Consider the following 72,089-nt stretch of genomic DNA (forward strand, 5'->3'; position numbering starts at 1 on the left):
CAAACCTAAATATTTTTAAATATTGTTGTTGGCGATCTGCTTTGAACTTATGCGGCGAATGTGACGCAGTCATCAAGCACAACTTGCTGAAGGAACCTTTCTAGAAGAGAGGTCACTCAGAAGAAATCACATAAAAAATATACGTCAATATTTAAGCATTTTGCAGAGAAGGAAAGGGAGAGAGGGGGAACCTTTTATTAAAAATAATATTTAGCACGAGCTAGAGAGTTGTTGCGCTTGTCCAGGGCTCATTGGCAGCAGGTGACTTGCGGCCCAGCTGGAGGCCCAGGCTAGCATTTCGGAACACTACCTGCTAGCCAATTTATGGAGCCAAGTAGTTCGCAAAAGCATCCTCTTTTTATTCGCATTTTAATACACCAGCCAGACTCCCTAATGTCTGCCGTTCGTTAACATAATGAGATTGGTGTCCCTCATACGTTTCTGACTAATTGTGAGGGGATGAGCCTGTATGCCAGCTTTATATATTTGCAAAATTGCGGCTTGAATTTGAGTGTAAAAAACAAAGCAAGAATGCAGGCATCGCTTTTTGCAGGTACTGCGTTTCGGCTTGCCAGGCCACAACACTGCACAGAACTAGAATTTTCACATTAGCTGTTATGTGTGCAAAACTTCCGGAGTGAATTAAGGTAATTTTCGAGAAAATGCTTTATTAAGATACAGCGATTATTATTTTGCAACCAAAGATATGGAGTTGGCGGACGTCGTGAATCGTGTGGGAATTTTTTTTAATTAGTGTAACCATCTAGTCTTAGGAACGCGCTTGCGCAGAGGCACTGACAGCGGCACCCAGTCTATGCTAACCAAATTATACATCCGCAAAACTGGATCTCTTAGCCCAATAGGGAAAGGCATTTTCGCTGTTCAGGTACACCTTAGGCCCGCCCAATCTCGTAGGCTGTATGTCACCGGACCCACGCTCATCTCTGCCCTGCCTGCTGCACCGACGCGCAGCACCACAGCGCTCGAGGGGCAGAAATTAGAAAAAATGGCAATGGCTGAGCACAGCTATGCCAGGATATAAGTAGCGAGAGGTACGTTTCTCTGGCTGAGCTTGTTGTGGTAACTATATGTTTAGCCAGTCTCCGCACACACTACACATGTGTCCAAACTGATTGTTCACGAAGTCTGCTTCAAATGTCCGCGTCACAGGTGCACTTTCGGAAACTCGAATAGTGTGATCAGTCACACGACGAGCCTTCACATCTTCTGCTAATTTCCATTGACGGACATCTTCAATAGGCTCCGTCACGGTGGCTGTGGTCCATCTGTTACGCTCGGTAGTCTGGTATCTTCGTTTGGCAAACCGTTCCTCTATTTCGGACGCCTTTGCTGCTCTATTCGCCTTACTATGCTCATTATCTCTTTGTTGAGTAACCCATTGCCAGGCGACAACATCAGGATCGGAAGACTTAATCTTCTCTTGTCTATACCGATATTTGGCAGCGGCTGGACTCTCCTTCTCTGCATGCATGTCAAACGCTGTGATACAGTGGCCTATTTCATCTCCGCCTTTTATAAGCAATGCTGCGCATGGGGCGTGCGGTTGGGGGGGTAGGGTGGCCTGCGGCGAAGCGGCGAAGAAGTGCGTGGAGCACCTGCGAGGTCTTTCTGGTTACCATGGTATTGGCGCATGCGCGCAACTGCTTATCCACGTGACGTCACGCTGCACTCTGATGGGGATAACGGTGGCGTGGGACCGGCTATGCCGATGTTGGCAATGACGAAGCGCACGCCGCACCTAACGCACCTACTGCTTCTCTCTGGTTGCCATGGTAATGGCGGATGCGCACCACTGGCCTCTTTCTGCCACAGCAAGATGCACGACGTTGAGCCAAATATTATAGCTCACTGTATCCCAGTGTAGCTCTCGCTACAAAATGGGCAATCTGCATGCTCTCCGCCTCTTAAGCCGATGGCACCACTATGCGAGCATCGCATACTCCGCGCGCACAGTGGTAAATCAGGAAGACTGAAACTCCTTGCGGCATAGCGCCCATCGTCGCTTCATTTTAGAGCTGTTAGCTCGTTGACCAATTTCGAACAGTCGGCCTTTTCGGCGCAGCTGGATTACGTATTATAGGGTGGGAAGTAGCATAAAGTTCTATCTCTTGGGAAAAGAAACAGACGAGGTTGCGAGGTGGAGACTGGTCCAGAGGCTTCGGCATGCACATTAGCTGTAGGAGGTTATTGATTACAAACCTACCTATAGACAAGAATCGGTAGAAACGTATTTCGGCCTGACGCCCTGCTTCCTAGGGACGAGCTCAGAAAATTCCATGCCTCATTTTGAAGTCAAATGCTGCTTCGATGCTTCTTGTTGGAAATGCAATTCGTACTATGCCGTTCATATGATAGTTCCATTTCAAGTTCTTACACGCAACATTCAATCAGCGTGCCTGGTTGGGTTAACTCTCACATGAACTATCACTAGGTTAAGCAACTTTTGGGACGAATTTTAATTTAGAGCACTGCTGTGAAGTGTAGATAGAAATTCAGAATATCTCCAGAATAATTGTAGGCGTTCAGATCATAGCCGAGACTGAAACATTTTGTGTTATATACTTGTAACGATACTGGTGATTTTTTCTTCAAGTATTAGCTCACATTGGCTGCCCTACTGGACCGCGGTCATTCTGTCATTGTGAAACAAAATCCTGGCATCGAGAAGCAGGTACTTAATGAACGGTATTTACTAAATTACAATAGCATTCAACATCTGAGAGGCTTTTTAATGGCGGAAAATATCCTAGTTGTTAACGGTGTTCACGAAATGACAATAACGTTCAACCTCTGAGACGTCTTTAATGGCGGCAAATATCCCCGTTATGTTGGCAAAGGAGTAAACATTCTAGCTCTAGAAGATTATTGTTGAAAATTACTTTGTCTTACCGCGAACGCTTTCAACACATAAATACATTTGTAACTATTAACCCCGGGTGGTATCTAGGGATGGGGTATCAGTGCCAAACGTTCCAATGCCTCTTACGTTATATACAGTTAACGCTCAGCCAATTTCGCTACCAGCTTTGAATTAAATGAACATATTTTGGCATGCCATTAAATTCACTCATACATGTGAAATCTTAGTGGTAGAATAAGCTACAATTCTCAGTATCTACAAACCGGAGCCACTATCTATTTATGTGGCACTTATAAACGCTTACGATGCGTACTGCCATAAGCGTAGCTGACCAGTAAAGTAATGAATTTCCTATACTTCTTTTCTCTACCCAAATTCAGGTTAAAGATTTGCGCTTGGATGACCACGCCAGCTGCTTTCGGTTTTTGCGCTGTGCAACCGAGAAAACTTTTGACCTCCTGGAAGAGTTGACGCTGCGTACTGCCGCCTCGGTTCGTGCCTTGCTACGGGAAGCGGAGTACAGGACAGTGGTGCAGGCTCTCCCTGCACTCAAGCGTCTCACTACGGACAGCTATGACCTCAGGCTTCTCTTCTCTCTCCTGGTGCCTAAGCGCGATATAAAGTTGGCCTGGTGCACGTGCACTGTGTGCGCCGCCGAATTTCCGAGGGTTGACGAAGAACAATATAGGTTTTGGTGCCAGATGCTCGGTCGCGCTCCAGACACGCAGTGAGTAAATAGGCTATTGACGCCGTAGCTGAGATCAGCTGTGTATCCATATGATAATCCAATTTCGACGTAGAACACATGTTCAAATGGCTTTAGCCATGAAGTGTATATTGCGAAAATAAAAGGCCAACTGAGAAAAAAGTATCTCCGTTAATGGTGTCAGCTTAAGAAACAGAGTAAATGCAATCGCATGGTGCTCCACAAAGATTCTTATGGTAGTTAGCAGTCCTTATGAAACAGCACGGAAGAAGGGTTGAGGGGGAGCCTCACCTCGCAGACCGAGCCATCATTTCGACAAGTGAACCTGTCTTTGGTTAGTGCGATCGTCACTGGCCGGGGTTTAAATACGCAGAAAGCCAGAGAGGGAGGAGTGTGGAGTGAAAGAATGTTTCTTCGGTAGGCATTTCCGAGCCTGGAACCAATGATACCATGACTTGAAAAGAAAACAAGAGCCATAAGCTGAAAAACCAATCCGGGGGTGGATGATGAGTCAGCACTTAAAACAGATTCGATGCTTACACGCCTTTCTTGAAAGCAGACAGGCATTCCAAAGTGCTCTGTTGAAGAATACAGCTGTAGAGGAATAGTTATCAAAGCTTTCTGCAAGGAGGAGAGAAGGAAGAAGAAACAGTAATAACAAATCAAGTGAACCATACCTGCTAAGCTTGACAATATCTGAAGAAAAGGATTCAAGGGGGAACCAAAGTAAGAAGAACGATAGGGCGAAAGAGTTTGGGACAAGTTTTGCTGTAGCTTGTTCTTCCGTGCCGCGGCTTCTTCCGTGCCGGATTCCAGGTGAATAGCCCGACGCGCCGGCGATGGCGCGCGCATGTGGCGCCGCTTGGGCTTCATAGCTGGCCGCAGATGGCGCGCGATACGCTTCCGCCTGGAAACAGGGGGGGAAGCCGTCTTTGTGGTGCATTTACATTGTCATGGAGATGGCATGAGAGGTGTACAAAGAAATTAGGATATGTTTCTCAAGTGCCTGCTGCGGTGTATTCGATTAGCGAGTTCGGCTGGTTATCGGAAGGGCAGGAGTTCAATTCTAGATGCATGACGATTTTCGTAATCGTTAAATGAGTGGAAACTTTATGTAGGCAGACTTTGCGATAGTCATGAAGCAACAAAGATATTGCATTGCGTCAAGACAAAGTGAGACGAGTGATACTTGCCTATGATGGCTCCCAATTTGAGCGACACGCTTCATGGTGCGAAGGAAAGAGAGTTAGATTGCGTGGCATTATCGAAACGTGACTGCTGTAGATAAACCTTATGTGGATGGCACAACGCAGAAAAAGGACAAGTGCTTCCCCATCGGAATGATAGGACAATGTTTACTGCAGTAAAGCAACTCGAAAAACTACGCAATTGTTTTCGTAGTCGCAACAAAATGTTTGTTGTTTTTATAGTTAATTTGTTGTGAGAACGCAATTTTTTTATTAGCAATAAAATTTGCGTAGTTAGAACAGACAAATAGTAATAACTACACACCAGTACGCGCATGAGTCGCCGACCTGTTTAGTACGCTGAGACAATATGTCTTTGAACAAACAATATGATATTTCATGGAAACTGCTTCGTCAAGGACCACTGTGCGTTTTGATATATAGATTCGGGAGCAAAACTTTACCTTAATCGTTTGGCAGGAAAACAAAAAACCCTTCCCATCCATACCTCGTGGTCTAGTCGAGTAGTAGTGATTCTAGGTGGTTGAGCACGCATGTGTTCGCCTACTTTGACAGATGCCACTCGGCTGGGTTGCATGATTATACGGGACTATTTATTACAGCTGACTCGTATTCATTCAGCCTTTGCTGCCACAGCACACGTGAATTTGATCCTGGGCTACTTTTGTGCGTGAAGTCCAAATATTTAATTGAAATTTCGCTTTATTTTCTTGGCAATACCATTACTGTTCTTTGGGGATGCCTGCTTACGGCTGTACTGTATGACCTTGCCGCTGTTCATTTTGTGTCTTATCATGAAATGTACTGCAGTGTTCGTATCATTATTGCCATTTTGGTGTTTGTCAGGCATCGCTCGCACTCGCTGGCTGATCTTAGTGCCCTGCAAGGCAGCCGGGGTTCTCGCATACATTCATGATGCCCTGCCCACTTCCAGCGCTCTTATGCTCATGCAGTATACTTTGCCCGTAGAGTATGAAACTTTCAACTTAGTGACTATGCATTAGCTGTACTTGATTTCACAATCACAACGTTCACTTATGTGTTACTTGCTTTCACAATCACAACGTTCACTTATGTGTTTTTTCCTCTGTAACGTGTATGGCTTCAGTTCTAATCTCTTCGCATCTGCTGTTTTGTCTTCTGCGGTATATTGTTTTAAATGAGAGCTTGTTCTTTTACTGTCCCAAAGAATGCTGTGACTTCCTTGCTCGGTATGCTCAGTTTTCTGTTATTTCTAATATCAGCCCAAGAGTAGCACAGGAAATGTTTTGCAGAGCTTGCATAGCGCACAATTCTAGAACCTTGACGCATTATCATATTAAAATTTTGCTGAAGAGATTTTAATAGAGCAACATCTGTTCATGAGGACTTTCTGCCACCGAGCACGCGTATTTGCCCGACATTAGGTGACCGCCTCAAAAAAGTAGACCTGCCTTACTCCTCATTCAACTTCCCGTTAATCGGGTGTGGCAGGCAGCCGCTAGAAGAGGCAGGCATTCCAAAATGTCACTGGTAGCATCTAGGCACATTTACACAGAGAAGATATATGAAAGAAAAGGCCTGGTAGCATATGCGACTGTGGGTAAGCACATTAGGGTTACCCTAGAGGATGACATTGAAGGTGACAGAAATGCGCAGAAACGAAGGGAAATGTCAATGAACATTTTTGCTGGAGGCATAATTTTCACGCGATATTGGGGAGAAAAGTAACGAATCAACTGCAATAAATATTTTTAATTAATCTCTAATTATTATTATTATAATATCTTTACTTACGCCTTGAAAATAGGTCCAAATAGCATTTACTATACCACTTAATCCCAAATTGGCTGTGAACAAGCAGAGAACCTGTTTCCTTAATGAGGGCAACTCACCCTCGGCTTGGGAAAGGTAATATGGGCGACAAGCAAGAAAGGGCTTGTTAAATTTCTAGTCTTTGCAGCTGCGTTAACGTGCGCTGCGATCATGCAATGCGGGGGTGTCGTTTTGGTTGCGGGAAGGAAGCAGAAGGCTTTTCGACGTCTTCCAACTCAAACTACTATTTTGGTAGTCGCGTAATGTGACATATGTCTGCTGAGAAAACCCGGATAAACGTATGTCACCCGTTAATAATTAGGGGGTATTATTAACGATGCGCCCTTAACGGTGCGCACACTCCCAGACACCCTTAAAGTGAGTGGGGGTAGCTGTTCCGGTCGCAAAGGAGATGCCCTCGACTTGCGTGGCAAGCTCAGCCGGAATTCAATTACTTTGTAGTGACAGAAAGGGGTGGTCGTTTGGTGCCCAGCGGTCGCCGGTTCAAACCAGAGTAAGGATCGGAGTCAGAAGTAACAAACAAAACACAATTTATGCACAGAAAGAGACGATACAAAGGAATACACAAGATCACTTGAAATACAACAGACGAGAGGTTCACAGAATACCAACGCTAAGCATGCAACTACAGAATGATTCAATAACACAGGCTTTACAACAGATCAAACACGAGAGAGTTACATAAACAAACACCAAATTGTTCACCGGGCACTGTTGCAGTCCGACGCCTCAAGAGTCACGATGTGGCCGCCATACGAGACGAGCGCCGCTCCCTTGAAAGTCCGTGGGCTTGCCAGCAGCGGGTGATCCTCGGGAGTTCAGCCGAAGCACAGGCGAACACGTCGCAAAACACTGACGAACTGACTGACCGACTGACTGACTGGCTCATCAAACGGCGCGGTCTCTTTAAATAGGGCGCGCCGCGTCTGTTTGTTAGCACGCGTCAAAGCTAGCGCGCACACACACTTAGCTTCGCTGGTTATAGCGCTCTCTCTTCCTCCCGTCGAGCCGCGCGTCGCCATTGGCCAGGTCCCATAGAACATGCTGGAAATTTCTGGCTGATTCTAGTCCGATGAACCACCGTCCTCCCCGGGCAATGGGAAAGAGGGTGACGGCAACGCGTACAAAGCTACGCGCTCTCCCGCGCGGGGAAGGGGGCTTTTCTTCACATGCTTTCCACGCGACGCCGCGCGGGCCTCGCGCCGTGCCGACTTGATGAATATGTGCGCCGATTTCGTGACACTGCCCCTCCCTTAAAGAATATTGTCCCACAATATTCACAACAACCACGAACATTGCGCGCACATGCATGTGCTCACAAGTATATAGGGCAAATGTCTACATCACACACCTTGCACAAATTTCACAAACTGCAATAACACATTACAAAATCCACACATCAAGGCCATGAAATTCACAAACATAGCAACACACTGTTCTCGGATATACATAGGAATCAGCAACACAGAAACGCACAGCTATTCAAATGTGAAGCGCACAAACCCAGGGCATGCTTTCGCCTATATTTCCAAAAACGGCTTGTGGCTTTTCCTTCGAACAGGTGAGCCCCTCTCAAACTACCTAGCGCGCCAGTTCTCTTTCTTACGAAGCACTGGTACTTCTTTCTGACGCGTGTCCTGCTTTTCTTCCTCATTCGCGCTTTGATCTTCCTTATATTGTCTGTTTGCCGATCAGAAGTAGTTTGGCCCTTGTATCTGAGGCTCCCAACAGGACGCTCGCGGAGAGAAATGTTGCCTGCAGGCCTAACATTATTCCGTGCCGGCCGCCCAGTTTCTTCTCTGTTTGAGCTGTTCTCCTTGCGCTCCAAGTCCTTCAGTAACTTCTTCCTTTTCTTTCTTCTTGACTTTTCCGGCTCCATTTCACCTGACTTGGCAGGTCTGAAGTTGTTTCTTTTCATTTTCACTTTTATTCGCACCTTTGGCCGAGGAACGTTTGATCCGGTTTTACCCGCATAATCAGAACATTGTTGTCTGTAAGGAGCGTCTTTTTGAGAACTTTGTTCTCCCTTAATCCTTTTAATTTTCTTTCTTTTCTTTACGACCTTCAGTCGTACTTTCTCAAAGCAGGACTCATTTTCAACTAGAGACTCATTATCCTCACTTTTGGTTACATCCTGTTCCTTAAAATGTTCTTTGAACCCTTTCATTGCAGTGCAGTCTTCGCTTCCTTCCATTTCTGAATCCTCAAGGTTAGGATCTGCACTGTCACCTTCATCCAAGCTTTCGTGCTCACTGCTATTTGAAAGCTCCTCATCCCGGTCACTCATGTACTCAGCCATGGTGTCATTTATTAAGGAGCTGCAATCTTGCCCATCTTCATCTTCAGGCGTAGAGTACATGAATGAGCATTCTGGCTCGACAACTGCCGTTGCAGCTTCTGTGCAACTTGTCGTCTCGGAGGGCACAATCTCATTTTCCTGAGAAATTTTAGTTCCAGTAAAGTCTTTTCTTTCTGAATTTTCTGTTGCGGGAACGGACTGTTCCACAACCTTATTCTGGCTGTTGGAGCTAGTTTCTACAGCAAGAATCGGTTGTTTCACTGTATTTCCTAATATAAGGAAAGGTAACCTCCGGAGGCTCGGTAATACCTTTCAAACGCCGAACCTCAGCCAGCTTTTTGAGAAGGATATCTCTCTCTTTTAAGAATTCTTTTTCTTTTTCTGCCTGCCTTCTGAGCCATTCTTTTTCTCTTTCGGCTCTCTTCCTGAGCCATTCCTTTTCTCTTTCTTCTTCTTGTCTCTTTGCCTCTGCTTGTTTCCTCTGCCATTCTCTCTCTCGTCCTTCTCTTTGCCTCTCTCTTTCTTTCTCAGCTTCTTCTCGAACCTCTGTTTCTTTTCGATCCACCCATTCACGCAGTTCAGCTCCTTTAAGACCTTTCTCTAGGCCCAACGCAATAATCTCTTTGAGATTCATCTTCGATCTGAACTGCTTAATGCTAATACATAGCACTATCAATGGACCTTACACAACCGCTTCTGCGCGGTACCTCACGCTTTCGCTCTGCTGTTACACTGTTTACGACCTCTTCGTAAACTCTTCCAACTCGTTCACCGTCCTCGGAGCTTGAGTGCACCAAACGTCCTGTCGAGGACGCCAGAATAATTGTCACCCGTTAATAATTAGGGGGTATTATTAACGATGCGCCCTTAACGGTGCGCACACTCCCAGACACCCTTAGAGTGAGTGGGGGTAGCTGTTCTGGTCGCAAAGGAGATGCCCTCGACTTGCGTGGCAAGCTCAGCCGGAATTCAACTACTTTGTAGTGACAGAAGGGGGTGGTCGTTTGGTGCCCAGCGGTCGCCGGTTCAAACCAGAGTAAGGATCGGAGTCAGAAGTAACAAACAAAACACAATTTATGCACAGCAAGAGACGATACAAAGGAACACACAAGATCACTTGAAATACAACAGACGAGAGGTTCACAGAACACAAACGCTAAGCATACAACTACAGAATGATTCAATAACACAGGCTTTACAACAGATCAAACACGAGAAAGTTACATAAACAAACACCAAATTGTTCACCGGGCACTGTTGCAGTCCGACGCCTCAAGAGTCATGATGTGGCCGCCATACGAGACGAGCGCCGCTCCCTTGAAAGTCCGTGGGCTTACCAGCAGCGGGTGATCCCCGGGAGTCCAGCCGAAGCACAGGCGAACACGTCGCAAAACACTGACGAACTGACTGACCGACTGACTGACTGCTCATCAAACGGCGCGGTCTCTTTAAAATGGGCGCGCCGCGTCTGTTTGTTGGCATGCGTCAAAGCTAGCGCGCACACACACTTAGCTTCGCTGGTTATAGCGCTCTCTCTTCCTCCCGCCGAGCCGCGCGTCGCCATTGGCCAGGTCCCATAGAACATGCTGCATATTTCTGGCTGATTCTAGTCCGATGAACCACCGTCCTCCCCGGGCAATGGGAAAGAGGGTGACGGGAACGCGTACAAAGCTACGCGCTCTCCCGCGCGGGGAAGGGGGCTTTTCTCTACATGCTTTCCACGCGACGCCGCGCGGGCCTCGCGCCGTGCCGACTTGATGAATATGTGCGCCGATTTCGTACAACGTATAACGTGAACTCTGGTCATTCTTGAGAAAGTCATCGTCCCTGGAGGCAGCTGATAGATTAAAGGTGTTTAATTTCAGCGCACCGCTCAAGGATTTTACGAAGCCATCTTTCTCAACAGGAAGAAAGCAACAAAGCTGGAGAGGACTGTGAGAGGTGTTTATTAGACGGGATTGATGGAATCCTGATAAAATCTAAGAAGTATCTGTACCTGAAGGACCGCACTCAAGAAATCGCCGCTTTTGTCTGGAAAATACACATCTGCTCCTTAAAACTAACAAGGAAGGAGACTTTGCAGTGGTTCTTGCCAACTTATGGAAGGAACAGAGGAACAGATGACCCAGGCAATATGGAAGAATTTTAGTCGTAAAATGACAGGCGACAGCGTGCTTTGTTGCTTGCCCCATGATTTTATTTTTATTTGAACAGCCATGCAGACGATATCTGCTTCAATCAGACCCGTCTAATAGACCACGAAAAGTTGTAACGCAAATCTTGCATTACTGAGGAGCCTACAAACATTCCGCATGTGAGGTGCATGTAAAGAATTCTCAGGGGCGCTTGAATGTCACGACGTCCTTAATTGACAGCCTTCACCAGCGCTTTAAAATATTCCAGTACTTTGAAGTAATGCGATTGGCTGTTTCTGGCCCTCTGGTGCTATCAATGCAGAAGCATTCGCCATAGGTGCTGTGCATGTCGTCGCCGCTTCGGTGACTAGTCGACGGATGTTGCGAAGCCTGCTTTTGGGATCATGTGGCGGCCTCGGCAGCATATAAGTAAGCGGACTGGCCCGATTCCAAAGAAAGTTCTTGGAAGAATCACTTCGAGTTTGCAAGAGCCTTGAAGCTGCACGAATGCAATATCAAATTTGGTGGGCGATTCGCATGCAACGTGTAGATTTTACATTAGATATAAGACCCTTTCTTGTCTTGCTAGCCCCTGCAGGTAGCAGTGTGTGTATTTTTATTTCTTTTCTGAGACGGCAATAAATACAAAAAGCCGGGGTGACGCAGTGGTCACGGTGCTCGACTATAATGTTCCCAAGAATGCGCGATCGAATCCCGGCCTCGGCAGCCGCTTTTCGATGGAGGCGAGAAGAAAGGTGCCCGTGTGCTCTGCGATGTCAGTGAACGTTGAAGGATACCTGGTGGCCAAAATTTTCGGAGTCATCCACTACGGCGTCTCTCATAGCCTGAGTTGCAAAGAAAACCATCTTCTTGTTATATATATATATATATATATATATATATAATGTAAGAATGGGGGGTTTATTCAGCGGATCAACAGGACTTGATCAGCAGGACTGAGCAGATCAGCTTCGAACACAGCGGCAGCGAACACAGGCAGATCCAGCACGCGCAGCGATCACGATGCCACTGACTGGCATGTTCCTTGTGCACTTCTTCCTCTTCACAATTACCCGCGGGACGAAGAGGAGACATCCTGGCGACTTACGGCGTGAGCAAGACGGCAGGGTCGTAATAGGGTTTGAGGCGCTGGACGTGAACAATCTCGCGTCCGCGCCGGCGTAGATCATGGGACGGCGTAACAGGTTCCACCACATAATTAACCGGAGAGGTGCGCTCCAGAACTCGGTATGGGCCATGATATTTAGCAAGAAATTTTGAAGACAGTCCAGGGGCATTGGAAGGTATCCATAGCCACACAAGAGCGCCAGACGAGAAGTGCGGTGTCGAGTGTTGGCTGTCATGGTTGGATTTATGGCGGTACTGGGTGTTAGCCGTGAATGCGCGGGCGATTTGTCGACAGTCTTCCGCATGCTGGGCTGCTTGAGACACAGGTGTATACTCTGATATGTCTGGCTGATACGGGAGTATGGTGTCGATTGTTGCAGAGGGGTGACGGCCGTAGAGGAGAAAAAAAGGAGAGAAGCCAGTAGTTGACTGCGTTGCGGTATTGTATGCGTAAGTGACATACGGAAGGACGAGGTCCCAGTTTGAGTGGTTGGAGGAGACGTACATAGAGAGCATGTCGCCAAGGGTACGATTAAAACGCTCAGTGAGGCCATTAGTCTGGGGATGATAGGCGGAGGTGGTTCTATGAATTATGTTGCACTTGGTGAGCAAGGCTTTTACAACATCACTCAAGAAAACGCGTCCTCTGTCGCTGAGCAGCTCTCGAGGTGCGCCATGGCGAAGAACAAATCGCTGCAAAATGAAGGAAGCTACTTCTGACGCTGTGGCAGATGGAAGTGCGGCGGTTTCTGCATACCTCGTCAGATGATCAACGGCTACGATAGCCCAGCGGTTGCCGGCCGCAGTGTAGGGAAGCGGCCCGTACAAATCAATGCCGACGCGGTCGAAAGGACGTGGTGGGCTGGGTAACGGCAGCAACTCTCCAGCAGAACGTTGAGGAGATGGCTTGCGACGTTGACAGGTGAGGCATGAGCGAACGTACTTGAGTACAAAGGTGTACATACCCCGCCAGTAGTAACGCAGCCGGAGACGAGTGTATGTCTTGAAGACGCCCGCGTGGCCGGATTGTGGGTCAGCGTGGAAATAGTCACAAATTTGCGAACGTAGCTGCCGGGGAATAACTAGCAACCACTTGCGGCCATCTGCACAGTAGTTGCGGCGGTAGAGGAGGTTATCACGAATGGCGAAGTGGGAAGCATGGCGGCGGAGAGCACGCGATGGAGAAGCAGCTGTAGGATTGGAGATAAAATCGAGGATAGAGTTTATCCAAGGATCTTGCCGCTGCGCTGACGGCATGTCATTGATGTGAAGCGATGGCGGGGAATCGTCGGAAGGTGAAAGGCTCGCGACCTCAGCTGTAAGGGGGCAGCGGGAAAGTGCATCGGCATCGTGATGTTTGCGGCCAGAGCGGTAAACAACGCGGACATCATATTCCTGAAGGCGAAGAGCCCATCTTGCCAGTCTGCCGGACGGGTCTTTCAGTGAGGAAAGCCAGCAAAGCGCATGGTGGTCCGTCACTACGTCAAAAGGGCGACCATAGAGGTAAGGGCGGAATTTAGTAAGAGCCCAAATAATCGCTAAGCATTCTTTTTCAGTGACAGAGTAATTGGATTCAGCCTTCGTGAGTGTACGGCTAGCATAGGCGACCACGTATTCAGCATAACCTGCTTTGCGCTGAGCGAGCACAGCGCCGAGACCAATACCACTGGCGTCTGTGTGGACCTCAGTAGGCGCTGTGGGGTCGAAATGACGTAGGACAGGCGGTGCCGTGAGGATATGTCGTAAAGCATTGAAGGCATCGTCGCACGCTGGTGACCACGACGAAAGGTCGGAACTGCCGGACAGAAGTTCTGTCAAGGGAGCAGCAATGGAAGCAAAATTCCTAATAAAGCGGCGAAAGTAAGAGCACAGCCCGAGGAAGCTACGTAGATCTTTCATGGAAGTCGGTTTGGGAAAGGCTGTTACGGCACGAAGTTTGGCAGGATCTGGAGATACACCTTCTTTGGAAACAACGTGGCCGAGAATGTTGAGCTGGCGGGCGGCAAAACGACATTTTTTCAAATTCAGCTGCAGTCCGGCATCAGATAGGCAGGTCAAAACGTGCTTCAGACGGTAGAGGTGTGTGTCAAAGTCACGAGAAAAGACGACAATGTCATCGAGGTAGCAGAGGCATGTCTTCCACTTTAGGCCACGCAAAATGGTGTCCATCATCCGCTCAAATGTTGCCGGAGCATTACAAAGGCCAAACGGCATAACTGTGAATTCGTACAAGCCGTCGGGAGTTACAAAGGCAGTTTTGGGGCGATCAGCCGCTTCCAAGGGGACTTGCCAGTACCCGGAACGTAAATCTAGGGAAGAAAAGAGTTCGGCGCCTTGCAAACAATCGAGAGCGTCGTCGATGCGTGGGAGAGGATAGACGTCCTTTCGCGTTATCTTATTAAGGCGGCGATAATCGACACAGAAGCGGATAGAACCATCTTTCTTTTTTACAAGGACAACAGGTGAGGCCCAAGGGCTGCTTGAGGGCTGAATCACGCCATTCTGGATCATTAGGTCGACTTGCTCTTCTATAGCCTGGCGTTCGGTTGCAGACACACGATAGGGACGCTGTCGTAGTGGTGCGTGGGTGCCGGTGTCGATGCGATGAGTGACTGTAGAAGTTTGACCCAAAGAACTTTGATGAGAGTCGAAGGAGGAGCGAAAGTGATGTAGTAGGTTCAAAAGCTGAGTGCGCTGCTCTGGAGGAAGATCGGCATCGATGGAACGGAGAAACAAGTCTGTAGAGGGGGGAGCGGGCGCAATTGAAGGGGGGCTGAGCGCAGTCACGGCACAGTGCGGCGCGTCGTCAGGTTCCTCAGAGATCAGAAGAGATGCGATTGGCTGGATACTTCCGAGACATTCGCCATGGCGCAAAGCAGTAGGGGAGTTAAATGGGTTAGAGACCCATAACATGGAAAAGCCAGCGGAAATAGCGAGCACTGCGTAGGGCAATGGAAGGCACTTGCGGCACAGGAAAGTAGGGGCTGGTGTGAAGAGAACGGTGTCATCGCTAATAGATGCACAAGCAACACGAACAAGCACTGAAGAGCAGGGAGGAAGGTCGATATCTTCGGCGACGAGGGCTTTAGCACCGGAATTTGACTGATCAGCGTCTGGTAAGGCATCGGGCATAGTCGAGAACCCCACTTCAGCTCGAGCACAATCGATAATAGCAGCATGACGCGACAGGAAATCCCAGCCTAATATTACAGCGTGCGAGCAACTTGGCAGCACGACGAACTCAATCGTATAAAGGGAATTTTGGATAACTACTCGAGCGGTGCACGCTGCTAAAGGCTTGATATGCTGAGCGCTGGCCGTTCGCAACGAAAGTCCCGCAATTGGCGTCTTCACTTTCTTTAAAGTGCGACATAGTTTTGCGTCCATTACCGAAATCGCAGCACCAGTGTCAATTAGAGCCATGACAGCAACACCCTCGACGAAAACTTCAATTAGGTTTGTCGGCGACAGATGAGGACTTGGGAAGTTCGACTGGGTCGCAGTTCTCGCCTCAGGAACTGCGGCCTCTAGTTTTCCTCATGTGAAGCGTTCTGTCGACGTCGCATCGGAGAGATAGAGCGGCGTCGCGGCGACGGTGAACGGCGGTCGGACATGGCTGAGCGGTCTGGGGAGAACTGAGGGCCAGCTGGAGGCTCAGTAGGCGCGGAATACTGAGGCGTCGGCGACCAGTATGTAGAACCATGAGTAGGTGGTGCCGACACCGGGAGACGGTTGCGGCAGTAACGAGAAATGTGTCCAGCAAGCCCGCAAGTGTAACAGATTGGCCGGTTATCCGTCGTGCGCCAGGGATTACGTGGTCTTGGAGCCGGTCGCATAAACTGCGCAGGTTCTCGCGCAGGCGCAGGAGGCGGCTGAACGTAGGCTGGTGGCGGTGGAGCATATGCAGGTGGCTGTCGGGCCGCAACAGCCGCATATGTTAACGGCGCTGTAACAGGCATGGGTTGAGGGGCTGGAGGAAGAGATTCAGCTACCTGTTCTTGAATAATGTGGCGCAAACTGGGAGCTAGGTGTGAGGAAGGTTCTTGATGGCAGGATATAAGGGAGAGCTGTCGAGCAACTTCTTCCCGAATGAAGCTCTTAATTTGTGGTAGGAGCGCAGAATGTTCACATGCATCTGTCAGGCCAGCAAGGGACTCAGAGTGCATGGTGTTCGCGCGCGTTATGGCCCTTTGTTTCCGCAGTTCATCATAACTTTGGCACAGTGTGACCACTTGTGCGACGGTGCGGATATCTCGAGCCGACAGCATCTGAAAGGCATCGTCATCGATGCCCTGCAGAATGTGCTTGATCTTCTCGGCCTCTGACATGTGTGGGTTAACGCGCTTGCACAGGTCGACGACGTCCTCGATATAGCTCGTGAAATTTTCGCCATATTTTCGAAATATATATATATATATATATATATATATATATATATATATTAATTCGGCGTGTAAACGCACGGTAATAAATTTTGAGCTGATGTTTGAGTAAAAAAAATAGCTCATTTAGAAAATGGTTTTATATTTCTGGTTTCATCTTGTCAATTTTGAACCACGAGACAATTCAGTCTAAGCACTTGCTCTTTTGCGGACCTGAAAAAGGTGCTTTCCAGCGGTGACTAAAAATAAAAGGCACTTCAATCGAGGCTCCTCATGTATAAATACGAGTGGCCACATGCTTGGTTTATGTTTGAACATATGTTACAAAAATAGTAATCTTTCAAATCGATTTTCTTTGCTGTAATCCAAAGTATAGTTCTCCACCTTACCCATTTAAAAGACGCTGATGTGCAGCAGCCATAAATACTTAAAATATTCAGAATGTACGCAGTAAGTCCTTTGTTTGCGTTGGAACAATTATTCATGCATAGCAGTTCATATTACTGACACTAACTTTCACATCTTATTTTTGCGCTTTTGATTGCCTAATACCTGTATTCTAACTTCGCTTTTATATTGGAAAAATGAATTCACTGGTTGGCGTCAGCATTATGGCCCCATGGATACGTTTAAAAGCGGAAGTTTAACTGCTCTCTTCCTTAGCTTCACCGTGGGCGCTTGTTTGGCCTTGAACCACAGAGAAACCACGTGGCAGCTACGACGTCCCCCAGCGCGCCGCGACGGCGCTCCCGAAATTGGGAAAACCGCGCGCTCGCCTCGGTCTAGTCACGCGACAATCATGGCATCAATCAACTACACAGGAACCGTGGCGCTCGCTCAGTTTAGATAGCCTCCGCTGCTTCCTAGTCGGTGCCGAAGGATTGTAACAGCTCTCGACAATTTAACGGCAGTAGTCGTCATGTATGATCCAGGCGAGACGCCTATAGTGAGCTTTCTGTCTCAGAGGTTGCGAAGACGAAAGGCCGAATCTAATCGTCCCGTAAACGTAGCTCGCCCAGAGGCTGGCGCACAGAGATGGAGGCGGGTCGAGCGAAACGTGCTACCGTTTTCCGTTCGGTTACCTCTGCGTAATGTTTTTGCTCTTAAACTAAAAAGCCCCTGCCCTGACGTTAATATTCTAGTACCCTAAGCCTGAGTTTTGGTCACTCCGTTGTTGCATTCAGCGTCGTTGATATGCTTTGAGGCACACACGAAACGTTAAATATGTTCATATTTTAACTGTAAATTCATCTGGTCAGGACCACTGCGTGCGAGTCACCAGAATTATTATGTTTAAAAATATATTTATTCTAGGTTTACTGCAAACGAGACGTTTCACTAGTACAGCAAGTCCGGAATGTGCGATTAAATGAACGAAATCAGCATAACTGGCAAGTGAATGTTTCGTAGTCTTCCATTTGACACATGGTGCAAAGATGCATCTCATCCAAAAACTCCCTTATGCGGGCGGGCGAGTTTAGTAACGCACTTCCCATAAATTCTATTCTTGATATTTGCAACTCATTACTTGTTCAACATAGCTTGCATATAAAGGAAGCTTGCAACTGAGGGGAGCTAGTAAGAACCGTTCTTTAAAACCTTCTGAAGCGCCTGTAACTACAGGGTTGACGAATCGCCTAGCACTAAACCTTCACGCGCATGCGGTGTTTCTCACCATTTCAGGAAAAGGTCGGAGATGTATAGGTGTTTTGCATTTTTTAGCGTCTTGACGATGCTATTTTGCTACTGTCGTTACGTATTCGCCAAAATGTCGTAACCGAAGTGCAGACTTTAGGAGGGGCACTAGAAAAATTCAAGTCTATACACTTCATGTGCATTATGATCTCAATCTTAGCTGTAACTTTGCTAGTCATTCCACGTAAATTCTTTCATTTCTTAACGCATCTAGCCATTCGCAATCACTTTTAATTGCATCGTGAATGTAAGCTTCACCTGGCACCGACGCGGGAGATATACTGCGCATGACTCTTTGCGCTTGAGTCAAAATATACATACACTTATATAACCTGTATGTTTTCGTACGCCATGGTTTTGACGACATCGTTCGCGAACGACCGCCGCTCGATTGGTGCAGAGAGCCTGATTCTCGGGCGCTGACGAGCTCTTCATAGCAGTGTTTTTGTTGTGGCTGTAGGAAGAAGAAAAAGAAAATGCACTGGCCTGCTACTGGCTCTGTAGCTGAGCCACCTCCGCTGCCTCGTGCGAACAGAAGAGAAAATACACAGGAAAAAAAGAAGAGGGAGAGAAATACGCGCGCCGCAACAACAGCCGTCGTCCACCATCACCGAAGCGGTGGCGGGTGAAATGACGGTCTACAAAGAAGAGCCGCGGTTGCTTCGATTCCTCCCTCCATACGTAAATATCCCCAAGGAACATCCTATACAGGTGGCAGACGGGCGTAACGCAACGGCCGCCCCTTCTGAGTTCTCTTACACAATGCCCTTCGTACAATCTTTTTCTACATTTTTATGTTCCCATTTATGCTTAGCATTGTACAAACAATAAGAAACTTCAGCAGCTACGTGCTTGATTTTTCATAACACAAATTGCACGAAAAAGATCACCTTATCAAAACAGAAGAAATAAATATTGCAGTAAATATTTGGTGATTTTCTGCATGCTTGACTTATTCGTGGAGTCTTCAATTCTGAAGACATAGTCGGCTTCACCACGGGCGTTTTGAGCAATGCATCGGTAACGCCCGAAATGTTTTCGCGTGAGTACGGGAAAAGTCAAAGTCGTCCGAACTTCGTCTCCTCTCTTGTATTCTTCTCTGACACTTAAGTCAAATCTGATTCCTGTAATCACTTCGCCGTCATCTTGGACCCAGTACACTAGCGGTGCTGGATGGCCACGCGCGATGCAGACAAGCTGGATGCTTGTGGAACCCTCCCATACCTCCTGTACTTGATCCACAGGCGAAGAAATCTCTGGCACATCTGCGAAAATAAGATAGTTATCAGCGGCAAATTAAGCACCTGAATTCATCATATTTTATGGCAGCTGGCTTTGAAATCAATAAACTGGTTTATTCTACTTGAAAATGCTTTGTGCAATGAGCCTTTGCTCTTCGTAAAGCGCTGAGCACCGTACTCCGGTATTCATAAGCTTGTTGTTCATCGCCTGATTGTATGAGCGGTATCTGATGCATTTCTGTGCAGCTTGCAGGTGTGTCAGACAATATATACAATATAGGTGTGCCAGACAAGTCAGACAATATGAAAGGAATATCGATTATTGGATATATGAAGAATATTTAAACTTTAATAATTCCGACCAGATGAAGCTAACGGTAACGGTCTTACCACAGTCCCACGAAAGTATAAGGTACACAATATTTTGTAATCTAACTAAAGCTGTTTTCTCCCCAATGTGGAGCAAACTTCTATAGTAGAAGTAGAGACTCATTAGCATCCTACCAGCGCTGCTACGCGGTTGTGAAAAAAAAAAAAACTATACACCTACCACTGAAATTTCGAAGTTCAAAAATGTCGGATAGCTGCGCTGGTGGAGCTGCTATGTACAACAAAAAGGCGCCTTTCCACGGTTGAATCAATGAAGGGGAAAATTCAAGTTTACAGGGGTTAAACCCTAGAAACACGCTTTCCAAGGAATTATAAATCAACCGCTTTCATGGAATTTTAAATCAACCGGACAGCGTAAAACGCAAAGGAAGAAGATGGAAGATCTCTCTTTACTAGCTGCGCTATATGCAACATCATGCCAGGAGAAGTCACATCATAGACTAAGCTAACATGCATTACATGAGATGCATCTCTATAAGCTGGCAAGGTTTATTCTATCTGAAAGACTGCGCTTGTATGGTTACTAATGAATTAATTTTTCCTCCATAAGATCGTAATTAACTGATTACATACGGATTATGTTTCTGTAAAAGGGCGATGTGACAGGCTAGTTGGTTTTGCATATAGGTATAAGAGCAGCACAGTTTAATGGGATACACGAGAAAGGAGACACACACGCCTCATGTCTAAGGTGTCTAATCTGTGCCAGTATCATGCTGGAAAAGTAAATCGAGCAAACAGGAAAGTGTATTAATATAAAGCTTAAAGAACATGAGAACTGTATGGGCAATGTGGCAATTACCAGCAACATCGCTAAGTACTGCAAGAATAGTAATCATTTAAGGTTAATCCTGACAATAGTTGCACTCCAGACCTCAATCGGTGTGTCGTCATAGGCAGAGGATGAAACAGGCTCTCCAGAGAAATTACAGAAGCGCCCCTGATCCAACATGCAAAAGCTGAATGCGTAAGCACACCTTCTATCTCCTTGTCAAAGAAAGAACTTGATTTCCCGGATGGCACGGGGGTTTCATGGCCACTTCCATATATACATTCAAGGCTTTCCTTTCACTGGCCCATGCAGTTTGATCAGGTTCTAACGCCTTTTTTTTGTTCTTTCTGGTTTTAATTTCTCTGATGTGATCACCCTTTTACCAACCTTTTATGACCATGTTTGATAGTTTTTAATGTTTATCGTTCTTACCTGTTATTCCTTAACATCGGCTCTTTACACCGCTTGTTTTTTTCGCTTTTAGCCTCATATCGCGTCTTTTTTTCTCATCTCTTTTATCTTTTTAATTGACTACACTGATCACCGGCGTTCGCGCAGCGTTCCTTGTTGTTCCCCTTTCCCTGTTACCTATTTAATTGTACTGCTTCGAAAAGAACAGGCGTGAAATATTCACCCCAAATGGGCAGCCTTCTGAGTCAAGTAAGCCGTGGCCCGAGCCATCTTTCTACTCCTGCCAACGAAACCCATAATCAGCCTGATATACCCACTGCAGGGCGAAGGCCTCTCCCATATTTCTCCACTTAACCCGGTTCTGTGCTAGCTGCATCCACTTGACCCCTGCGAACGTCTTAACCTCATCCGCCCACCTAACTTTCTGCCGCCCCCTGCTACGCTTTCCTTCCCTTGGAATCTAGTTTGTTACCCTAAGCGACCATCGGTTATCCTCTCTTCGCACTACATGTCTTGTCCATGCCCATTTCTTATTCTTACTTTCCACTAGAATGTCGGTAACCTGAGTTATTTCTCTGACCCACCCTGCACGCTTCCTATCTCTTAATGCTACCCCTACCATTTTTCGTTCCATAGCCCTCTGAGTTCTCCTCAACTTAAGTAGAAAGAAAGACGAAGAAGTCAGGGAGCTGTCAGGCTGCCTGCTCGTCTCTGCGAAATCTGTTTGATTTTCCATTTAATACTCGATATATATGTCCCAGATAGCCTATATTGCAAGATCCTGACATGTTATCAGCGGTGGGTGCGGCTCCACCGATGCCGCATTCTGGATCATCACCTGAGTGTTGTTATGGCATCGCGTCAGGCCTACCTCTACAGACTGTGCCAGCTCTGCAATCATCACCCGTCATCCCAACCTGTGTATCATGCGGTCACCTGTCATCACCAGGTACTTCAGGACTCTCACCATCTGATGCTCATCTACAACACGCATCTGGTCCTTCCACCGCAAGCTGGGATCGGCTGATGCCTACAGGTCAGGATGATTTTCCTGATAGCTCAGATACTTCGTCTGCCATTACCTGTATAGATGCTGCGGCGAAGTCTGCTCAAGAGTCAGACATATTTATTCAAGTGCCATCGAAGCGTCGCCGCAGCTCGAGGCGGTCGAATTTCAGTGTCGACGCAACTAACGCTTCTAAAGCGCCCAAGTGCAACCTCACAGTAATCATAAAACCAGTAGATACCGGATATCGTATTACTCGCTTTAATCCGCTGGCAATGAGGCAAGCATTTGAATTTCTGGGTCCAGATGCCGTCCTTCAAGTTCGCCCCAACGAGCGGCCTAATCTTCTGGCAGTTGACACCCGAACCGCGGTTGCTACTGAACGCCTTTTACAAATACGATCAATAGCAGGAATTGCAGTGCAAGCATACGACCCCCGACCAAACAACTGCGGCGTAGGAGTAATCAAGGGTGTGCCCCTGGATCTTTCTCAAGAAGATATCTACTCGGCACTATTGCAGAGAGTTCCAATAAAATCGGTGCGCCGTCTGGGAAATTCCGAAAATATCCGCATTGTTTTTGTGACAGAATCTGCGCCAAAATACGTTATTCTTGGATATACAAGATACCGTGTGCATGAATACATCCAAAAACCACGACAATGTGGTAGATGTCAGTGCTTCGGTCATGTGACTACTGCTTGCCGACTAACCTTGCGCTGCCCACGCTGTGGGGGAAATCATGATCGTACCACGTGCCCAAGTGACATCCCCATTTGTCCCAACTGCGGAAAGCAGCATGAGGCAACGTTTTCCAGCTGCGCTGCCTACCAAAAGGAGAAACTAAACTATAAGTACAAGATATCCAACAATACCGACTACAAGTCAGCAAAAGCTGCTTTAATTGACCAAAATCAAATCAGGAGTAGTCATCACAGAAAAAAACCATTGACGGGAAAGAAATCACAAGGACAGTCACAGAAAGATGATGCTGGTCATCCAAGAATTGATGACGTGGTTGAATTTCCTCCTCTTCCACAACAATCAGAGGTTCAACAACCATCTGTACCAAGCCCACAAAAATTTACTGTACAGCAACCTCATTTTAGGTGTGCATCCAGGAACCGCTCATGCGAAACCTCTATTCGCAGAAACTCTGACATTTCTAGCTCCCAACTGTGCTCACTTGTTGAGGCTGGTCGTGCTTTTCTTATACCACTCTACTCGCCGGTGGTGAAAGCCATCCTTACAATTCTTGATTTCATATCTCCTCTCCTCGCGCAATGGCGGTAGCAGACAATCAGTCGTCTGCTCCACCCAGCGTGCAAGCCATCCGAAATAAGGCCACCATCTTTCAATGGAATGCCTGCAGCCTCCGCCCCCGTCTCTCTGACTTCCGACACTTCGTCTTCAAGCATCGTTTCCCTATAATTGCTATATCAGAATCTCGGCCTAATACTACAATCCGTCTCTCAGGCTACACAGTACTGCAATCAACAACTGGCACAGACCTCAGTAAAGTTCTTCTGGCTATCCGGAAAGACGTCAACTTCATCCAGCATCCCATACCAACTGATCCACATAATGAGTACGTTGCAGCCACTTTAAAGTGCATGAACATGCAGTTTACAGTAATTGCTGCCTACATACCACCTCGTGCTAATTTCAATATTGAACGACTACAATATATCATGCGAAGTACCCCTGTGCCACACATTATAACGGGAGATTTCAACGCACATCATCCTGCTTGGGGAGGCGTCAGATCGACAGCCAGAGGCCGGCAGCTATTCTACTTCGCACTTTCCAACAATGTATTATTTCTCAACGACGGCCAAGCAACTTACTATCAAGGAGCACGGTCCAGTGCTCTTGATATCTCCATGATCTCTGCTGATCTGTCAGCTTCAACAACCTGGTCTGTGGACATCGAGACTCATGGCAGCGATCACCTACCTACATATATTGAGGTTTGTGGCTTTTCTCTCGCCTCTCAGCGGCATAAAGTTCGCTACACGAACTGGGAAGCTTTCGCTGATGCCGTAGAAAAGCAGGATCTGTCAAACTTAAATTATGACTTCTTCATTGCTGCAGTAGCCCATGCTCAAACATTGCACACGAGAGTCCTCCACCTGCCAAAGGTGTACTCAGCTGTTGACGTCGAATATGAAAAAAACTTCGAGCAATACGTCGCAGAGCAGAAAGACGAGCGCGCAAGACATTTTCTTGAGACGATATCCGGACTTCTAGGCGAGCACAAAAACTCGTTCAACGCCATTTGGACAAGCTAGAAAAAAGGAAATGGACATCTTTGTGTGCAAAATTAGATCCTAGAAAGCCACTATCTAAAGTATGGAGTATTGTACGAAGCTTAAGAAGTCAGCCTTCACAACTACATCCTTTGAGTGCGTGGCTCTAAATGCCAATACTACTTGTCTTCATGTAGCAGAGACTTTCTGTTCAAAGATGATTGCTCCATTAGCAGCTCCTTCACTGCAAAATGTGCTCCCCACCTTTGTTCCGTCGCCCAACACTTCTTTCCTAGACGAATTGTTCACTATGGAAGAACTTCAAGCTGCGCTAGCAGTTACCAACAAAAGATCATGCCCAGTGCCTGACCATGTTAGCTACACTTCGCTGTCGCGTCTTGGAAGAAAAGCCAAAACTCAGCTGCTTACCATCTATAACAACTCTTGGACAGCTGGCAGCCTTGTAGAGAGCTGGAAGACTGCGCGCGTAATACCCGTTCATAAACCTGGTAAGCCATCAATTGATCTAAACGCTTATCGTTCTATTGCACTGCTAAGCTGTGTTGGGAAATTGATGGAAAAAATGGTTCATTCACGCCTTACCTGGGACTTGACGAATAGGGGAATTTACTCTCCATCAATGTCTGGCTTCCGAAAAGGCCGAAGCAGTATTGATAATGTTATTGCTCTTGCCAACTGTGTCAGGCGCAGCAAAGCTGAGCGGTCTCTAATTATTGCCGTTTTTCTTGACGTTAAAGGAGCATTTGATGATGTCACGCACGAGGCGATTCATTCAGCCTTGCGTTCAATTGGCATTGCTGGACGAATGCATAACTGGCTTTCTGATTATCTTCGTGATAGGGCCATTTACATGTCAACGGATCAAGGTGACACGTCGTTACATCATGTGTCTCGTGGCGGGCGTTCCTCAGGGAGGGATTTTAAGTCCAACCCTCTTCAATATATCTCTTCTTGGTTTGGACAGGTCCTTGCCACCTACTGTTCAAATCTCCCTCTACGCAGATGACATCTGCATATGGTGCTCCGGAAGAAACAGGCGCATTGTGCATGCTCGGCTACAAAAAGCAATAGTTGGCATTGCATTATTTTTAAACAAGCGAGGTCTTGTTATATCTCCAGAAAAGTGCGCAGCAGTTTAATTTTCACGACGTTATCTCTCCCGTTATGTACTGAAAGTTGCTGGCACTCCTATGCCGTATGTCAACAATCAAAAATTTCTAGGTGTGACCTTTGCTAGGTCTCTTTCATGGTCACCACACGTTCAACAACTTAAGACCAAACTCTCTTCATACGTCTCTATATTCCGTATGCTCTCAACGACCAGAAGAGGCTGCTCTACCGATTCCTTATTACGGCTTTATGGAGCATTTTGTGAAGGTCTTCTGCTTTATAGCCTCTCTGTTCTTCAAGGCCTCTCGCAGTCAAGCATTAAACTACTTGAAGCCATGCAGGCCAAAGCTTTGAGAGTGTGCCTTGGTCTTCCAAAAAACGCCTCCACAGTGGGCACTCTGGCGGAGAGCAGACGTCTATCTGTAACCGTGCTGATACCGCAGGAACTGCTTCGCGCCCAGCTGCGCTTTGCACGTGAACCTACCCACCCGTTTTCAGAGCAAAGTATGACATCACTCTGCAATCTACTGCCTGCGCAATATTTATCTTCAGCGATTGTCGCGCTGCACTACAATTGCTGAAATCATCAAGAATTCAGGAAGAGCTCGTCATTGACATAAATAAGCTACACACAGCGGCCTATGACCTGAGTCACAGCATTGTGCTACAGTGGTTACCTGCTCACCGCGGCATCGCGGGCAACGACCTCGCAGACGTCGCTGCAAAAGAACTAAAAAATTCCACAAGGACAATTTCAATACCATTCTCACGAAGAGATGCAGCAAGACTTGTAGCAACTGAATTATGGCGATTGCAACGCTCTCTGTGGTGTGACCCGAACCATCAATATCGACCTTGACCCGAACCATCAATATCGACCTCTACACCGAATAGATCCCACTTGCGTCTTTCGAATTCCTCACAATTTGAACATGTGCATCGAAACTGTCTACACAGAATCCGCTTGAATGTGTCATAAAGAAACTACTTCCTACATAAAATAGGCATAGCGAGCAGGCCTCTGTGCTCTACATGTGATGTGTGTGAAAATTTTGAACATTTGGTAACCTCCTGTCAACGGTTTACTGCACATCGCAGGACACTGCGCAATAATTTAAGCTTACCTAAAGAAACAACCTTGCGCCTTGAACATGTCCTGGGTCCTTGGTGCGACGGATCGTCTGCTGCGCGAGCTACCAAGGCCTTACTAACTTTTCTGAAGGACACAGGGTTGATTAATACCCTTTAAAACTCATCTGTGTGTGATTATGTGCGTGTGAAAGTTAACTTTTCTTAAGGACACAGGGTTGATCAATACCCTTTAAAACTCATCTGTGTGTGCTTATGTGCGTGTGAAAGTGTGCGGCACCGATTCTCTTTTTTTCTCATTTATTTCCCCTTCCCCTCCCACACTCTGTCACCCTCATCCCTCAACCCTCATCAGGAGTAGCAGGCTAGGCTTACCACCAGGCAGACATCTCCTGTTGCCATTAAAATATCTCTCTCTCTCTCAACTTAAGTAGAACTCTCTTGGTTAGCCTCCACGTTTCAGCCCCATAGGTGAGTACAGGTAAGATGCAACTATTATATACTTTCCTCTTTAGCGATACCGATAAGCTTCTAGTCATAATCTGTGAGTGCTTTCCAAATGCACTCCATCCCAATCTTATTCTTCTTGTTATTTCCTTTTCATGATTCGGATCTGATGTTACTACCTGGCCTAAGTAGACATATTCGCGTACTACTTCCAGTACTTCGATACCTAATGTAAACTGCTGTTCCTTTCCGAGGCTGTTTAGCATTACCTTAGTCTTCTGCATATTGATTTTCAAGCCTACATTTCTACTTTTCCTGTTTAGGTCTCCAATCATTATTTGCAGTTCATCCCCCGAGTTGCTTAGCAAGGCAATGTCATCAGCAAATCGCGGATTACTGAGGTATTCTCCATCTACCTTTATCCCTAACTGCTCCCATTCCAAGTCTCTGAATACTTCTTCTAAGCAAGCTGTGAATAGTACTGGGGAGATTGTGTCTCTTTGCCTAACACCTTTTTTTATGGGAATTTTGTTACTTTCTTTATGCAGAACTATGGTTGCTGTGCAGCCACTATATATATCTTCCAGCACTTTCACGTACGGCTCGTCTACCCCCTGATTTCGCAATGCCTGCATCACCGCCGAGGTTTCAACTGAGTCAAATGCTTTTTCGTAATCAATGAATGCTATGTATAAGGGCTGGTTATATTCCGAGCATTTTTGCTATCACCTGATTGATGGTATGTATATGATCGATAGTAGAGTACCGTTTCCGAAAACCCGCTTGATCCTTTGCTTGATTGAAGTATGAGGTTGTCCTGATTCTATTAGCGATTACCTTAGTAAATACCTTATACGTAACAGACAGTAAGCTGATTGATCTGTAATTTTTAAGGTCCTTAGAGTCCCCTTTCTTATGAATGAGGATAGTGTTTGCGTTCTTCCATGGTTCCGGTACCGTCGATGACATCAGGCACTGCGTATACAGAGTGGCTAGCTTTTCTAACACGATATCCCCCCCGTCCTTCAGCAAATCTGTAGTTATCTGATCCTCTCCAGCTGATTTCCACCTTTTCATAGTTTATAATGCTTTCTTGACCTCGTCCTTCGTAACTGGTGGAACGTCTGACTGCTTTTTCCCTACTGCCAATCTCCTTACGGTCCTGACTACTTTGGCTACTGTAGAGATTTGTATAGAACTCCTCGGCTACTTTGAGTATCTTGTCCATATTAGTGATGACGTTGCCCTCCTGGTCCTTTATCGCATACATCTGGTTTTTGCCTATGCCCAATTTCTTCTTTACCGCTTTAAGGCTTCCCCCGTTCTTTACAGCGTGCTCAATTTTCTCCATGTTATACTTCCTTATATCGGCCACCTTGCGTTTATTGATTAGCTTTGATATTTCGGCCAATTCAATCCGGTCTGTTGGATTGGAAGCTTTCATACTCTGGCGTTTCTTAATCAAATCTTTCGTCTCCTTAGACAGCTTACCGGTATCCTCTCCAACTATCCTACCGCCTACTTCTACCGCGCACTCCGTAATGATATCTCTGAAATTATTGTTCCTTGCCTCTAGGGTAATGTCGCCATCCTCAGTTAGAGCTAAATACCTATTCTGTAGCGAGATCCTGAACTCTTCTGCCCTCCCCCTCACCGCTAATTCGTTGATGGGTTTCTTTCTTACTAATCTATTGCGTTTCTTCTTCAGATTTAGGCTAATTCGGGACCTCACCATCCTGTGGTCACTGAATGATTGGTTGGTTGGTTGGGTCACAGGAAGGGAAAGGCGCAGTATCTGTCACACTTGCTCTGTGGACACCTGAACCGCGCCGTAAGGGAAGGGAGGAAGGTGGGAGTGAAAGTGGAAAGAGAGAAAGGGGAGCCATAGTGGAGGGCTACGGAGGAATTTTGACCACCTGGGGATCTTTAACGTGCGCTGACATCGCACAGCACACGGACGCCACTTCGTTTCGCCTCCATCGAAACGCAGCCGCCGAGGTCGGGTTCGAACCCGGGAACTCCAGCACAGTAGTCGGGCGTCTTACCACTGCACCACCCCGGCGGGGCGGTCACCGCATCGCACTTCCCCGATTACCTCTACACCTTGTATAATGGCGGGGGTTGAACACATTATGAAGTCAATTTCATTTTTAGTCTCCTCGTTAGGACTTTTCCATGTCCATTTCCGGTTCTTCCATTTGCTGAAGAAGGTATTCATGATTCTTAAGTTATTGCGCTCTGCAAACTCAACTAGTAACTCCCCTCTGCTATAACTAGAACCAATGCCATAGTCACCTACTGCCTGATCTCCTGCCTGCTTTTTCCCTGCCTTGGCATTAAAGTCGCCAATTAGTGCAGTATACTGGGTCTTTATTTTTCGCATTGCCGATTCTACATCTTCGTAGAAGCTTTCAACTGCCTGGTAATCATAACTACATGTAGGTGCATAGGCCTGTATAACCTTCATTTTATATCGCTTATTAAGCCTAATAACGATGCCTGCCACCCTCTCATTAATACTGTAGAATTCATCTATATTACCCGCTATAGACTTATTGACGAGAAACCCTACTCCTAGTTGTCGCCTCTCTGGTAAACCTCAATAACACAGTACATGCCCATCCTTCAGTACACTATATGCGTCATTCGGCCTCCTAACCTCACTAAGCCCTATGATATCCCATTTCATACCTTCTAGTTCCTCTAACAGCACTGCTAAGCTAGCTTCACTAGCTAGGGTTCTAGCGTTAAATGTTGCCAGGGTCAGTTTCCAATGGCGGCCTGTCCAGCGGAGCCAGGTATTCTTAGCACCCCCTGCTGCGTCACAGGTCTAACCGCCGCCGTGGTCAGTTCCGCAGCCGCTGGTGACTGAGGGCCGGGGTTTTATGGAGCTTATCATAGGAGGTTGCGGCCAATTACTGCACCAGGGTGGCCAACTCTTGTTCTGGGGAGGGAGTGCGTTGCCGGAGGTGTTCACCAGCCTCAGATCGCGCCCCAAACCTGTTTATGCAATTTCATCAACACGCGGGGTTTTTTTTAAAATCCGGTGGAGAATTGCGCGGCACCGGGATTTGAACCCCGGTCCTCTTGCATGCGAGCGGATGTTCTACCCCTACGCCACCGCTGCATCGGTCCAACGAAACTAATCATTCATTGCCCGAAGGTATTTAAAACAGATTAGCCAACGAAACTAATCTGTTTTAAATACATTCCTGCAATGAATGAACAACCACGGTAAACTTTGTGTTGTGACTTCGTTCATGATTTTCTTAAGGTAACTGATGAGTGCAAAGACTAGACGAACCATTGAGGAGCGCCTGTCTTTGTGCTTTCTCTTCTGCGTGGTTTGCCTAGTGTTCACGCTTATCAGTTTGCTTTGTAGAAGAGACAGTAAGATAAGTGGTCTACATTCCCGAGCTCTGTACCCTCTGTGTAGCTTAAATATATGACTTTAGCAAACATCTTCATGCCTCCATTACCTTCGAAATCATAAGGAATTTCAGACACTGGACAGCAATTGATTGCTAGCAATTTTTCGGCAGCGTCCCGTTTCAATACTGCTCACCTGTTTCTCTCTATCCCCGGCGTCCTACCGAGCTCACGGATGCAATCGTCGTGTTCCCGGAACATTTATGATAATTTTCAAAAAAAAACGGCTCTGAGGAGATCCTTGTGAACTCCCCGTACTGCCAACACGTGGCATTGCGCTGAGAAAATTTACTTCTTGGTAGCTCGAAAAATAGTTTGCTTGTCGTCCCTTACGCAACCTTTTTTTTTTCAGGTTGGCATTATTTGTGAACGGACTGATACATATGCTATCCCGATCGAGCAATCCTCAGAAGTCGTTTTCACACGAATAGTGTCAGTACCAGGCAACCTAAGTTAGAAATTAAAAAAACAAGGTGCATAAATTTGAAATCGCAGCAGCGTAATAGGTGAAGCGAAGATTGTAGTTCACGCGAATCTCCAATTCTTATCCCAAAATGTTGTTCGTTTTCGCGTTGCCAAGTGTTCAAGCCGGTCGAGCTGGAAAATATCTCGAATAGTGTATTGTTCCAATGGCTTGTTCCATTGTCATATTGTATCGTCGTAAAATCTACCCAAATAAAAAGATCAGAACTTGTACTTACAGGTAACCTTCAAATTGATCCTCTTGACTGCAACTGATCCCAAAGGATTTCTTGCGGTGCATACGTAGATTCCAGCATTGTTGCGATTTATTCTTGTTAAGTTTAACCATTCTCCTTCCACCTCCTTCCGGACTGCAGAAGAGAAAATCGGCGAGAGTTAGTCTGCATGAGGTGAGGTCGGAGGAAATTTTGTGCGTTCGAAAGCAGAACGCTTAGCCGGCATGTTTTAGACAGCGGCAAAGAACAAGTAGCCTGCAATGTCCGCTAAATGCTGCCACCATGTTCAAAACTTGAGCATAGATAATGTACGTCTCTCCATTATTGAGCCGAGCACACCTCTCTCTTTATTCGACGAACATGAAGAAAACAACTATTCTTTGGTAAACATTGTGTATGCCAGTTGCTTGAACGAATAACTTGGTTGAAGAGCATTCACCAGAAGTTCTTTTCAGCTCTCCCCTTTCTGAATAGTGTAGTACACACTAAATAACACACGTGAGCATAGCTGGTCAATATTCCAATGTCATCACGTGTATGTCGAATAAACTCTGGCAGGGCACCATAAGCAGAATGGAAGATGCGGAACTTGCTTGAGCATGTGGGTACCGAGGAAGTGTATGCTGCTTTTATCCGGATTTAATGACGCGCTATGCTGGGTTCGGCGACATCCAAATTTATTTCATGCTTGCGTGATGGTGCTGACAAAAATAACATATTATCATGAAACCAGTTTCAAGAAAGCCGCATTAGCTATTTGATTTACCTTTCATTATTAGCTTGCTGTGTTTACTTTATGCTGAGTGCATTGTCTACTCTCGACACACATCCAGCAATGTGTAAGGTGGGCTGAGGTCCATGTCCACCCAGGGTATGAAAATCTGAGTGGACCTTTGTTTTCTTTTGTAGACGATCTTCCTTGTACGTTGCACGTGCTGTTTGTTCTTTCTCGCTTTTGCGTGTTTTCTTTTTCAGTGTCCATTATAGTGTTTTATTTTCAAGGGTAGCCGCCTCGTGTGCGAATCTCTTACCTGCAGTCCCTCGCTCCTAACAGGTGGCTCTGCCACCTTATTTACGGTACTCGAGGCTGAATCTGTCCGGATATACATGGCTAAGTACTACTTTATTGGGGCTCCACATTACCTCTTGCTCCGTAGAGAGGTCTTTGTGAGGTGGAGGGTACGTTAGCCTTTTGAGTCGATAGTGCTGTGTCATATCGTGATAGGTATCTAGGGATTCTATGGTCGCGCTGGCGTTCAAGTACTGGCGCGCAGCTCTCCAATAAATCCTCGAGCTATGATGTGGGCTGCCTCGTCTCCCGGGGCTGACGAGTTAGCTGACACCCAGGCCAATTCTACGTTAACAGTATGGTTGGTCGAATATAGTAAATAATATTCCTCAGTAAGAATGTATGACGCATCTACATTTCTAGAAAAAAGCTCTCGCTTGTGTCAAGGAAGCTACAGTACCCAAAAGACAACGGACGTATGATCTTAGCGGTCATACACAAAATATTTATTTTTCACTTAGCAATGACTTGGCTATTCGGGTATATATTTCCAATAAAAATGAGCAGCAACATGTAATATTTTTCTCAGTCCCTAGTGTGGAACATGCAGCCAGGAGTAAAGTAAAAGAAAAATAAAATATTACTTTTTTGTTTAAACACACGGCATAATCAATGTTCCCTCATAGTTTCTGACGGCCACATAACTGATCCGAAATGAAGACGAATATTGAAGAGGGGGTCTGAAAATAATTCGCACAGTGAAGATTAAGAAACTTCGTAACCATTATGTGGACGCGGATGTAGCGGCAATAGTTTAATCACGCTTCATCGGACGAGGCATTTCGTAAAGAGTGTATATGTTTGGTTGATAATGATGACCAAAATGCCCAGTAGGTTTTGTACTTAGCTTAGAATGTAGGCAACTTCTCAGTGTCCAACACACCAAAAATGAGCGCGTGCGCTCTGCGAAATGAAGACTTGAAAAACACAGATAAAAACAGATAATACTTCGGAAACTTACGGATATCCTTAAGTGGCATGATTTCTTTCCCGTCTTCTCTGTGCCATTTTACTGTTGGCTGCGGGTCACCCTTTGCGACGCATCTCAAGGAAACATTTTCACCGGCAGCAGCAGTTGTCTCCCGAAAAAGTAGCCTATCCAGAAAATATGGAGGATCTTTGGGCAGAAAAGAATAAATGAGTTGGAAGTAAAGAACTGAAAATGCATTTTCTTTTATTTCCTGAACACTATTTCATTTCTGCTGTTCTACTGCAGTCATTGTCCGAATGTGACGTAAATGGCGGAATAGCAACAGTTGTATCATTGATACGACCTCATTTTAAAAGGGTGTCGACACTTATCGTATATTATCCACAGTAAAGAAGTGCGGGTTTAAATGAAAAAAAAAAATGGATTATTGGGCGAATTGGTTGGACGTTATGTTAGATCAGCGCTAGAAACACGGACAGATAGGAATGTGTGTTTGTCTTCCTATCTGTCCATGTTTCTAGCACTGTTTTAGCATAAGGGTATGAATTGTCAGTGATTAGGTATATTCCTTCCCAACTCTTACTTTCGCGACTTCCAAATCCAGTGTGGCGAAAATAATGATTAACCTCTTTTTCGCAGTTTGTTGTTTTTAGGAGTGCACTATTTCCTGATCTTGCTTGATATATTGTCAACATTCATTTTTTCGGCTGTGACTACGCACTTTCCGTCTCTGCAGAAAGCACTGTCTGCTTGAACAGTATAACACCACCCACTATTTATCAGGCTGGAAACGAGGCTTACAAGGCGGTCAAATAAGTAATAAAGAAATATCTTGAGTAAAAAATTTCACACTATATATATCTTAAATGTCGGTCTCTAAATTAGCAAACCATCTGGATATACCACACTGAATCAAGCTTATAATTTGCTCAAGCATATAATGGTTCAATTTTCTAAGGTTCATGTTTTTAGAAGCCCTGTAAACAATTGATTCCCAAGACGTTCCATATATTCGTCAATGTCAGCAGAGGGCCTGGTTCTTTCTACAGGACACTTGCTCTGATTGCCACAAACACCGATGCATTTTCTCGTGTTGGGCTTCACTAGCTTGTGACCTTTTCAGTGTCTTGCTCGCCAATCAAATAAACCGCTGACGCCACCAACTGCAATACGCGGTACGCCATCACCCGACAATCCAAACCAGCGGTGCTGGTGACGTTCGCGGCTTTCTTCTCAACGATTTTATCCTCCCCCGTGACGGGCCCTGTCGCTAACCGACCCTGGCGCTACAACCACTGATGCATTTTCTTGTGTTGGGCTTCACTAGCTTGTTACCTTTTCAGTGTCCTGCTCGCAAATCAAATAAACCGCTGACGCCACCAACTGCAATACGCGGTACGCCATCACCCGACAATCCAAACCAGCGGTGCTGGTGACGTTCGCGGCTTTCCTCTCAACGATTTTATCCTCCACCGTGACGGGCCCTGTCGCTAACCGACCCTGGTGCTACAACCACTGATGCATTTTCTTGTGTTGGGCTTCACTAGCTTGTGACCTTTTCAGTGTCCTGCTCGCAAATCAAATAAACCGCTGACACCACCAACTGCAATACGCGGTACGCCGTCACCCGACAATCCAAACCAGCGGTGCTGGTGACGTTCGCGGCTTTCTTCTCAACGATTTTATCCTCCACCGTGACTGGCCCTGTCGCTAACCGACCCTGGCGTTACAACCACTGATGCATTTTCTTGTGTTGGGCTTCACTAGCTTGTGACCTTTTCAGTGTCCTGCTCGCAAATCAAATAAACCGCTGACGCCACCAACTGCAATACGCGGTACGCCGTCACCCGACAATCCAAACCAGCGGTGCTGGTGACGTTCGCGGCTTTCTTCTCAACGATTTTATCCTCCACCATGACGGGCCCTGTCGCTAACCGACCCTGGCGCTACAACCACTGATGCATTTTCTTGTGTTGGGCTTCACTAGCTTGTGACCTTTTCAGTGTCCTGCTCGCAAATCAAATAAACCGCTGACGCCACCAACTGCAATACGCGGTACGCCGTCACCCGACAATCCAAACCAGCGGTGCTGGTGACGTTCGCGGCTTTCTTCTCAACGATTTTATCCTCCACCGTGACTGGCCCTGTCGCTAACCGACCCTGGCGCTACAACCACTGATGCATTTTCTTGTGTTGGGCTTCACTAGCTTGTGACCTTTTCAGTGTCCTGCTCGCAAATCAAATAAACCGCTGACGCCACCAACTGCAATACGCGGTACGCCGTCACCCGCCAATCCAAACCAGCGGTGCTGGTGACGTTCGCGGCTTTCTTCTCAACGATTTTATCCTCCACCGTGACTGGCCCTGTCGCTAACCGACCCTGGCGCTACAACCACTGACGCATTTTCTTGTGTTGGGCTTCACTAGCTTGTGACCTTTTCAGTGTCCTGCTCGCAAATCAAATAAACCGCTGACTCCACAAACTGCAATACGCGGTACGCCGTCACCCGACAATCCAAACCAGCGGTGCTGGACACGTTCGCGGCTTTCTTCTCAACGATTTTATCCTCCACCATGACGGGCCCTGTCGCTAACCGACCCTGGCGCTACAACCACTGATGCATTTTCTTGTGTTGGGCTTCACTAGCTTGTGACCTTTTCAGTGTCCTGCTCGCAAATCAAATAAACCGCTGACGCCACCAACTGCAATACGCGGTACGCCGTCACCCGACAATCCAAACCAGCGGTGCTGGTGACGTTCGCGGCTTTCTTCTCAACGATTTTATCCTCCACCGTGACTGGCCCTGTCGCTAACCGACCCTGGCGCTACAACCACTGATGCATTTTCTTGTGTTGGGCTTCACTAGCTTGTGACCTTTTCAGTGTCCTGCTCGCAAATCAAATAAACCGCTGACGCCACCAACTGCAATACGCGGTACGCCGTCACCCGACAATCCAAACCAGCGGTGCTGGTGACGTTCGCGGCTTTCTTCTGAACGATTTTATCCTCCACCGTGACGGGCCCTGTCGCTAACCGACCCTGGTGCTACAACCACTGATGCATTTTCTTGTGTTGGGCTTCACTAGCTTGTGACCTTTTCAGTGTCCTGCTCGCAAATCAAATAAACCGCTGACGCCACCAACTGCAATACGCGGTACGCCGTCACCCGACAATCCAAACCAGCGGTGCTGGTGACGTTCGCGGCTTTCTTCTCAACGATTTTATCCTCCACCGTGACTGGCCCTGTCGCTAACCGACCCTGGCGCTACAACCACTGATGCATTTTCTTGTGTTGGGCTTCACTAGCTTGTGACCTTTTCAGTGTCCTGCTCGCAAATCAAATAAACCGCTGACGCCACCAACTGCAATACGCGGTACGCCGTCACCCGACAATCCAAACCAGCGGTGCTGGTGACGTTCGCGGCTTTCTTCTCAACGATTTTATCCTCCACCGTGACTGGCCCTGTCGCTAACCGACCCTGGCGCTACAACCACTGATGCATTTTCTTGTGTTGGGCTTCACTAGCTTGTGACCTTTTCAGTGTCCTGCTCGCAAATCAAATAAACCGCTGACGCCACCAACTGCAATACGCGGTACGCCGTCACCCGACAATCCAAACCAGCGGTGCTGGTGACGTTCGCGGCTTTCTTCTCAACGATTTTATCCTCCACCGTGACTGGCCCTGTCGCTAACCGACCCTGGCGCTACAACCACTGATGCATTTTCTTGTGTTGGGCTTCACTAGCTTGTGACCTTTTCAGTGTCCTGCTCGCAAATCAAATAAACCGCTGACGCCACCAACTGCAATACGCGGTACGCCGTCACCCGACAATCCAAACCAGCGGTGCTGGTGACGTTCGCGGCTTTCTTCTCAACGATTTTATCCTCCACCGTGACTGGCCCTGTCGCTAACCGACCCTGGCGCTACAACCACTGATGCATTTTCTTGTGTTGGGCTTCACTAGCTTGTGACCTTTTCAGTGTCCTGCTCGCAAATCAAATAAACCGCTGACGCCACCAACTGCAATACGCGGTACGCCGTCACCCGACAATCCAAACCAGCGGTGCTGGTGACGTTCGCGGCTTTCTTCTGAACGATTTTATCCTCCACCGTGACGGGCCCTGTCGCTAACCGACCCTGGTGCTACAACCACTGATGCATTTTCTTGTGTTGGGCTTCACTAGCTTGTGACCTTTTCAGTGTCCTGCTCGCAAATCAAATAAACCGCTGACGCCACCAACTGCAATACGCGGTACGCCGTCACCCGACAATCCAAACCAGCGGTGCTGGTGACGTTCGCGGCTTTCTTCTAAACGACTTTATCCTCCACCGTGACGGGCCCTGTCGCTAACCGACCCTGGCGCTACAACCACTGATGCATTTTCTTGTGTTGGGCTTCACTAGCTTGTGACCTTTTCAGTGTCCTGCTCGCAAATCAAATAAACCGCTGACGCCACCAACTGCAATACGCGGTACGCCATCACCCGACAATCCAAACCAGCGGTGCTGGTGACGTTCGCGGCTTTCTTCTCAACGATTTTATCCTCCACCGTGACGGGCCCTGTCGTTAACCGACCCTGGCGCTACAACCACTGATGCATTTTCTCGTGTTGGGCTTCACTAGCTTGCGACCTTTTCAGTGTCCTGCTCGCAAATCAAATAAACCGCTGACGCCACCAACTGCAATACGCGGTACGCCGTCACCCGACAATCCAAACCAGCGGTGCTGGTGACGTTCGTGGCTTTTTCCTCAACGATTTTAGCCTCCACCGTGACGGGCCCTGTCGCTAACCGACTCTGGGGCTGCTTCCTCTTCAGATTGATTGACAATATTCTTTGTTCCTGCTTCGTTTTTGACGAATTACCCATTAGATATCATATTCAGACAATAATTCTTTACGGAACGTCTCAATCTCACGCTCATAGACGTACCTTCCATATGTATGTATCCGGGAACCCCCGATAAAGAGAAGTTATTCTGCCACTTTTACTTTCGTCTGCAACTCCTGTGGTGATAACACTGCTGGACGTTCTCCCTTCTATCTTTGGACAAGGCCCGTTGCAGTCCTTCAACCCCTCACTATCCGCTACCGGCTGCACCATTACTTAAAGCAAGATGCTATCAATGGAGCTGATACCAAATACTAGATAGAGTGTTCGTCAGAGCCTGCCTTCCTCCCTAGTGTATCAGAACCACAGCTACTATACTGTGATGCTCATTATTCTCCAGGATTTCTCGTCTTCCAGTGGCTACGACTGGCAATGCGGGTTAGTGTTAAAAGTATGTCGCATTACTTAGGTTCTTACAGCGTTTTGCGTCCAGTGACCGACGTAACCGACTTCAACTACGAGAAAACACCGCGGCATCCCAATTCGGAGTGGCTTACTGCCTTCCGAAATATGTTAACCTGTCTCTAGCCTTAAATGTAACGCGTATCTAGCCCTATCATACTCAATAACCTCGTCTGCGTAGCATACACCGTAGCGGTGACTTTCCTTAGAGTGATAGTATTGTCAGTTTACAATAAGGTGACTCGGTATTCTTCAACATGATGCTGAGATTGCGAATCCTTGAGCGAGAGTGTGAGTTCCCTCCAGACTTCCCAAAAACAGCATGACAGAATGTGAAGCTTCAATGCTTTGCTTCCTAAGACATTCGTTATGACGCCAACAGTACACTCTTGTGACCATGACTTTGGTCTTGGTCACAAGAGTCTTGGTCTTTCAACCGAGTGTCGCTTTAGCCTTGAAAAATTGCAGTGGATTTACGTACCGTATACTTGTAAGGTGTATTCTCGGCTTTTAATGGTATCCGTGTTTATCTGGCAGTAGTAGCGGCCAGCGTTCTGGTGTTCGACGTTGTGTATTTTGAGAATATAATGGCTGTTGAGCTTATCCACAGATATCCTGGGGTACCTCGTGAGCACGTGCGAATTCAGAGCAAGCACAGTTTGTCGGTCAGCACCGACCCAAGCTAGCTGTGAAGAGAAAAGACGTCAATCATGTAGGACTAACTATTAGGCGCATCAAACAATGTTCTACTGGGTCTGCATTGCCTAAAACGTAAACAAACAAAATTACAATCTTTAACATATAAAGCTGAAAGTATAATTAAAGTAGTTATGCACGCTTCATGAAAAAGGTACCAAAGAAGAGGTGGAATAAACTCTTTAAATTTTAGCCATTTCGCGATGAAAACAGTAAAATGCGATGTACAAACGCCCACAATAAAAGAATTGATCCACTTCAACTGCCCGCTTTAACTGGTGCATTTAAACTGCTACGCAATTTCGACAACATGCCATGAAAAGCCCAGATGTAAGAAAAAATAACATCAAAGCTCTATTATATGACATTCTGTACAATACTATCTCGCCTGCCTACCGGTTAAATTTACCGTTTAGCGATAGCAATTCAGAACCAGTATTTTAGCACAAAACCGTTATGTATCCTATACTACAACAAAACCCTCAGCCGTTATCGTCGTGTTCTCGAAACCTCCCTCCTAGTCTTGCGATCTCTACGACTCTCCGTACTGAGAAAGAGGAGCGTCCGACGTACCTGCTTCGTGATGAAACTTAGCAGAAGAAGGCCCGACAGAAAATAAGAATGGCGGAGATTTAACACTACACAAACCTGGTTATAACGAGCAAAACCACCCTCCGTGGTGACTCAGTGTTCAAAACGCGCGGTTACTGAAACGAGTTATCCGGATACAAACCCGATAGTTTCGAATCTTCTCTGCACTGATGCTGTTTTTGCTGACGTTAAATAACTAACTGTGGACTAGTCAAATGATTAAAGGCGACTCCCTCCGAAATTCCACCTCTTTGGATAGTCGAAAATAGGTTTCGCTCTAGCTTCCACAGTGCTTGCGCGAGGTGCAACCGACTGTCCAGTGAACAATATGGCAGTGCCCAGGGAGGCCAAACTGCAGAGGCCATACCATTGTAATATCGACCACATGGGAATCTTTGGCTTACACTGATATAGTACAGCACACGGACGCAACTACGTTTCCCCTCCATCAGAACGCAGTCACCGGCGGCCGAGTTCGAACCCAGGTACACCGGTACAGTAGTCGGGCACCTTAACAGCTGCGCTTCCGGGGTCTAATAATAAACAAATTGGTTTGGTTTGGAGAGTTTAACATCCTATAGCGGCTCAGGTTATAAGAGGCGCCATAGTGGAGGACTCCGGAAATTTATACCACCTGGGGTTCTTTAACGTGTACTGACATCGCACAGCACACGGACGCCTTGCTTTTTGCCTCCATCGAAAAGCGGCCGCCGAGGCCGGGATTCGATCCCGCATCCTTGAGATAAGTAGTCGAGCGCCGTAACCACTGCGCCACCCATTGGTTCGCAGGAAAGTAAGGGAAGGAAAGTGAAGAAGTAAAGGAAAATCAAGAAAGGAAAGTATCTGTCACGTTTTTCTGTGGACACCTGAACCAGCTGTAAGGAAAGAGAGAAAGTGGCAGTGAAAGCGGAAAGAGATAAACCGAAGACATAGTATAGAGCAATGAAGTAATTAGACACCCTGTGTATCTTTGACGTGCACTGACAGTTCCGCGGTCCAAATAATAATAATGATTATAATATTATTTAGTTGACATCAAAAGATGGCAACGTATCTGTCACACATTTTGCGGTCACCTCAAACGCGCTGTGTAAAGGAAAGAGAGGGAGGTGGGAGTGAACGTGGAAAGAGAGAATGATAATGATAAGAGAGAATGACTGCGTAATAATTTCGATCATATGGGGATATTTAGCGTGAACTGACATTGTTTCGCCTTCATCGAAACGCAGCTACCGGCGGTGGGGATCGAACACGGGTACTCCGGAATAATATTTGGGCATCTTAACAACCACGCCCCAGTGGCGGGGCGACACCGTGGTCTAAAATTTGAGTTTGAAGAATGGTACTGAAGGAAGAAAGAGGTGAAGTAGCAGAGTGGTGCGGAATAATTTCAGACACCGGAACATTTTTGCCGTGCACTGAGGTCAAATTTACATTAGAATTTACCAAACGCGGCCACTGCAGATGGGTTCCAGTGTGGGTACTCCGGCTTAGTGGACCAGGTGGTGAGCCGCCGTCAATGTAGGGCGTGAGAGGAGTGATAGTTAACACTCGAGATAGCGTCGGCAGAGAAAATGCTAGAGGACAGCGTGTGCCGAAAGGGGCGTAATGTCTTAGCATTTGCCAAATCAGACCACTGGACGTATTATCCGTTGGATGATACAGTCTTATGTGTTTTCTAGAGGCGTGAACGGCGACGCAGGTACCTGACAATACCATCTAGAAGAGGCTTACCCCATTTCGAAAACACTTCACCTGCCGTACTTAAATAGCTTGGCATTCATACACTTAAGCATGAAGTATTAAGGAAACCAGGCGAATTTTTGTTTCGTATATTGTATTGTTTGTTTTCAAAAGCATATATACCGTGAAACGTGTTTCTGAAAAGTTACACCAATTGCAGAGAATATACGGAAACATGCTTACCGAGAAATAAATGCACAAACATCATTTTAGCGTCATTGTCATTGAACATAAGTTATGTAAATTATCATTATAAATGACAAATAAACTTTACACGACAAATTTCCTCACATTCGTTCTGAGTAGTTACTCAGAACGAATGTGAGGAAATTTCTCGTGTAAAGTTTATTTGTCATTTATAATGATAATTTTCTTATTGCCCGTACCATACGTATTTTAGTGCCCTGAGCCACGTTTCAACATACAGGTGAATTTTTCTAACAAGATTGACAACATAACCTTCCGATCTTCCTTACCTGAGCAAAGTAGTTTTACCTCTATAGGAATATGACCACAGGGCCCAAGACCATAGTGGTGCGATCCCAGCGGCTGTCCGCAGAAAACAGGTATTGAAAATCAAAAGCATTGGTGATGTTTAAGTACGCTTAAGATTTGATGCGATAGCCGTGGCATATGCCCAATAGGTCAGCGAGTGGGGGAGGTCCGGAGACCATGCGAACTCTCTAATCCTAATGTTTCGTGCCAATGGTGGACAGCATACGTTTTTGGTAATAGCGGATTTATTGCTACCCCGATAATGAAACACACTAAACAATTTACAAGACAATACAGCTCATTGCACATTTTGCGGCCAGAATGCAGATCCCTACCATATGGAATGGGCTTGCCAAGAAAACCAAGCCATACCTCGTAAACAAAACACAACGTGGGTGGAATGGGAGGTGGCCCTGTCTATCTATGACCTCGCGGCACAAAGGCCCTTGCTTGCGAGAGCTCGGATAGCGGCATCAGCAAACACAGTTCCGGACTAAGGACTCGACCAAACCCGCCATTAATCATAACACAACTTCAAAAATAAATGTGTTATACTAATAAAAATGCCGTTATTTTGTTGCCCTGAGTGATACCAGAGATTAACGGTCCTGACGCAACCATCATAGTGGAAGGTGCACATTTATACTTATAATGAGCCAAATCCACGTTAGCAAACAATAAATATATTTTCAGAAAGTAACTACATGCTCTTGATGAACAAAAACGTGAAGATAGTCATTAGTCTGAATTCGTCCTTCGGAGGCATCCAGTAGCCAACCAACTGCATTTCTTGAATTTGGGCTTTTCGTAAGGAGGTAAGGGCTGTTGTGGGGATGTATTTCCATGATCTTTCCGCGAATTGTTAGAAAAGAACATATGACACCTAAACTCCTAATAATCATGTGAACACTTTAAAATACTGTGAGTGGGTGACAGGAAACAGCACCGTGAAAAACGTAATGAAGCATAAAAAATATACCTACTTTATATTCACCCAAGTTCTGAACTATGCATGTCAGTGAGGCTTCCCGCCCCTCCGCAACTGCGACATGACTTGTGGTGTTTACAAACTCTGGTTCAAGAGGCTTGTTTTGAGCTTCGTTGTCCGGCGGCTGAAATGTATTGCTTTCGGGATTATCTACAGGGCCGTTGTTCGATGGTCTGAAGGTTGAGCGGCGTGCTGCAGGAAGGAATTAGAAAGTGTTGAAAACGCAACATTTACACATAAGTTAAACGTTTATCAGCTATAACCAAAAGTCACGGTGTGAAACGGGCTTTCCAAGCAGGGCGGAGAAGTATTCAAATCGAGAAAAACGAAATATATCACAACCACGAAACATTGCGGGTATACAGTAAGATAGGACAAATTGTAGTACTTCAAGATGTTTTCTATGTTCGCTAGTTCACGTAGAGAATCACAGGCTTGCCGGTCTGTCTTTAGTTTATGAGGAGAATCACTATCAGCTTTATCAGGAATGCTTGTGGGTGCGCACAACTGACTCTACACTGCTCTTGCCTGATCTCTTCTTCAGCTTTGTTGTTGCTATTCATATGCCCTTGGATAACTGTACATACCCAATATAAGGATTGGCCACACATGTAAGCGTTAGAACTGAGTACGGCAGAGGGCAGCCGACTTTCTCTTTCCTGACACCCACCGAACAAGTATTTCCTACGACCACCACCACCACCACAGCGTTTATCTCTCTATTTTGTGCCGGTGAGCTTATTAAATAGAACTTTCGATTGTGAAGTAATAGCCTCGTCTGTTATCTACAACGCTGTCCACACTTTGTAGAACAATAGCCCGTTTCGCTTACAAGATGTTTGCTTTATACTGAATATCATATCTGGAGAATTAAAACTGCTTAACATGCAACTACCGACGGTCGTTCATAACGAAGACGAAAAGATGAATCTCGATATTTTGAAACTCGAGGACAAGCTGACTTCAGCGAAAATGCTGGACGCTACTATGATTAAATGCGACAGAATTCCATATGAGCTGCGATTTATTACCAAATCATCCATGTAAAATATTTCTCTCTCGTCGTGTAAAAGGCATCAAGCATTATTTTGCTCAATGAGAGTTTAGCCATCATAATATTAAACACTTTGAAAGATTTCATATTGAATCCGTGCCCTCAACTGCACAAACCCTGCTATACTTGTGGACGTTAGCGCCTAACTAGATCAAGGCCAAATGAATTTTGTGGTCCCGGCGTTGTAAAAGCGTCATCAACGAGCTACTCACAAGTCTTGCATACCAAGATAGAGGTGACGATTTTAAACTTGTCTATAAGGTGTCTGAATTCGGGAGATATTTTACTACGGTCGACAAAAACCCGCGAAAATGTGGTACGAGCTTCCTTACTTGGCACACGTTTCTTCTACAAAAGAGTAGGGAGCTCTGCATTTGCTCAGTTGCCAAGATGTTGCGAACAGTAAAATTTTGCGATCACTGCTCTACGCAGTTGAGGGCTAACCTTAGAAAGAGAACACAAAGCTTACGTACCGACCACATTTATGGTCATTACTTGATTCTTCTTCGGATTTGTATTTAACTGACAGACGTAGCGCCCAGCATCTCTGTACATGACATCATGGATGAGGAGACTGAACGAGTCATTCTCTCTCATTAAGAACACTCGGCGGTCTCTTGTGGTCAACGTTGAATTGACAGCAAGAATCGCGAAGCGATCCACATGAACCCAGCTTATCTGCAGAGAAAACAATTAAAATATAATAAGGTCGTTCTTATATTGCCACAACTTATGTAACCTGACCTACACTTGTGAAAAGAAGGAAAATGAAGCTCGGGATTCAAAACCCGCTAAACGAACTGCGGCATGAATACTACCGCGGCGTAAATAAATAAAACGAGAATCTCCACAAACCTATTCCACTTACAAAGGTAGTGACTGCCTCCCTCTTTCGCACTTTGCTACTCCTTTAGCCTTGATTATGCTTTATTCGACGACTCCATATAGCATATTTTCTGTATTTCGTTAACAAGAATGTTTCCCTCATTTGTGCTATTACAGGAATTGACATGTGACACAGATCATTGGTATAAACAAATGACTATCTCACAGAAACCTTACACGCTCTGAATTTCCAACGCTCCTGTGAGTACGGGCAGCATCACTCAAATTACACAGGTACGAACATCATAGGCACTTTGTGTATATTTTCAGCAAGCACTGCTTTTAGTTGTTTTGTTCTCAGAAACTCTTCAGCGGTAAATATTTACTCCGTAGTGACCATTGTGAGAGCAGCCATACTCAGCATTCAAATTTTATACACGAAACATGAGGTAAATTAGCCCATTTTTCAACCCATTAAAACAGGTACAGGGACGGAAGACTTACCGTGTGTTTACCCAAGTTCCGAACGGTGCACTTCAGAGTAGCGCTCTTTCGTAACAGAACGGTTATGCTTTTGCCGGTGTCTTCAAATTCCGGTCCGTCTGACGTTTCTTCTGTGTGATTGTTATTCAAGGAAACCTGTGCGAAGCTGGTAACTTCAAGTAAAGAAAGCAACGAAGGAATCACTGATTGTTTAGTGCACGATTCTGTGCTTATGGTATGAAATCCTGTTTACATTGGCCAATCTACTAAAACACGACACCATATTGACCCATTTCAAATAGATAAATGTATAATTTATACAGTATGAATGGTGTATGCGCCTTAGTGTCAATGTTAAAAATTAAATGCCAATAAGCATTTACATTTGTTGACATGACAGAGCTTTGTTAAAATTGGTTATTTTAAATCACCTCATGAGTTGACGTTAGGTTACCCAATTTTATTATATTATACTAGCAGCTCAGGGAAAAAAATGATGCGTTTCGTTCGACAAACATGTAAATATGGTAGAGTGGTTATAGAGAGACATTGAAGTGCCATCTACATCTATAGTCTTGGGCGTTTTCTCGTTTCTGACTTCCAACACATACATTTTATACTAGGGAAGGATTGCCTGGTATACGAAACACTGTAGTTTTATTTGAGGCACCGTTACATAAGAAAAGAAGTGAAATACTTTAAGAAGAACATCGCAACTGCTACTGCTTCTTATCTTTCAATATATCTTCATTATTCAGATACAAAGTCTGTTTATTTAGGTCTTAATGTTGCATACACTCTTGTGAGACAAAAGAATGTATTCTTTGTATGAACGGTCGCCTGTTTTAAATTTTTTTTTAAATTCGGGCAGTGGCCAACCGTATATTTCGACAGACGTATTGCAGTACCATTTGATTTTCAGTCTGTTTAAAAAAGAGCATAAGTAATGGTGGCGCTGGAGCCATGTCCATGCCAAAAGTCGTGATCGCAGCCGTAACTCCCAGGGCAATCACGGGAATCGAAAGTAATTTTGCCGCAGAAAAAAGAGAAGGTCGATATATACGAATGATGAACAGCGTTAGCCAGAAGTTCGTTGGCTACAGAGTATGCTTTTAAGCAGTTACATGTTATGTATGTGCATGTACAACTAGTGAAAATGCCATTTTTCTACGGACATTTTTAGACATAGAGATGTCACGACAGCTTAAACTTACAGCTCAAGAGCAGGCCCAATGACCTACGAATTTATGCCCAAGCTTGTACATATCACCAAAATTTATACCTCACTTCGATTAATTGAATAAACACCTGTAGTTTCATCCTCAGTGCAAAAATTAGTCGCATTCTTGCAATCTGAGTACGATGCACCAGTTAGATGTTTTTCGGTGACATAAACCACGGTGCAGTCTAAGCCCGCATTGCCATTTAACCTAAAAAAAAACAATGTCTCACCTGCTGCGCTCGCCAGGAGAAACGTAAGGGGCAGAGACTTCCGTACCATATTTCCGTCGCGTCCTCCTGCCCACGGTAAACAAATCCTAAAGCTTGTTATGGTATTGCGGCTTGTGTGCTGAAAAACAGACACCAAAGGCTCGGTCCGGCGTGTGTCTGCAGGGTGCCTCTGCCGGAACTTCCTTCTGGCAATAGGTCGGTCGAGATAGTGTGCCATATGCGGTTTTATAAGGGATGAACCTGACGCCTGTAGCTCTATGCTTGAGATAGAAACAAGAGTGATATCGGCTGATGCTTTTTAACTGTTCGGCCTGCGTCAAGATATCGCGCTGAAAGGAAGCCGCGTCTTCGAGGTCAAGCACTGAAGGAAGGTCTACTTTTGACAAGGGTGTCAGGCCTGGACACTCATGTTACGTCTATCCCAAGAAGTTGCTCTCTTATGAGCTCCATTTTAACGCTGTGGTATTTCCTGGAAACTGAGTCGCGGCATCCTCATTTTCACAGTAAAGGTAGCTGCGCTAAAATTCTTTGAAGTTTATGCCGGGAAAGATTTGGAGTGAATTTTAAGTAAACATGTTTCGATGTAGCGCTATTGAGACAGGCTCAGTGCTTTGATTCGTTTCGATTATGTGATATCCTAACCGCTGCCGCAGAATCACACTGTGGCGACATGTTGCGTCTTGTTTCTGTGCACTTTAACATTCGTTGCCATAGCTGTTTTATGTCACTATTTTTTTTATTTCGAAGACTTGCTATATGTCATAGAAGGAGGCTGTGGTTACTATTAAAATAAGTCATGGAGTCCATTTTCTTCAAGAAATCGGGACAAGTTCCGGCTCTTAATATTTTCCATTGACCTTCATCCTTTGTAGCCGACAGTCCAACTTCTTGCAGTTGTGCTATTCTGGATGGCTTCATTCCTGGGCAGGTCCATAAAATGTGGGGAAGATCCACCTCTGCGGCTGGCCTTGAGAACTTAGGGCATGCGCTCTGCACTGCATCTTCTTGAGAATCCCATCGACACTTCACCGACGGGGTAAGAGCCGCCCCACGTCTAATCCTTGTAAGGGACACTTCCTCCATTCAGGTTAGTTTATGAGGCAGGGGGTAAGTAAAAGGGGAACAAGGGCACACGGACGTTTCTCTACATTGGGTTCCAAGATTGGTAAAGCTGATTGAGAAACTAACCGCAGCGCCGATGCATTAAATCACAGTTCCTTGAATTTGTCTCATTTCGGGTGCTTATTGATTGTAGGGATGACCTTGGTTGATAAAGCAACCTGAGCCAAAGTTGTTAACTTTGATCCTGATGATGCACACACAACCACCCGGCGCCAAACTATTTAGAAACATGCTCAGGATAACATTTACAAACAGATTTAGAGATAATTAGCAAAAAACGAAGAGATACGCTTTTCAAAATTATTGCTCAAAATTGGTGTGTTTTGAAGCCTAATGCCGCCAAAAGGCAATATATTTTATGTTCTGTTCCTAGATGGGGCTAGCATTCGCAAGACCCGAAAACAGCGTATTTGAATTCGTCATTTTTTCCAGAACAGTCTCCCAAATAAAGTTTTTCACCACCACCACCAACTGGTGAACGCCTTTTTCTTTACGTTCATTTGATAACTCCTTGCACTGTCGAGTTGAGCCGAATGATGTCCATTCGCCAAATAGTTCATCGACTACATTTGCTCGAACAGTTTTGTATGCACTCTGCAAACTGTTAGTGGAACCTGTAAAGCTCATACTCTGCTATTCGTATTCGAAGTTGCGAAAAAGTGCAGAGATTAGGCCCCAGGAGTCATTATCGCCCAGAGTACTCGTTCAAGGGCACGAGGTTTGTCCAACGGCTCCTAATTCTTATAGCCGGAAACATGGGGCTATGTAATGCATGTAAAAATTATAACTTATAAATGGTGGCCGCTGATAACCATTATCTACCCCTGTGATCGACAGGAATCGATTTCTGAAAATAGAGTCATTCATATTGTCGCGGCCAAGCGCCTCCCGCATAATAAAATGCCAACCAGCTAAAGGCAGTCTAACCGCCCAAAAGCACTTCCTATTGTAATTTCTCGTCTTTTCGTCGGCTTGGTCAAAATGTAAAAGTGTAAAAGTACTGCTTAGGCATGGGTGATAAGCTTGAACTGAAATCATAATTAGACACGTGAATGACCTTAGTTCAGGTAAGTTTTTCGCACCAATTTATAGGCAACAGTACAGGGGTTAGTTTCCTGACATCCTCTCTAGGTCTGTACCAGGGCTTTGCTAATTTCCCTTCCCTACCGAAAGCGCCAATCGTCGGGACATTCACGAAGTCAATTACACGGCCATAATATTCATGTTTTGGGAATGAAAATATTTTTCAAACACGCTAGCCTGCTTTCGAATAATGCCTCACCGAGTCAGCTAGGTACTTGAACGCGTGGACCTCCTAGCCGGTTACCAACCCCGCCATCGCAACTACCCAGTAGGCTGGCTGCACAGCGCCGGAAAGTAACCAGCTGCGATACTTTCAGTCCTCTCCAACCAGTGGGCCATCTATGCAGGTTCCAAACACCACCATCGCCACTGGACAATAGGCTGGCATCCACGGCACCAACAATAAACAAGAAGCAGGTAAATTCAGCGTCCACTTCAACGAGTAGACTATCTACGCCGGTACATAAACCCGTCAAGCCACTGGCCAGAAGGCTGGCTGCACAGGGCCAAGAAGAACACAGCTGCGGTATGTTCAAGTTGACTACAATAATTACACAACCAATGCCGGTTAACAACCCCGTCATCGCCAGTGCCCACTGGCTACACGGCACGAAACCAGCCGCGGTAATTTCATAGTCTACACGAACGAACGAGTAGACTACCTATACTGGTTGCCAACCCTGTCACAGCCTCTGCCCACTAGGCTGGCTGCACGACGCCAAGACGAAATAAGCTGCGGCACATTCAGAGTCAACCCGAAAGAGTAGACCTTCTATGGCAGTTTCAACCCCGTAAACGCTATTGCCAATTAGGCTGGCTGCACAGCGCCAAAGAGGAACCAGCTGCGGCACGTTCAATTCCACTTGAATGAGTAGAACACCCTACCCTGTCAGCGCCATTGGCATGTAGTCCCACTGCATAGCGCAAGAGAAACAGCTGAGGTATTTTCAGAGTCCACTTGAACGAGTAGGTTAATTATACCGGTTTATAACCCAGCCATCGCCACGATACAGTAGGTTGGCTGCACTGCGCCAAGAAGAAAACAGCTGCGGTACGTTCAGGTCAACTCGAAATATTAGACCACCTATGCCGGTTCCTTACCCCGTAATCACCCCGGTTCATAAAGATGGCTGCACAGGGCCACAATGAAACCATCTGCGGTACGTTCAAGTTTACACGAAAGGCTAGACCATGAATGTCGGGTCTTCACCTCGCCATCTCCACTGCCCAGTAGGCTGGCTGCACGCGCCAAAACGAAGTCAGCTGTGGTACTTTCAGAGTCCAGTCGAACGAGTAGACAGCAAATGCCGGTTCCTAACTCTGTCATTGCCGCTAACCAGTAGACAGCCTACACGGCGCCAAAACGACAACAGCTTGGGTGTTTTCAAAATTGAAATGACGTTTTTGGGGGCCTGATTTAGCGCCCTCTGGAGTGCATTGGGAAGTTAAAGCATATCGTTACCGTGTTAGCTACCGCTTTAGCCTTTACCGAATGGCGAACTCTACGGTAACGCTGGGAAGCTCTGAACACGTTTGGGCAAACCGTTTTCTTGATATCTAGTTACTGTTGTCAGTTTCGAAGTTACTGTAACAAAAACTGGTTAACGCAAAAATTAACACGGTGGCGGGCAGCTGCTCCCGGCTCTCAGCGGTTGGGGACTTGGTGGCTCCTTGCCACCGGTGTATCTGTATCTGTTGTGCATGCAGTTATTGTACACTCCGTTGGTTTGGTGGCTGAGACGGCTGTTGCGAGGCTTCTCTGTTTTTTTTTTCTCTTTGTGTTTTTGATTCTTCACTGTCAGCACGAGGCAGCGGTGATGGCCCAGCAACGTCGGGCCCAGCAGCCAGTTGGCAGGCTCGTGCATTCTATCTTCTATATCCCTACAGTCGCAACAGCTAAAGCCTACGTGGAATGCATTATCTATATGAAATTGAATTGTTAGCTAAATATACATCTGCAAGCAATATATTACGTTACCTTACCCATAACATATGACAAGGCCAAGCGGCAAAATAATATTCGCGGACGTTAGGACAGCAAGAAAATTTTACCTGCTGAGTGCAATATACACGTCATAATGAACAGTAAACGTTTTAATTTCCTCTATGGCAAGACGTGGTTTGTCTTGCGCAAGATGCACTTATTGCTCAAGCCTTTTCGTTTCCTATTATTCCGTTTTTATAATGAATTCCTTTTCATTTCGTCACAAGGCTCACAGGCCTCGCGCTCAACCTTTATAGATATACTCGTATAAATGTATATGCTTGTATAATGTATACCTACAGGCGTTAATACCATTGATCAGCCAGGGCCCGTATTCCGGGTTTCAGTCGTTATTGAAGTGTCGCTATCTCACGTGACCTCGAGTCATCTAATTGGTGGACACACCGAAACCGGAAGAGGTAACAACATCATGTTCCGGCTTTCGACCCATTAGGGGACACGAGATTGTGAGGTAGCGACTTTTCGATAACGACGCTAACTAGGAATACGGGCCCAGGGCTCGTATTCCGAGTTTGCGTCGTTATCGAAGTGTCGCTATCTTACATGACGTGAGATGAACACAGACACAAGATTGGGCATGAAACGCTGGACACGACAATGAATGTGAAGATGGGAGGAATGCTTGCACCGGAGCATCAAGTCCAAGGCTCATGGGCACGTCGAACGGCTTGGGCGGGGGTGCTGTCTTCTCTCGAGTGGTCGTGAGGTCGCTTCGTCGTGGGGTCGGTAGGGTCGGCTTTGGGCTTTTCCTGGTCGTCGTGTGTTGTGGTCAGGGCTGGGGACAAGGCTGGGGACAGCGGCTGGTCGGGTCTGAGCAAAAGGCTGGGGCAGAGCTGGGCGGCGATCTCCACGGGCTTTCGGCAGATGGACCAGGCGTACGGTTGGCTTCGACGGTGCAAGGCAAGGATGAGGATGAACCGCACCTCCAAGAAATGTTACGTGGTGGCATGAAAAGCGATGGAACACGGCGGCACAACAGAAACAGAACGACGTGATGACATGACGATGAAATATGCTTTATTTGCCAACGGACCTGGCGCGAGCGCTCCACCCCGCGCCACTGCCCGCTGCGTCATCTTCGTAGCAATATTTTCTGCAGGACCCTTATTCCGAGTTTGTGTCGTTATCGGAAGTGTCGCTTTCTCACGCGACCCCGAGTCATCTGATTGGTGGAAGCGTCGGACATGATGTCGCCACATCTTCCGGTTCCGTAGTTTCAACACCTGATTCCAGCTTTTCCACCAATCAGATGACTCGAGGTGACGTGAGATAGCGACACTTCGATGACAACGCAAACTCGGAATACAAGCCCAGCTATCCACTAAGGAACGTTGTTTTTAATTCACTTCTTCCTTTTCCGTGGCTTAGGCATAAAGCGAGGTGTTCCGTAGCCCTCCACTATGACTCTTTTTTTCTCTCTTTGCACTTTCACTTCCACCTTCCTCCCTTTTCTTATGACGCGGTTGAGGTGTTCACAAAACAAGTATGAGAGATATTACGCCTTTCCTTTCCACGCCGGAAATGAAAGGCGCAGTCTGCCATACTTTCTCTGAGGACACCTAAAACCCATCCTAAATAAAGGAAGCTTGCGCTAGCCCCAGGTTCTTTAAACCGGGTGCCAGTAGCCACCGATCCGGGATTAAAGCGTGATCGCATGCACTCCTTCAGTGAGCTAACGCAGGCCTATCGGGCCCAGCGACTCTCCACCCCACCTCACCATTCTCTAGGTAACTAGCACCAGACGCTGTGGCGACGACTCCAGATGCTCACCCTCCCGTCCTCTTATAGTGCGTCTTATACCACAACACGTTCACCGATCCCTCTTTCACTATGCAACAATCCCACCTTTACTCTCCCACATCATGTTTCAATTCCCGGCGGGTCCCCCCCGCGGGGTCTGGAGCCCCTCACCACGTGGGAGGACTGGGCACCCTGCTGCACTCTGAGGACTCTATTAACGCGGTAGCGTTAAGGAGCTCGTGTCGCAGAAAAGCCGGTGTCATCGGCGTCGGCGGCGTTGGCCGTGAGCGGTAAATCCCGGCATGCACTTCATTAATAAAAAGCAACTTCCAAAATGGGCTGAGTGGGAATCGAACCAGGGTCTCCGGAGTGTCAGACGGAGATGCTACCACTCAACCACGAGTTTTTTTTTTTCAACATGGCAAAAGTGCAGCAGAACTAACCTCTTTCTTCCTGTTAAGGCGGGAGGCTTGGCCTTGTGCATCTCTTTTTGCGACAGGTTGTCTCGCGTTTTTTTTCCTTCGTGATCAAAACGACAAATTCTTGAGGACGGTCATGCAAGTACGACTGTGTAAAATGCTTCCAGAATACGTTGTCTGTTCTGGTGAGAATATGAGTGGCGCTTTAAAAGGGTACATGAGCGAAGTTGTCTTGTCTTTCAGAATGTTGCATGCGCGTTTTTCAATGGAATACTTGAGCAAAGTGTGTAAGAAGAAGCTGTACAAAGATCTTCTGGATGTGACGATACCGTTGCCGATTTACCGTGCAGCACACCGTGCAGGCCCTGGACAGGATGTCTTAAAGCGTGTGAAAAAGATGCCAGTTAGGCCTTCAGTGTAAAACGTTCTTTAAGCTACATTCCCACACATTACCTGTTAAAACCTGGTTACAAGAAAGAGGCTTATTCGTTCCCTGGACAACAGACTGCCTCCTTTGCAAAAAGAACAGAGACAATTGAGCACGTCTTTCTGGATTGCTGGGACCCAGTCTTTCACTGGGATGTTCTCCAGAGAACACTAAAGAAAGACCTTCCGTTAGATCCGTATGGCATACGGTTCCTTCCAGTCGAGAGTGAGGGTATTCCTTTGGATTTAATCATGGTCTTGGGCCTCCACAGCCTGTGGAAAACAAGGATGCAAGTGCAACATGCAGATGTCAACACGCGTTCTGTACGCGAGAACTTTATCGAGAGTGTGCTGCTCCTTAGAGAAACGTACCGGGTGCTTTCTGATCCACCCGACTGGATCAGTGTGCTCGATTCACCGGCTGTCCTCAAGAAATTTTAAACCTTTCGTGACAGCCGAAGTCTGGTTGTTGCGAGTTTTACCATTATTGTGGATCTTTTTTGAATTGATGTGAACCCAAACACTCAGCCACGAGTTCGATGCTTGAAAGCGGTGCAAAAGCGTTTCTAGTGACTGCGGTGTTGCCTTAGAAACGTGCCGTAGAACGTTATATTGCGGTGTATATCGGTAATTATGAGCATGTTACTTACAGAAGTCGCAGTTACACGAGTAGCGAAGTACGTTTCCGCTACATTTCTTCTGCGCTCTGCGCACATGCCGAGCCATCTTGCGGCAAACACAGAAGAACCCCTCCTCGCAATGTGCGGCGCTGCCCCGACACGTGGCGCGCCACTCGCCCCTGACGTTTCGCCGTGCACCCTCTCGGGTAGTAGAATCAATCGTCTTTCCTTTCTATCTCTATCTTCGCTCACCCGCTTCTCCCCTTCGGGCCGCGCGGGTACCGGTGCGAGGATGCCCCAATACCTTTGCGTTCAATAAGTTTTATCGCTCTCTCCCCTTCCACCATCCAGCGTGCGTCACTCGAACAGTGGTGTTTAGGCAACGCGGCTCCTCTTTCCGCTCACAGCGCGATTGCTAGGTGCAGCGTCTGATGCCGGACGCCTCTGACGTGATCGCTGCGCCGTAGCGCTTCTGCTGGGAAAGCGTCCCCTGCGATCTGTGCCGAGCTGCTTCCGAGGAATCATGCTTCTGCGTGGTGCTCCCAAGCGAGATAGAGGACGATCCCATCAAGGCGTCAGCCCCATGATCGCGTCCGCCTTCATGGCGCGTCGCTGCCCGGCTTTCTCCCTCCGACATACTCAGTGCGTGTGAACGCTAAAGGAACACGGGAGCAAGAAACGTTGTAGTGTGCACAACACAGTGCAATAATGTAGATTGTGAGAAGCACTTGTTTGAACAAATAATTAGAAAAAAGTTGTACAGTGCACTTAGGAGTGTTGAGTGTGAAAACTATGTCTTTGTGTGACTCAAGAGCATACCGAGCGAATGAGTGGGGGGTGCGAACGAGGTGCAAAACGCTATCGCGTTCCACTCTTGAAGGCGAATCTTAAGCGTCCTCCAATATTTGGGCTGAAGACCGCCGCAGACTGTGGTGTCAATGTCATGAACCATAGGAACATGAATGTTTGAGTGCAGTGGGGCCGTACGGGGGCCCAGGGGCATGCATGCCCCAAACTCCTTTGTTTTAATAAAGGTTTTATTGGTACTACTACTAGTTTTGTGTGTGTGTACGAAAAACGTTTGCTGCAGGGAGGAAGCTTGAGGTAGCCGGGGCAACCTCTTGAAATCACTAGGTGGGCTCCTCATTACAGGAGCCCATTGGCGACCGTCGCGGCTCGTGCTCGGTGGACCAGGGCCTTCTGGCTTGCCAGGTCGGAGTAGCCGAGCAGGGCTGCCTCCCAGTCCTCCCAGGTGGGTTTGGGTTTGGGGTTCATGCCTAAGAACGGGAAAAGCGCACTATTTGTCCCACTTGTTCTGAGGATACCTAACCAGCGCCGTAAGGGAAGGTTGGAAGGTGGTAGTGAAGGCGGAAAGGGCTGCCGTAGTGGAGGGCCCCAGAGTAATTTCGTCTGCCTGGGGATCTCTAACGCAATGACATCGCACAGCACACGGACGCTACTTCGTTTCGCCTCCATCAAGATGCAGCCGCCGGCGATCTGGATCGAACCTGGTACTCCGGCACAGTAGTCCGGCATCTTACCTGCAACACTGCGGCGGGGCCGCATTTGAAGGTGAAAACCTAGCTTTTGGGAAAAGGAACGACCAGAATAGATTTGGGTGACCGTTAATTTAGTCAAGGTCACTTCAAGAGCAAATTTAGTGCCACATGAACACCTGCGATACCTAGCACAGTAAAGGTTTCGCTATCATTAATTGGTTCACAGAACAGGAAAGGTGCAGTATCTATCACACTTGTTTCTTTGGGCACCTGACCGGACCTCACCAGAGCCACCTAGAATTATTCTAGATGGCGCTGACCTGACCCGCGCCGTAAGGGAAGGGAGAAGGGTGGGAATGAAAGTGGAAAGAGAAAATGGAGTCGTAGTGGAGGGCTCTGAAGTAATTTCGACCACCTGTCATTCCCACAGGAACCTCTGGAGAGTGCAGACGTGTTTCGCTTGTGCTCCTGCGCCGTGATTGCTCTCTCCGGAGCGTCAGTTATCCCTCAGCCTCAGGAGCGTCCGGACGTGCGTCGCGCTCGCTCCGTCGAGTACGCCGGGGCCGCTCGCGCCGGCTGGCCCTCGCCCTTCGCCGCCTCCGATCTCCTCGTGTGTGGTGATGTGCTCGTGCGTACTGTGCTGTGCGCGTTGTGTCTCGTTTTCCTGGATGGACCAGCTGCGCTGCAGACCACCTGAGCGCCCTTCGCGGCCCTAGGACTATGCCGCCGCTGCACCAAACAGCCTCCACTCCAGCATCCAGCGTCGACACCGAGCTGAAAGCATTACGACTTATCCCTTCAGGTAAGCTGCTCCGCGTCCTCTGAACCGCGGCCGCGGGAAATGTGTTTTGTTCGATTCGCAGGACGAACCCTTCACTGTCCTTTGTGCTGTTGGTGTTTACGTCGCCAGCCGCGAACACCAACCTTCCCATACCAACCATACCAACACCAACCATACAGTCCTTCTGACTGTAGTGACGATCAGTGACGTCGTGGTTCGGTCTCGAGGCTACCACTTCACCACACACGTTCCTTTTCTACAGCACAACCACAACGTTCAATTTCACATGGAGAACAAAAGGAAGCGTTCCACAGCGCTACATGGGCAAACGCTACACTAACAATCACCGTCACATCACACCTTTTACCGCTCCAGCGCCATAGAGAAAGGGATTGTGCCAGCACGCTTTTCCTCTTTCCCTCACTGGAGAGGAAAGCTAACACTCACTTCGCCCGCGCGGTCCTCAAAGCGAACCCACGCGGAGATTTACTGCAGTTTCCTCTGTCAAGCTATGGCCTCCGAGATCACCTCCGCGAACACGCGCACGGGAGTGATCTCGGAGGCCATGGTCAAGCACGGCTGGTCTCGAGGGAGAGTGCGCTTCGTGCTCTCCCTCGAGACTAGCCGTGTGTCAAGCCGTGGCCGCCGCGATCGGCTCCGGCGCAGCGCCGGCGTTCGCCTGGTGTCGAGTATTTTTAAAGCGCCCTCGAGTCCTCATCTTTGGGACTTAGGTCCCCCGTTACAACACTGACTGCCATTTGCGCCCCTGCAGCTTTTGCGAGGCACCAGTCGCCGTTTAAGGTACTCTGTGTCGCATTTTTTCAACCCTGGCTTGGCCGGGGGGAGCATTTTGTTTTTTTAGCGCGTTTTCGAAGGTTTTTCTCTATACTAATCCGAGTGTCCTTTGATTGACGTCGCGAGCCACGAACACTAGCACCTGGCCTCTCTGCCGCCTTTGCGAGGCACCTCCCGCTGCCGCGGAGCCTTTCGCGTAAACACAGGTGAGTCGAGCTACTAATAGTGCGTTTTTTAGAGCGCAGCTCTGGTGCCCGTTCCTGCGTTTCGCGTGGGTGTTGTCGGTCTCGTAACCAGCCCCACCCCCCTTTCAGCCCCACAGTTGGAGCCAATGCTTCGACAACCGGAGCCTCGCAGGAATAGGGGGGTACACTCAGCATCGAATGATGGGGGCAGGAACGCGCGCAGCAACCGGGTAACACTTGTTAATCATCGCCGCAGACGTGTCTACGGAGGCTGCCCGTGACTAGCTCCTGGCCCTCTCCTCACTACGTGCCACTCCGGTACGTGCGTTCGAGGCCTCCCAACGGAACAACTACGTTGGCATGGTGTACGGCTCAACCGGGAGGTGAGCGACAGTGTCGAGGCCAACTCCATTGAGGCTGACGTGGGGATTGTCAGCCTGAGACGCAGCGACCAGGCCGTGACAGTCCGGTTTGCTGCTCCTCCTCCAGACCACGTCCACATCACTGGAATGCGGTTCCGAGTCCGCCCCGTGATGACCCGTCCCTTGCAGTGTCCCCTTTGAGGCGGATACAACGACATCAGGTCTGTCTGCACCCGTCCGCCTTGCTGCACCACCTGTAGTGGGCCCGATATCCGGAATGACTGTGCGGCCCCTGCCCCCCAAGTGCATCCACTGCACTGGACGCCACAAGGCCTCGGACCCGTCCTGCCCAAGGTGGAAAAAGCAGAGCAAGCTAACCACCGCACTACAGAGAACCCCAACCCACAGGCCAAAGCGGTCTATCCTCAAGAGCTGCGCTCACAGCAGCCGAGCCAGCGCCCCCCTGGACCGACAGCTCCCTGGGGGAAAAGGTAACTATGCATGGGTCCTCAAGGCGCGAAGCACCTGACCACCTCGCCCTGCAGCCCATGCCTCTGCCAAGCCTCCTGCTACGGCGGAAGCAGTGCAACCAGGTGTGACAGCTGCCATCCGACTGGCGGTCCAGACTCTCCTCTCACAGCTTCCCCCCAACTCGGGGGCACGTAAGATGTACGAGGCAGCTCTCGCTGCAGAGAGCCCTCCTCTCCTTAATCATGGCGAACCGTAGAAGAACCACAGAAAGGCCACGCGTCCTTCAGTGTAATGTGAATTCCCTACGCGCTCGCCTGGCTGACTTACGAGACGACCTCGACAAATTCGTTAAAGAAGGCTCGATCGAGCATTCAAATTTCATGTTCCGCGTCATCAGGCATGCTTGCTACATAGACTTCGTTTAAACTTGGCTTTCACGCGCAAGTACTTACATTTAATTGGACAGATGGACTCGCCGGATTGTTCAACTTGCGGCATCCCACAGACTGTTGACCATGTATTATTGGTGTGCCCAGCGTATGCGTGCGAAAGAAATGTACTAGCCGCTTCCTTGAAGCATTTGGACAAGAGGCCTCTGTCGGAGGAACTGCTGCTGGGCGCTTGGCAGGACAAGGGGAAGAGTGTCCAGGCAGTGCATGCTCTTTGCCGTTTTTTGTGTGCCAGCGGACTTGATTCGCGCTTGTAAAGCAAGCTACTGTGTCTGTATATGTATTTGATATGCCTTCTCCCACATAGTCACTGATCATGACTTTCTTTCTTCTCTCCTTCCCTTTCCCCAGTGCAGAGTAGCAGGCAAGATTTGAATTATTCCGGCCAACCTCCCTGCCTTTTTCTTTCAATAAATCCATCTATCTATCTATCTGATTTAGCAGGGAACCTCGAACGTCGACATCCTGGCACTTCAGGAGACCAGGATACCTGCGAAATCTGCTCGCCTACCAGGCTAAACTGGTTACTCTGGCGTGTCCTACTGTGCCCTCGGGACGTGCACAACACCATCTCACACGCAGTGCTGGATGTTGCTGGCAAGGACCTGAGCCACCTTGAGATAAGTGCCATCTGTGTCCGTCTTGGCAACATGGACACATCGGTGGCCTCGGTCTACGTCCCCCCGGGGCGCCCCATGGGATCCTTTTTGCCTCACGGCCCTTCACTGCCGCCTAGGTAATGGTGCTGTTATCTGTGGCGATTTCAACTCCCCCAAAGGGCCTGGGGCAGCCAGACATCCTCAGCTAGGGGCAGGAAGCTGCTGGTTGCCATCTCAGCTGCCAGCAGCCGTTCCTGAAGCCCACGGCCCCATCCTTCATCAGGCCTCGACGCCCTTCCATCCTTGACTTGGCCCAGCTGACGGAGGCCTGCATCTTCACTTGGGAGCGAGCAGCTGACTACCTGTGCTACGACCACTTCCCCATCTACCTGACACCTACCATGCAGCGTCAACAACGAGACAGGATGTATAGGGTAACGAAGTGGTCGCAGTTAAGGGAGCTGATCAAAGGTATCCCACATACAGGTGACTTCCTGACCCTCCTGGGAGAATGCGGTCAGAGTGCCACCATGTCTGGCGACATCCCCAGACTAACCCTGATGCCTGACCTCCGGCTGCTGGGCCTTCGAGCAGCTAGGTGAAGGGCGGAACGCACGGCCAAGCGGACGGAGCTCCCCCAGGACTGGTCCAAATGGCGGAAGGTTGATGCCTGCTGCGGCCGACAGGCCAACCGACTGGGACGAGAAGGCTGGGCCAGCATCTGCCACAAGCTGCAGAACGCCCGTCAGTCGGCATCAGCATGGCGACTATTTCGATTCCTCCTCCAGGTGATCGGTAACAGCCATCCTGTCCTGGGAGGAGCCATTTCCTGGGGGTGTCCTATCAGGTGTTAGCCGAGGAGCTGGCAGATCACCTGTCCAAGGCCGCTCACCCTGTCCTCGGCCCTCAACCCAGCCCTCCGCTACGTGAGCATCAGAGCTGTCCTTCCCTCCCTGCCGCAGCAATCTCTAAGGTCGCTGCCCATTTCTCGGATCACATCACCACCCACGAGCTTCTCGGGCCCTCAACCGGTCCAAGAAAAAGACAGCTCCAGGTGCAGATGGGATTACCCTCCGAATGCTATGCAACCTTGACACCTGTGAAAAGGTCCGCGTCCTGCAGGTGTTCAACGAGATCTGGGAGAGCGGCACCCTTGCCGAGAGCTACACCAGGGTCATCGTGGTCCCCATACTCAAGGCAAAGAAGCCCCCCCTGCAGATCTTCTCCTACCACCCCGTGTCCCTGACGTCCGCAGCCTGCAAGGCCATGAAGACCGTGGCCCTGGAGCGTCTGTCTTGGATTGCCCGGGTGAAAAACTTTCTCCCTGAAAGCCAGTCAGGGTTCCGCAGACACAGGTGTACCGCGGACTCCATTGCGGATGTAGTGCCCACCCTGGAGGAGGAAAAGTACGTAAGAGACGTCGCCCTTCTCGCCCACCTGGACGTCCAGTCCGCCTTTCACCACCTACCACATCAGGCCATCCAACAGGACGATCTGGGGGTCACAGATAACCTGCAGTGTTTCATAACAGCCTTCCTTTCGAATCGTTCTTTGGAGGTCCGGGTTAGGCCCTTCAGCTCTCCTCGCCCCATCAACACAGGAGTGCCCCAGAGGTCTGTTCTCAGCCCTTTTCTGTTCAACCTGGTTCTGACTGGCATCCCGAGCGCCATCAAACAACGTCGTCATCACAGAGTGCTGACCTCCATCTATGCCAGCGACGTTGCGCTCTGGGTCCGGGCCTCAAGGAGACAGATGGTCTCATCCAGGAAAACCCTGCAACGAGCCCTCGACTCCGTGCAGCAGTTCCTCTTCGACAGGGGGATCAATCTATCTGCCTCAAAGTCGGATGCCCTAATGGTCCACCCGTTGGGAGCTCGAGCCTCGGCCTGTGCAGCCACCCTGGTGATTGATGGCACCAGCCTGCCCTGGAGATGCCAGGTTAACTACCTGGGGCTCGTGATCGACCACCGCCTCGCGTGCATCCCTGTGGACAAGGCCTACCTGGATCATCTGAACCGGGCTGGCCGAGCAGCCCAATGTCTCCTTGCAGTGGGAAACGGCTGCACAACATCATGGGCGATCCGGCTGTTCGAGGCAGCTGCCACCTCTTCCATTCTCCATGCTCTCGCTTTTGTCTCCCGCAGGTCCACCAGAGTGAATGTCCTGGACGGAGTCCGCAGGAAATGGTCCCGACACCTGCTGGGAGGAACACAGCACTCTAGGATTGCAGCAACACAGGCGGAATCCGGTTTCTACCGCTGACCCTGCAGCTCCTCCACAGAGGCCTCACTCATGTGGACTGCCTTCACCACGCCCCTGACGGAGCTTCCCTCTTGGCACGGCTGCGCTGTGCCCCCCACTCACGGATGGGAGAACTGATAGCTGTGTACACGGATCTCATCGGAACAACTCCAGGGTACTTCATTCTCCCTCCGCCGCCAACACGTCCCCCTTTACAGGTCACCGTCGACCAGGATGGGGTTAGTAAGCGCCGCTCCCCTGTTGCTGCCCTGGGCCAGGATGCCACAGCCCTGATTGAAGAATGCAAAGCGAGCGCCCTCCTCTTCACCGACGGCTCGGTCCTGCCTTCCACGGGCCAGGCTGCAGCGGCTATGATGGCCCCACAGACGGGGGTATCCAGCTCCTGCAGGCTCTCCTTCCCAGGCAGCTCTACTGCAGCTGAGTTGATGGGACTCCGCTGCCAGGCGAAGTCCGGCTCCTGCTGGCCTTCCTGGAGGAGTCCGGCCTGGCTGCTCATTTTTAGTTTCCTTCCGAACCTGCGTACCATGGCGCTGGCAATGAAGTAGGCGATGTCGAGAGCGGCTCCAGGATGATGACCAACCCCCTCCCCATATCCCATCCCCCCTTCCCCTGGACGCCAAGAGCGCCGCCGCGACGTAGGCCAGCATACCCTGCATCCAATACACCTCCCCAAGAATACCCCAAATACCTCATCATCATCATCATCCCCTGGGGATTTTTACAGAGCCGACATGAACAGCACACGGACGCCTCTTCATTTCGCTTCTATCGAAAAGCAACCGCCGCGGTCGGGCTCGAACCTGGCTACTTCGGCACAGTATTCGGACATCTACCTCTGCACCACCCACAAGGGGCAATTTTCGCTTCCATTGTAAATTCGTTATAAGAAAGGAAAGACACATTATCTGTCAAGGTCACCTGAAGGTGAAAAGCTTTGTGACGCGGATTGCTCGAAAAGCTGGTTTAATGAAGCTTTCGCTTAAAAAAAAGCTAACAAATTGCCCAGTTTGCGGCAAAATCGCGCAGCAAGTTTGCGCGTTGTTGACCCCTTACTTGCTATATCCCTTAATTGCAGAGGTACTTACCTGATGTTTCAGCTCACGATGGAAACTAGTGCCATGTGTAACGAGACAGAGCTGGCGAATGACTTTGAAACCGACTTTCAGGGGAAAAGTGGTGACGCTATCTTGTTAGCTCACAGCCGCGCGCATTGCAACGCTCGCCTCGGCAGTTTTGAAGTGAAAAGCTTCACTAGGGTAGTCAGCACCGGGCCTGGCGTGCGTGTGATCACTTTTAGCCACAGTTGCGCATGCGCGAGCTCGCCGAGTGACGTCACTAGGAGAAAGGCAGGTGTTTGAAGTGATAAGATTCACTACGAGGGTCAGAGCCGAGTTTCGCTTATGCCGTGTGTTGTATGTCGTGACGTCACAGCCAAGGCTAAATGCGCAGACCCCTCACCAAGCTCTACCGGCGTTGCCTAGCAACGCTTAAGAGGTGTGCGACTCCTCATTAAAAGCAGTATCCATACGGGAATCGACCCTCCATCCCTGGGATCGCCAGCCGAGCGCTTCACCGCTGTGACATGCCGCCAGCCGTGAAGCGCTGCTAATTGCGCTTGTGTACCGTGAGAATGATAGCGGGATTCCGCGTGTGACAGATACTGTAGTTAGCGCGCAATTTGAAAGTACCAGAGACAAAAATAGTCGTCACTCAATTAGGGTACGGTCAAGGATGTGACGTCACTCATCTGCCGTCAGCTATGAGGACCAAGAGGGAACGAGTGCGCTTCAACGCCGCCGGGCGGCACTTCTCTGCTTCCTCGAGCGACATATGCTGCGTCTTCTCTTTCTTGTAAACGAATTACAGAACGCCAGGGAACTTAGAGGCGCTGGACATGGAAGCCAAGGCGAGTTTAGCTGCTGGCAAACGGGGCAAATACTGGAGAAATTAACTTCTCATCCCGAGGTAGTCACTGCTTTTCGCTGCATATATCCAGGCATAGCAGAGCTAATTAGCCATCTTCAATTGTTTTACTGTCATGACGCTATCCTCCAAAAACACCAGATGATGACACCAGTGCCATTTGCCGCAAAGTCGATGTGTGCGTTTTCCGCTCCCTCAATGCTTTAGAAGATGGTTCTGGTTAGAAGGATAGCAAGGCACAACAAAGAGATAGAGGAATATGCGCTCAAACTTTCTAGGCAAAACTGGGAATCGCTATGCTACAAAATGGACGGGAATATAAGTCTGGCCCGCACATGGAGTTTCCTCAGATACCTCCTAGACCCTGACGGATGTAAAGCGGCCCAGAGGCAAAACCTCCAAAAGATCCAGCATAAACATGAGGGCACAGAGCAAGAGCTGCTCGATGAGATTCGATCTAAGTACATAGGGGACACCGAGAAGGTACCTCTGCATGGTTACTGTGGGATACGAAACGATCGCTTGGACGAACCCATTACTGAATCCGAAGTGCGAGCAGAGCTTGCTAGATTAAATACTAATTCAGCGCCCGGGCCGGATGGGGTAAGCAACAAATTGCTCAGAAATCTCGGCGACAACTCTATAACAGCACTCACTGCCTACATGCAGAAATGTTGGGAGGCGGGTGAGATTCCTAAGAAGTGGAAGTCAGCTAAGGTGGTACTTACTCCTAAACCGGGGAAACCTCTGTCGATCGAGAATCTAAGGTCTATATCCCTAACCTCCTGTGCAGGGAAATTGATGGAGCATGTAGTGCAGACACGTCTCAACAACTACATGGAAGACCACCATTTTTATCCTATCTCCATGGTGGGATTCAGGTCTCATCTCTCAACGCAGGACGTGATGCTGCAACTAAAACATTAAATTCTGGACTCACAAACGCGGGACACAAAGGTCATCTTGGGTCTTGACCTGACGAAGGCTTTCGATAACGTCACGCACAAGGCGATCCTGGATAATCTCAGCCTCCTGGGAGTAGGCCCGAAAACCTACAACTATGTTAAAAATTTCCTTTCCGAGAGAGTGGCCCAAATTAACTTCGGGGAAAGTAAATCAGACTACATAGAGCTAGGTAGCAAGGGGACCCGGCAGGGATCTGTACTGTCCCCGCTTCTATTCAACGTGGCCATGATCGGGCTTCCTAGCAAACTAGCAGCGATTGAAGGTCTCAGTCATTGCATGTATGCGGATGACAATACTATGTGGATTGGCAAAGGAACCGACGGTCAAATAGAGGAGACTCTCCAAATGGCCATAGGAGAAGTTGAAAAGTACGTAAATGATAGGGGACTTAGGTGCTCCCCGCAAAAATCGGAAATGCTTTTTTACCAACCAAAGAGGAAATCACGGTCGGATCCCCCGCGGATATCTCTTAAGGCTCAAGGACTGGATATCCCGACGGTGGACAGGATTAGAGTCTTAGGGCTGTACATCCAAAACAACGGTTTCAATGGAGAAAAAAAAAGTTGGAGATATGCGCGCAACTGACTATGCGGCTCATCCGCAGAATCGCAAATAGGCGTTATGGCATGAAAGAAACGAATCTAATCAGATTAGTTCAAGCCTTTGTAATAAGTAAGATTGCTTACTAGCTCCTTTCCCTAATTTGAAGGCAGCGGAGAAGTCCAAGCTGGAAGGGATCATTCGCAGGTCTTCGTAACACACTGGATGAAATTCTGGAAGGCGTGACAATCTCGCAGTACGAAAGGCTGTCGGGAAGTGTTACAGGCAGGAAAATCCTAGCGAAACTAGGAATAAATTACGAGAGTCAGCTAGGTCCGAAAGTGGACATGCTTAAGAGCGTGCGCGATAGGCTGATGATCCCACCACTAACGAAAAACATGCATCCCGTCCACCACAAGGATCGCAGAGAGAAACGGGCTGAAGCCCTCGGCAAATTCTTCAAAAACTATCCGATAGAAGACGTGGCCTACGTGGACGCAGCTAATTGCGGGAAGGGGAGAATGGTGATAGCGGTAGCTAGCGCCGGGACATATCTCCGAGCCGGCGCCTCGATCACGACGGGCAGTCCCGAAATTGCAGAAGAAGCCGCCATCGCACTTGCAATAGTGGGCACGGATGCGTCAATGATAGTCAGTGACTCAAAGGTAGCAGTGATGAACTTTGCCAAGGGGAGGGTCTCCCCTCTGACGAACGGAACCCTGCGGACTGCAAGGGACGACCGCAAAATTCGCATAGTCTGGTCACCTGCACACGCATCCCTGGCTGGAAATGAAGCAGCTCACTAACTGGCTCGAGGTCTTGCTTTCCGAGCCAGTGGCCATACCGAGGGCTTCGCAGACGGGGATCGTCTTGTGTGTTACAGAGAGATCACACAACATTATAGGCTTAATCGAGCGAAGTACCCCGCCGCTGATAAATCATTGACAAAGAGTCAGGCCACCTCTTGGCGCCGTCTCCAAACTTATACGTTTCCGAACCCGGTTATGTGTCGTCGTTATTATCCGGGACAATATTCAAACGAGTGTAAGCAGTGTAAGGCCAAAGCGGATCTCAACCATATTCTCTGGAAATGCCCTTTTGCCCCCCTGGAGGGACAAAAAATAAAGTCACTTGAACATTGGGAGGCTCTCCTACTCAGCTCCGATCCGGAGACTCAAACGAAAGTCGTCCAACTGGCCGAAGACGCCGCTAGGAGCCAAGACCTTCTGGCCGTCGTTTAGGCGAGGGGCCTATATGCCTTTCAGACTGTTGGCAATAAACGTTTTACAATCCAATCCAATCTCATCATGCACGACCAAACCAGGCAAACAGAATTGTCGGATTTACTACACAACAAAAGGGTCAACAACGGGCAAGATTTGCGCTGGGTTTACTGAAAACGAGCGTCTGGGTGAGGCAGTCAATTTTTTATTGTGATTAAGATATATTTGTAAAACGCTGATAGTAACCTTATAAGCATTGAATTATTGGTTCCATCCCAAACTGCAATGACAAAAACGCGCATTTGAAATGTACGCCTGAATAGAATTCTCACATGAACGTACTCTTAGAGTACCTGTCGTGCGCGCTATGTGTTTCTCCAAGCACTGGGAAAACGAACGATAGGCTTTTGCCTGTTTGTGTATGCCGTGAGCGATTTCTTTCCCGTCTTCCCTGGACCATTTTACTGTTGGCTGCGGGACACCCTTTGCGACGCCTCTCAAGGAAACATCGTCGCCGGCATCAGCTGTTGTGTTTCGAAAAAGTTGCCTACCCAGAAAATGTGAAGGCTCTACAGGCCGAAAAAGCACAGAAGAGTTGCACGCAAATAACTGAATAGGTTTTTTTTTTCCATTTCCTGAACACTATTTCTGTTCTGCCACATATGCTGCAAGCAAGGCCATAGATCCGACGTCTGCCCGACCCCGGACAGTAAGGCCTGCAAGCAATGCGGAGAGCAGAACCCAACCCAAGAACACCGATGCACCCCGAAATGCCTGATTTGCGGCGGAGACCACCAAACAGGCACCAAGGAATGCAAGCAAAGACTGAAGCCAGCGGCGGAGCTTAGAGGGCGACCCGCATTCAGAAGCCAGCAACAGCAGCAACAGCAGTCGCTAGGACGGGGAAGAAGTAGGAGCGCCAGAAGAAACCGACGACCAAGATGGTTTGGGGAGGAAGAGGCCACCCAACCACGGAACAATTCGAGAAGCCCGAGCCGGGAGAGAAGCACGAGCCGGGACGGACGGCGAGACGAGTCCTACCCGCCACTGGAGAAGCTCGGGGGCCCCGGGCCGAAACAACAGCAGAAGAAGAGTAGCGGAGTCAAGGTAAGCTGGGAAGCGGGTCCTCCTAAATCGTTTAATCCGCACTCAAACACATACACGGATATAAATACACCCTTAAGCAGGGAGAAAAAGCTAGAAGAAGAAAATAAGGCTCTGAGGGAGGAGGTAAAGAAAAGTCGAGAGGAAACTAAACAGATTAAACGGAAACTAGACGAACTCATCAAAGAACTACAATGGCAGCAACAGGGCAGAAACGAGGTAAGCAATATTAGACCAGCCTCTCCCCCTCCTCCACAACTGGTCGAGGAGAAGCAGAAGCAAACGGAGGACCAAAAATGGGACGAAATGAAAAGCTTTATGATGACAGTACAGAAACAAATGCAGGAATTCCAGCAGAGACTAGCTATGCAAGACCAGAGCTTCCGCAGCTACGTCAAGAATCAAAACAACAGACCTATCCACGAGGCTAGAGACAGACTGTTTAGCGAAAGACGCTTTGGCGCAACAGAAAACCAAGGGGCAAACAACAATGCAAACCTATCATGGCAAGACAACAGCAACTAAATATTTGGGAGTGGAACTGCAGGGGGTACAGGAAAAAACAGGGCCTCCTGCAGCAGTACATAAACTCCAGGGGGAAACAGCCAGACATAATCCTGCTCCAAGAAACCAACAGCACACCCACATTAAAGGGATACACTTGCCAGGAAGGCGGGAAAAGAGCCGCAACCCTCATCAGCAGCAAAATAGCCACCATAGCACACAAAGAGATCGAGGGAACGAATATAGAACACGTAATCGCCGAAATAATTCCAAAGAAGAAAATTGGGGCAAAAAGCACCTTCATAGTAAACCTATACAGCCCCCCGAGACAAAAGGACGGCGATTTTGGAAGGTTGTTTACCGAAGTAAACAAATTAGCCAAAACAAACGCCCTTGTGATAGCGGGAGACTTTAATGCCAAAAGTCCAAACTGGGGATACCCAACGTCTGACCGAAAAGGCCAAAGCATCTGGGACACTGCGGCAGGCCAGGGCTTCGAACTAGTAACGGACGAAGACCAACCCACAAGAACGGGCAACAGCGTAAGTGCAGACACAAGTCCAGACCTCACTTTCGTAAAGGGTACAAATCAAACAGAGTGGAAAAACACCCTAGAGAATCTAGGAAGCGACCACTACATAGTCCAGCTCACAATGACGGCAGAGTCCACCTGACGGAAGCTTGGGAAAGCCCGCCTCACAGACTGGGACGCATTCAGACAAGGGAGCAGGAACCTAACAGGACAGATTACGAGCATCCAAGAATGGTGCCAGCAGCTCAAACAAATACAGGAAACGTATACGAAGGAAGTAGACAGAACCGAGCGAGCACCAGAGGTGGACAAGCGCCTGCTTAGGCTATGGGAGGCAAGGCGCAGTCTCACCAAGCGATGGCGGAAACAAAAGCTAAACAGAAAGCTAAAGAAAAAGATTGCAGAAATCACAGCCAAGGCAGAAGAATACGCCACACAACTAGCAAGGCAAAACTGGCAGGAATTCAGCAACTCGCTAAACGGCACACTGAGCACGGCTAAGACATGGCGTATCCTGAAAGCCATGATGGATCCGGGCAAAACGAGGACCGAAAGCAACAAGACAATACAAAGACTAATCCACCAGTACGAAGGAACCGAGGACCAAATGATTGAGGACCTAAATGCCAAATGTTACGGGAAAGAAAGCCCAGAATAATACAAAGGAAGTTATCAGGGCAAAGAGAATCCTGAGATGGACAGGCCGATCACGCTGGCAGAAGTGCACGAGGCGATGGGGGCCCTCACTAAAAACACGGCAGCCGGGGGAGATAAGATACGAAACTCCCTCATACGCAACCTCAGCGAGGGGGCAGTAAACCAGCTGACAAACTACCTCAACCAACTTTGGGCCGAGGGCACAATCCCGGCCGAATGGAAACATGCAGAGGTGGTAATGATTCCAAAACCGGGCAAAAAATTGCAAATCGAGAATCTGCGGCCAATCTCCCTTACCTCATGCTTGGGAAAGCTGTATGAAAGAATAATTACGAAAAGAATCCAGCGGTGGATGGAACGAGAGCAAATCTATCCACACAGCATGTTTGGATTCAGGTCTAAGCTATCTACACAGGACGTTCTCCTACAACTCAAGGAGGACATCCTAACCAACATCCCAAAAACAGGGGAAAACGTGGTCATGGCCCTAGACATCAAAGGGCCCTTTGACAACGTCAGCCACCCGGCCATAATGGAGGGACTCCAAAATATAAACTGCGGGGAAAGAACTCACAACTATGTAAGAGCCTTTCTAGCAGGCAGAACAGCCACCATAGGGCTGGGGGAGGTGAGAAGTCAGCCTTTCAGCACCCCCCACAAGGGAACCCAACAGGGGTCGGTGATCTCGCCCGTGCTCTTTAACCTAGCCATGATTGGCTTGGCCAAAAGACTGGAAGAAATCGAAGACATACAGCATGCCATGTATGCGGACGACATCACGGTATGGACCAACCGGGGCACGCTAGAAGAGAAGCAGGAAAGCCTACAGAGAGCCGCAACATGCGTAGAAGAATACGTAAGGGCAAGAGGCCTAGCGTGTTCAACAGACAAGTCGGAGCTACTCAGGGTGGCGAAGAAACCTACGAAGGCGAACCTGAAAATCAAGCTCGAAGGCCAAAACATACCGGAAAAAAACGTCATAAGGATATTAGGCATGTGGCTGCAGAGTAGCGGAAAGTGCAGCCACACGATCAGCCTACTGCAAAAATCAACCGAACAAGCCAGCAGAATGATTGAAAGAGTCTCCAATAGAAGGCATGGCATGAAGGAAGACGACACCCTTAAACTAGTCAGAAGCCTGGTAGTCAGCAGGGTGACATACTCCCTTCCCTACCACCCGGCAATCAAGAAAGAAAAAGAACAGGCCGAAGCTCTGATAAGGAAAGCCTACAAAACGGCCCTAAACCTACCACGAAACACCCCAAACAACAAGCTACTAGAACTGGGAGTTCACAACACATTTGAGGAGCTGGCGACGGCCCAACTGGAAGCACAGCTAGAAAGGTTAGAACTCACGGAAACAGGCAGAAGACTACTGAGAAGACTAGGCTACCAGGCGGAAACCACGCCAGACCCAAACGAAAACATTCCAGACGAAATCCGGCGAACCCTCAGAATTCGCCCGATACCACGAAATATGGATCCCAACCTACACGCGACCAGAAGACAGGCAAGAGCAGAATACGTGGAGAACCACCTAGCTAAAAAGGCATATACAGTATATACAGACGCAGGGCTATACCCGAGAGACAGATACAGCACCAACACGAGGATAGCAGCAGCGGTGGTTGACTGCTCAGGCAACACGATCAGCTGCGCATCCGCGAGAGGAAGATCGGTAGTAGACGGAGAGGAGATCGCTGTGGCACTCGCAGCGGCCGAGGGCTATCGAAGAAACGAATCACAGGTTATAATAACAGACTCCAAGACAGCCTGCAGAAGGTTCCAACAAGGAAGGATCTGCAGGGAGGCCCTACGCATTCTCCTCGGCGCAGGAGCCTCGGGCTATAAAGCAACACAAGTAGTTTTCTGGGCACCGGCGCACACCAACATAGAGGGCAACATGAGGGCAGACAGCCTGGTTCGCGAAATCACGCACCGAGCCTTGCTGACAGAAGACCTCGTGGACCCCGGGATGGTGGACCCGACGTACGCAGATATTTTAAATCACTACAGAGGCAGCAGGTTAAAATACTCTCCGCCCCACAAGCGACTCACACAAGAAGAAGCGACCAGCTGGAGAAGACTGCAGACTGGCACCTTCCACAACTTATGCATTCTAAACAAAATGTTTCCCACACAGTATAGAGATAGCTGCCCCTGGTACGGAGACAGTCCGACCCTATACCACGTCACATGGGAATGTAAACACAACTACACTTTCCACAAACAAACTAACCCGAGTGCGGAGCAAAGGGAGGGCCTGCTAACCAGCTGCGAGCTCACCGCCCAAAGGGCATTGGTGCAGCACGCCTGCGAGGTAGCCAGGACCAGTGGAGCCCTGGAATGAGGGAACCACCCGTGCTAAGGAGTCTCCAACGGTGGCGAAGAAGCGGCTGCAGGAAGAGTCTCCGAGACTAACCAAAAGACCTCAATAAAGTTTTTTCACTCACTCACTCTACTGCAGCCTTCGTCCGAATGTGAAGTAGAAGACGCAAGTGTAACAGCTATATCATGAATAAGACCTCATTTGAAAAGGATATCAACAATTCTCATAAATTATTCATTATAAAGAAGTGCTGGTATAACTTGTCAATTATTATTTTCCGTTCCAATGCTTACTTTCGCGACTTCCAAATTCAGTGCGGCGAAAATAATTCGTAACCTCTTCTTCGTTAGGGCGTAGGACGCCCTACACGCCACCGCGGCGTGTAGGGCGTGGGAGGAAGTAGATAGCCCTCGATGTAGCATCGGCAGAGAAAAGGAGTCATGGGACAGCATATGGCGAGTAAAAAAGCGCAGGAAGGGGCGTAATGTCTTAGGTTGCATAAGCCAAATCAGATCTCCTGACGTATATTCCGTCGGGAGATGCAGTCTTAGGTGTGCCTCTGGAGGGCGTACACTGCTGCGCATGTGTCTCACGTACCGAATAGAATACCAACTAGAAGAGTTTTACCCCATATAGAAACCATTGCTCGAAAACACTTTACCAGGCGCACTTAATAGCTTGGCATTCATACACTTAAGCACGAAGTATTAAGGAAATCTGGCAAATTTTTTAGCGAGAGCTACACTACGCTAGTCAGCAG

General features: G+C 48.0%; 1 protein-coding gene across 1 annotated transcript; it reads right to left on the reverse strand.

Moving 5' to 3' along the window:
- Positions 1-7,953: 7,953 nt before the first annotated feature.
- Positions 7,954-33,280, reverse strand: LOC146199894 (neurotrimin-like). Its single transcript, XM_084592219.1, has 4 exons — positions 33,142-33,280; positions 31,115-31,246; positions 19,354-19,514; positions 7,954-7,980 (listed from the first exon to the last, which is right to left on the reverse strand). The coding sequence occupies exons 1-4, from the start codon at positions 33,158-33,160 to the stop codon at positions 7,954-7,956; spliced, it is 339 nt and encodes a 112-aa protein (XP_084448345.1). The 5' UTR covers positions 33,161-33,280.
- Between the last annotated feature and the right edge of the window lie 38,809 nt (positions 33,281-72,089).

Source organism: Amblyomma maculatum, chromosome 2 (assembly GCF_055883805.1).
Source record: "Amblyomma maculatum isolate TAMU_Amacu chromosome 2, ASM5588380v1, whole genome shotgun sequence".
Classification (NCBI taxonomy): Eukaryota; Metazoa; Arthropoda; class Arachnida; order Ixodida; family Ixodidae; genus Amblyomma; species Amblyomma maculatum.

Coding starts and splice junctions, on each gene's coding strand:
- LOC146199894 (XM_084592219.1), bottom strand. Junction 19,515..31,114: donor GATCAATTTGAAGGTTACCT/GTAAGTACAAGT, acceptor TTATTTTCGCAG/ATGTGCCAGAGATTTCTTCG. Junction 7,981..19,353: donor GAATCAGATTTGACTTAAGT/GTCAGAGAAGAA, acceptor GTGTTATTGCAG/TTTGTGAAATTTGTGCAAGG.